Consider the following 62,408-nt stretch of genomic DNA (forward strand, 5'->3'; position numbering starts at 1 on the left):
AAACAGTACATCATATAACGCTGTCACACCACCACATATCCACAACACAAAATGTGTGATGGTATTATAATCCAGACTGGACCAGAGTAATGTTTTAGGTTGCCCTGTGATCAATGCTACCAACAGTGGAGAATGGTTGGATACAAAAATAACGGGATTTACAATACAGTGGAAGGGCCAAGTGCAATGCTAATGCTAATGCTAATGTAACTGTGTCAGCGGCATTTAAATTACAGTACGTAATTCAGTGGGTCACAGGTCAGCAAACACGCAAAGTCGGGTTGCTCTCTTTCACCCCCCTGGTCCCTCTCCCTGCCACTAGTCTCTCTCCAACCTCCATCCACTCTCAGCTGCTGGCTGTCACTGTGTTCCAAATGACACCCTATATAGTGCACTACTTTTGACCAGGTCTCATAGGGCTTTGGTCAAAAATAGTGCACTACATAAGGAATAGGGTGCCATTTGGGATGCAGACCAGTGGGGGGCTGGTGGGAGGAGCTATAGGAGGACGTGCTCGTTGTAATGGCTGGAATGTTTGATACCATTCCATTAATTCCGTTCCATCCATTACAATGAGCCCGTCCTCCTATAGCTCCTCCCACCAGCCTCCTCTGACTCTGTCTGCTGTCCATTATGTTAATAACTTCATTATTCTATGTGTTTAAATCATTTTCACTGCATCGGGGAATAGCGTACACAGACGTCACAAATGAGTCACAAAGACATACAGATTTATTTTTTTATTTCACCTTTATTTAACCAGGTAAACCAGTTGAGAACAAGTTCTCATTTACAACTGCGACCTTATAGGGTATGGGAGCGGGCATGAAGGGCAACACATTTCTGATCTCTGTAAATTTTTACGAGGGTCACCTCCACCTGATCTGAGAGATTAGAGTAACATCCAGGGGACTGATACAGAGCCAGTATCAAGTACATTTGCATATAAATACATTGGAAATATTATAGCCTGTGTACCAGGTCAGTTTGTGCCATCGTGGCACCTGGAGTGGAATGATAGCATAAACAGATCTGAGACCAGGCTAGAAAATATTATTCAGTATGGTGACGGGAACATGTGAGACTGAACAACATGCTACTGACTGACGCCCATGTCACTTCCTCGTTGATCATGCATTATGAACTGTCTTTACGATGTCTGAAAGCATGCACAGTAAATGGAGAGATTCTATCTGGGAATATGAAACGAATGGGAAAATATGTTTGTATGAAATATGTTACATGTTACTAACATGGGAATTCAGTAAATAATTGACCAAGTGTGGTGGCACATAGAGCGTTGGGCCCAGAAACCGAAAGGTCGCTGGTACGAAATACCTGAGCTGACAGGCACTTAAGCCTAATGTGCTCCAGGGGCACTGTACTACTATAGTTGACCCTGTAAAACAACACATTTCACTGCACCTATCTGGTGTATATGACAATAAAACATGTACAGTACCAGTCAAAAGTTTGGACACACCTACTCATTCAAGGGTTTTTCTTTATTTTTTAAAACTATTTTCTACATTGTAGAATAATAGTGAAGACATCAAAACAATGAAATAACACATGGAATCATTTAGTAACCAAAAAAGTGTTAAAGAAATCAAAAAATATTTTTTATTTTAGATTCTTCAAAGTAGCCACCCTTTGCCTTGATGACAAAGCTTTGCACACTCTTAGCATTATCTCAACCAGCTTCATGAGGAATGCTTTCCCAACAGTCTTGAAGGAGTTCCCACATACAGTCAGGGAAAAAAGTATTTGATCCCCTGCTGATTTTGTATGTTTGCCCACTGACAAAGACATGATCAGTCTATAATTTTAATGGTAGGTTTATTTGAACAGTGAGAGACAGAATAACAACAAAAAAATCCAGAAAAACACGTCAAAAATGTTATAAATTGATTTGCATTTTAATTAGGCAAATAAGTATTTGACCCCTCTGCAAAACATGACTTAATACTTGGTGGCAAAACCTTTGTTGGCAATCACAGAGGTCAGACGTTTCTTGTAGTTGGCCACCAGGTTTGCACACATCTCAGGAGGGATTTTGCTCCACTCCTCTTTGCAGATCTTCTCTAAGTCATTAAGGTTTCAAGGCTGACGTTTGGCAACTCGAACCTTCAGCTCCCTTCACAGATTTTCTATGGGATTAAGTTCTGGAGACTGGCTAGGCCACTCCAGGACCTTAATGTGCTTCTTCTTGAGCCACTCCTTTGTTGCCTTGGCCGTGTGTTTTGGGTCATTGTCATGCTGGAATACCCATCCACGACCCATTTTCAATGCCCTGGCTGAGGGAAGGAGGTTCTCACCCAAGATTTGACAGTACATGGCCCCGTCCATCGTCCCTTTGATGCGGTGAAGTTGTCCTGTCCCCTTAGCAGAAAAACACCCCCAAAGCATAATGTTTCCACCTCCATGTTTGACGGTGGGGATGGTGTTATTGGGGTCATAGGCAGCATTCGTCCTCCTCCAAACACGGCGAGTTGAGTTGATGCCAAAGAGCTCGATTTTGGTCTCATCTGACCACAACACTTTCACCCAGTTCTCCTCTGAATCATTCAGATGTTCATTGGCAAACTTCAGACGGCCCTGTATATGTGCTTTCTTGAGCAGGGGGACCTTGCGGGCGCTGCAGGATTTCAGTCCTTCACAGCGTAGTGTGTTACCAATTGTTTTCATGGTGACTATGGTCCCAGCTGCCTTAAGATCATTGACAGGATCCTCCCGTGTAGTTCTGGGCTGATTCCTCACCGTTCTCATGATCATTGCAACTCCACGAGGTGAGATCTTGCATGGAGCCCCAGGCCAAGGGAGATTGACAGTTCTTTTGTGTTTCTTCCATTTGCCAGGAGCCAGAAATCTTTCTGATTGAGAGGGGGTCAAATACTTATTTCCTTCATTAAAATGCAAATCAATTTATAACATTTTTTACATGCGTTTTTCTTGATTTTTTTGTTGTTATTCTGTCTCTCACTGTTCAAATAAACCTACCATTAAAATTATATACTGATAATTTCTTTGTCAGTGGGCAAACGTACAAAATCAGCAGGGGATCAAATACTTTTTTCCCTCACTGTATGCTGAGCACTTGTTGGCTGCTTTTCCTTCACTCTGCGGTCCAACTCATCCCAAACCATCTCAATTGGGTTGAGGTCGGGTGATTGTGGAGGCCAGGTCATCTGATGCAGCACTCCATCACTCTCATTCTTGGTCAAATAGCCCTTACACAGCCTGGAGGTGTGTTTTGGGTCATTGTCCTGTTGAAAAATAAATGATAGTCCCACTAAGCGCAAACCAGATGGGATGGCGTATCGCTGCAGAATGCTGTGGTAGCCATGCTGGTTAAGTGTGCCTTGAATTCTAAATAAACCACAGACAGTGTCACCAGCAAAGCACCCCCACACCATCACACCTCCTCCTCCATGCTTCACGGTGGGAACCACACATGTGGAGATCATCCGTTCACCTACTCTGCGTCTCACAAAGACACGGCGGTTGGAACACAAAATCTCAAATTTGGACTCATCAGACCAAAGGACAGATTTCCACCGGTCTAATGTCCATTGCTCGTGTTTCTTGGCCCAAGCAGGTCTCATCTTCTTATTGGTGTCCTTTAGTAGTGGTTTCTTTGCAGCAATTCAACCACAAAGGCCTGATTCACGCAGTCTCCTCTGAACAGTTGATGTTGAGATGTGTCTGTTACTTGAACTCTGTGAAGCATTTATTTGGGCGGCAATCTGAGGTGCAGTTAACTCTAATGAACTTATCCTCTGCAGCAGAGGTAACTCTGGGTCTTCCTTTCCTGTGGCGGTCCTCATGAGAGCCAGTTTCATCATAGCGCTTGATAGTTTTTGTGACTGCACTTGAAGAAACTTTCAAAGTTCTTGACATTTCCATATTGACTGACCTTAATTAAAGTAATGATGGACCGTTGTTTATCTTTGCTTATTTGAGCTGTTCTTGCCATAATATGGACTTGGTCTTTTACCAAATAGGACTATCTTCTGTATATCCCCCCAACCTTGTCACAACACAACTGATTGGCTCAAACGCATTAAGGAAAGAAATTCCACAAATTAATTTTTAACAAGACACACCTGTTAATTGAAATGCATTCCAGGTGACTACCTCATGAAGCTGGTTGAGATAATGCCAAGAGTGTGCAAAGCTGTCATCAAGGCAAAGGGTGGCTACTTTGAATAATATAAAATATATATTTTGATTTGTTTAACACTTTTTTGGTTACTACATGATTCCATATGTGTTATTTCATAGTTTTGTTGTCTTCACTATTATTCTACAATGTAGAAAATAGTTTAAAAAATAAAGACAAAAGACAAACCCTTGAATGAGTAGGTGTGTCCATACTTTTGACTGGTACTGTGTTTATGTTGTTAACTAAATAGTGTTTGATAGGATGTTAATCTCTCTGTCTTCCTTCCCCGAGGTTTACAACTAGACTGATGACCATTAATAACATCTCCAGTCACACAACGGCTATATCATCCAGACTGTTCAAAATGGATGGGTTTCATTTCCTGTTGATGATGGAATGCTTTTTAAAAATACAGCCAGTGAACCACTGCAGTACGTTGGAAAAAAACACACACACACCCCAAAAATCCAAACCGGAAAGAGAGAGAGAGAGAAAACATCGTTTTGGTGAGATGAGTTTAGGATTTATGTAAAATGGTGGTGATAATATCTGGGTGATTATTGCACACAGTGTACTCTCAGGCTTGCTGCGATTGGCCGAATCATAAAAACTAAAGCATAGCCCGGAGGGGTTGATGACAATAGCCCATTAAACACTATTGGACTCTCACAATGTCTGGGTTGCTCAGCAACAAGAGTTCATGACAGGACCGAAAATGTACTCGATCTAAACTGATACATTGAAAAAGACATGATGCTCGACTGACATAATAATAAAAAGACATAATAATAAAAAGACATGATGCTCGACTGACACAATAATGCCATTCTAAATATCTCAAATGCAAGAATGAACTGAGTATCATATCGATTAAAGTCACTGACAGACTCCATAAATACGTATTTATTAAATCACATTCCCTTAAAATAAAAATGTTACAGTTCAACACATGCACAGAAAGTGGTAGCTTCAAGCATCGCAATACACATATACTACGTCAATACATGTACACCACGATTAATGAAATAGTTGATGAAAGATCAAATATTTGGTGCAGATTGGGACAATTTCTGACCACAACGTAAGCCTATAGGCTAGCGAGCCAAAACAGTGAAAGCATACATACTGTTTGTGGCGTCGAGGACAGAAGTCCACTGACTCCCTGATACATACCTGGGGCGGCAGGTAGCTTAGTGGTTAAGAGCGTTGTACCAGTAACCGAAAGGTCGCTGGTTCTAATCCCCGAGCCGACTAGGTGAAAAACCTGTCGATGTGCCCTTGAGCAAGGCACTTAACCCTAATTGCTCCTGTAAGTCGCTCTGGATAAGAGCGTCTGCTAAATGACCAATTTATTTATTATTTATACATTAGTTATGTTGTCAGTGGTAAGCCGAAACAGCAGTAGCCCCCCCCCCCCTCAGTCAGTAGACTAGCACAGTGCGTCGGTGGCTGACGACTTGGTGCACGCATGCATGGTGTTGCTTTTGTGTTTTGAGATGACTAGAGCATTGGTCACCAAGGTTGTGGGTTCAATTCCCATAAAAAGGACCACATAAGACTGAATATACTGAAAAGACAAAAAGAGCATCAGTTAGTTAGCGTGGCAACACCAACCCAAGGTTGTGGGTTCAACTCCCTCGTGGTCCCTCCTACAGCTAGTAGATGAGACTGAATATGAGTAGCTTTGGATATAGATGCCCTGTCACCATCTCTGCATCCCAAATGGCACCCTATTCCCCATCTATTTCACTTATTTTGACCAGGGTCCATATCCCTATATGGCTCACTACTTTTGACAAAGATCCTATGGGGGCCCTGGTCAAAAGTAGTGTGCTATGAAGGGGACTAGGGTGCCATCTGGGATGCTACCCGCGAGTCCTCCTCCATGGCAGAGCGGACCCCGTCTTCCAGCTGGGCGGCGGTGGGCCGGGCGTCAGGGTCGGAGGCCAGCATGTCCAGTAGCAGGGTGCAGACAGCCTGGCCAGGAGGGGGCGGTAGAGGTGGGGCGCGGCGGGACTTCATGGGGATACACACCTGGAGGTCCGGGTTCTCACACAACGCCTCGCCCAGGGGCATCAGCCAGCGGGCCTTACACACGTACGCACCTGTAGGCAGACACAGGTACAGGACAGATATCAGTATTACTGTCTGTGAGACTACAATCTTTGTATTTTGGACCAACAACCATCAACAAATCAAAATCACATTTTATTTGTCACATACACGTGTTTAGCAGATGTTTTTGCGGGTGTAGCGAAATGCTTGTGCTTCCAGCTTCGAGAGTGCAGTAATATCTAACAAGTAATATCTAACAATTTCACAACATATACCCAATACACACAAAACTAGTAAGGAATGGAATTTAAGAAAATATATATATATGGACAAGCAATGACAGAGCGGCATGGACTAAGATACAGTAGAATATTATAGAATAGAATGCAGTATATACATATGAGATGAGTAGTGCAAGATATGGAAACATTATTAAAGTGACTAGTGTTCCATTTCTTAAAGTGGCCAGTGATTTCAATAGGCAGCAGCAGCCTCTAGTGTGCTAGTGATGGCTATTTAACAGTCTGATGGCCTTGAGATAGAAGCTGTTTTTCATTCTCTCGGTCCCAGCTTTGATGCACCTGTACTGACCTCGCCTTCTGGATGATAACGGGGTGAACAGGCAGTGGCTCGGGTGGTTGATGTCCTTGATCTTTTTGGCTTTCCTGTGACATCGGGTGCTGTATGCGTCTTGGAGGGTGGGTAGTTTGCCCCCTGATAATGCGTTGGGCAGACCGTACCACCCTCTGGAGAGCCCTGCGGTTGCGGGCGGTGCAGTTGCCGTACCAGGCGGTGATACAGCCCGACAGGATGCTCTCAATTGTGCATCTGTAAAAGTTTGTGAGGGTTGTAGGTGCCAAGCCAAATGTCTTCAGCCTCCTGAGGTTAAAGAGGCTCTGTTGCACCTTCTTCACCACACCGTCTGCGTGGGTGGACCATTTCAGTCTGTCAGTGATGTGTACGCCAAGGAACTTGAAGCTTTCCACCTTCTCCACTGCGGTCCCGTCGATGTGGATACGGGGGGTGCACCCTCTGCTGTTTCCTGAAGGTGGACAAGCCATCAACTTGATCCTTCAACCAGGAGAACATGACCAACTGTAATAATTACTGTAGCAGAACTATCATCCATCCATGGGCTCTGGGAAGACTAAACTAAAGGAGGCAGGGGAGTAATGTGCCACTACTTTACCAGCCTGGGAAGTCTCCCTCCCTCCCTAACTTACCCACCAGACCACGGGGCAACATAATGGAGCCCTGGTTTCCCGTTTTATATTCAAATCCAGTATTCCCTCCGGTAACAGGGCCGTTTCCATTCAGGTTTTAAATAACACACTTCAAAACGAGGTGGGGAAGGAAGGTATTTTCTGTAGCAGTGTTTCCGTCCAACAGAGCTACTCTGAATTAAATCAGTCGGATTTATACGACGTCATCATCCTCAGAAGAGCCAAAATAACAGCAGAGCGTTCATATTCAGGGCTTTGCATAACTAACCCCTCTGGATCTAGGAAATAACCAACCTCCCTGAATCTAGGAAACAACCAGCCTCCCTAGCCATCGTTTTCTTACAGATATTCAACATAGATGAGTTTAGCATAGGGCACCACGGGTCGAGACGACACACACACAAATACAACACACACACACACACACACACACACACACAAATACAACACACACACACACACACACAAATACAACACAGATAAAATCAATAGTTACATATCCGGATATTACTATCATTTTGACAATATCCCAGTGCTAGTCGGCTGCACCAAAACTCCAGTATTTTTCTTTCATAGTTTGTTCTCCATCTTCTTTTTTTGTTTTTCATTTCCATAACTGATCAAAACCTGTTAAATCATGGCTCTCCTGTCCCTCTGCAGCAGACATATATACTGAGAGGACAAAACATTAAGAATGCTCTTTCCATGACATAGACCAGGGGTGTCAAACGTACGGCCCGCGGGCCGGATCAGGCCCGCAAACGGGTTTAATCCGGCCCGCGAGATGATTTTGAAAAAAAAAAATAATAATTTAAGTATAAAAATGTGCTGCAATTTTTCAATCAAATAAACTGCTGTTCCAATTGCGTCCACTGGATGGCGCAATAGCAATTGTGTTAAGCAAGCAAACTGTTTATACCGGGGCAGAGCAAGTAGGTCAAGCACGTGCAGCCAATGAGCTACTTTGTTTTGCCCGCGATATTTATTACAGCTTCTACTTTTAACATTATGTGCTTTGGCACCCTCATTGCCCCAATATGTCTCTGTCAAAAAAGAGAAAAGTGGACGCAGAGTGCAGAGTGTTCCAAGAAAAATGGTCATCCTATTTAATCACGGAATTGAATGGGAAAGCTGTATGTTTGGTGTGTTCAGAGCATGTTGCAGTGCTGAAAGAATATAACCTTCGTCGCCACTATGTGAGTCTTCATGCCGACAAATATGACAACTTTCAAGGACAGCGGAGATGAGAGAAGGTGAATGAACTGTTGGCGGGTCTGAAGAAACAGCAGTCTGTGTTTACTCACAGCCAAGACATCAGTGACGCTGCAGTGAAAGCTAGCTACCTCATTGCTAATGAAATCGCAGTGGCTTCAAAACCATTTAGTGAGGGTGAATTTGTAAAAACATGCATGATGAAGGCAGCGGAGATTGTATGCCCTGAAAAGCGGCAGGCTTTTGCAAATATCAGCCTGACAAGAAACACAGTTGCAGACAGGATTTCCGATCTTTCAGTGGATTTGGACAGCCAGTTGAAGCAAAAAGTAAAGTCATTTATTGCGTTTTCGGTTGCAATTGATGAAAGCACGGACATTACAGATGTTGCACAACTGGCCATTTTTTCATCCGCGGAGTTGATGACACATTGACCGTCACCGAGGAGTTCGTGGAGTTGGTGCCGATGACAGATACAACGACAGCAGCTGATATTTTTACCGCACTCGTCGGCGCGCTGGACAGGGTCGGAGTGGACTGGTCCCGCGCTGTCAGCCTGGCTACAGATGGTGCGCCCTCAATGATCGGGAAAAAAAGCAGGCGTTGTGACAAAGTTCAGAGAGAAAGTGCAATCTCCAAATGGAGGACGTGATTTTTTGACTTTTCACTGTATTTTGCACCAGGAGGCTTTGTGTTGCAAGTCATTAAAGATGGATAACGTCATGAAGGTGGTCATCCAAACTGTTAATTTCATCCGATCCAGAAGCCTGAATCACCGTCAGTTTGACAGCCTTCTCAGAGAGAAAGACCACATCTATGGCCTGCCATACCACACTGAGGTAAGATGGTTAAGCCGAGGTGCTGTGCTGATGCGTTTCTTTGATTTACGAGAAGAAATTGAACAGTTCATGGAAGAAAAGGGCAAACCAGTGTTAGAATTTCATTCCGCAGAATGGATGCAGGACCTTGCATTTATGGTGGATGTTACAGAGCACCTGAATAACTTGAACAAACAGCTGCAAGGGCGCAACAAAGTTGTCACGCAGTATTATGACAGCATACGTTCTTTCAAGTTGAAGCTGTCATTGTGGGAGACGCAACTTGCCGGTGGTGATGCAGCTCACTTCCCCTGTCTGAAAAATGTGTGCGCGACCCAACATGTGGCAGACATGAAGCGGTTCAAAGATAAAATAACTGGACTGTTACGGGAGTTTGAGCAACGCTTTCAGATTTATGTTTATATGTTTTTATGTTGATGTGCTATTGTTTTTAATTGATTTTATTGTATTTGTATATTTAACCTATTCTTGACTCTGTGGTTCTTGCACTTGTTTGGGGAACAGGATTTCATTATTTTTATCTACATTTCTGCCTGAGAAATGACACCCTGATATAGTTCTGTGATCTGTGAAACAGTTCTGTTAATCACTGAGGCATTGTGTGTTTGTGTGTTCTTTTTCTTTAGAATGTGCTTTTGGACACACTGTCCTCAGGCTCCAGCTTTATGTTGTATGTTGATCGTATTAAAACAAAGAAAACAATCCGAAGTTGTTGTTTTTAAGTTATATATACACACCATGATTTTTCCGGTCCGGCCCACTTGGGAATAGATTTTCCTCCATGTGGCCCCTGAGCTAAAATGAGTTTGACATCCATGACATAGACTGACCAGGTGAATCCAGGTGAAAGCTATGATCCCTTATTGATCATAGTCACTTGTTAAATCCACTTCGATCAGTGTAGATGAAGGGGAGGAGACCGGTTAAAGAAGGATTTTTAAGCCTTGGGACAATTGAGATGTAAGTGCCTTTGAACAGGGTATGGTAGTAGGTGCCAGGCGCACCGTTTTGAGTGTCAAGAACTGCAACTCAATATTAGAAAGGTGTTCTTAATGTTTTCTATACTCAATGTGCAGAGCAATAGGTTTGGAACATCGAATCGCAATAAATCACAGCATTGAATCGCAATAAATCACAGCATTGAATCGCAATAACTCACAGTATTGAATCGCAATAAATCACAGTATTGAATCGCAATAAATCACAGCATTGAATCGCAATAAATCACAGTATTGAATCGCAATAAATCACAGTATTGAATCGCAATAAATCACAGCATTGAATCGCAATAAATCACAGTATTGAATCGCAATAAATCACAGCATTGAATCGCAATAAAACACAGTTGTTCAAGTGTGGAGCCCTCCCCCCCTCCCCAACTCACCCAGTTGTTCCTGTGTGGAGCCCTCCCTCCCCCCAACTCACCCAGTTGTTCCTGTGTGGATCCCTCCCTCCCTCTCCCCAACTCACCCAGTTGTTCCTGTGTGGAGCCCTCCCTCCCCCCAACTCACCCAGTTGTTCCTGTGTGGATCCCTCCCATCCTCCCCAACTCACCCAGTTGTTCCTGTGTGGATCCCTCCCACCCTCCCCAACTCACCCAGTTGTTCCTGTGTGGAGCCCTCCCACCCTCCCCAACTCACCCAGTTGTTCCTGTGTGGAGCCCTCCCCCCTCCCCAACTCACCCAGTTGTTCCTGTGTGGAGCCCTCCCTCCCCCCAACTCACCCAGTTGTTCCTGTGTGGATCCCTCCCTCCCTCTCCCCAACTCACCCAGTTGTTCCTGTGTGGAGCCCTCCCTCCCCCAACTCACCCAGTTGTTCCTGTGTGGATCCCTCCCACCCTCCCCAACTCACCCAGTTGTTCCTGTGTGGATCCCTCCCACCCTCCCCAACTCACCCAGTTGTTCCTGTGTGGAGCCCTCCCACCCTCCCCAACTCACCCAGTTGTTCCTGTGTGGAGCCCTCCTCCAGGAAGGTGAGTCTCTCCAGGATGGCCCAGAACATCACCCCTAGGGAGAAGATGTCTGCCTGGGCCGTGTAGCTGAGGCCGCCCCACACCTCTGGAGCCATGTAGAAGTCAGAGCCACACGTAGAGGAGAAGTGCTGTCTGGTCAGACTAGTGTCTCCTTCCATCCCCAGGTCCCCATCAACACTCATCTTGCTCAGGCCAAAGTCAGCCACCTAGAAGGAGGTAGCGTGGAATGGAAAAACAAAGTGAAAGATTGAATATTATTACAGTATCAAGATCTAAATTAACCCATCCATGTCTTCGGCTGTTAAAAACATACACTAATATATATATATATATATATATACATATATATATACATACACAAAAGTATGTGGACACCCCTTCAAATTAGTGGATTCGGCTATTTCAGCCACACCCGTTGCTGACTGATGTATAAAGTCGAGCACACAGCCATGCAATCTCCATAGACAAACATTGGCAGTAGAATGGCCTTACTGAAAAGCTCAGTGACTTTCAACGTGGCACCGTCATAGGATGCCACCTTTTCAACAAGTCAGTTCATAAAATTTCTGCCCTGCTAGAGCTGCCCCGGTCAACTGTAAGTTCTGTTATTGTGAAGTGGAAACATCTAGGAGCAACAACGGCTCAGACGTGAAGTGGTAGGCCACACAATCTCACAGAACGGGACCGCTGAGTGCTGAAGCACTAAGCGCGTAAAAATCATCTGTCCTCGGTTGCAAAACTCACCACCGAGTTCCAAACTGCCTCTGGAAGTAATGTCAGCACAATAACTTTGTCGGGAGCTTCATGAAATGGGTTTCCATGGCCGAGCAGCCGCACACAAGCCTAAGATCACCATGTGCAATGCCAAGCGTCGGCTGGAGAGGTGTAAAGCTCGCCGCCATTGGACTCTGGAGCAGTGGAAACACGTTCTCTGGAGTGATGAATCACGCTTCACCATCTGACAGTCCGACAGACTAATCTGGGTTTGGCGGATGCCAGGAGAACGCTACCTGCCCCAATGCATAGTGCCAACTGTAAAGTTTGGTAGAGGAGGAATAATGGTCTGGGGCTGTTTTTCATGGTTCGGGCTAGGTCCATTATTTCCAGTGAAGGGAAATCTTAATGCTACAGCATACAACAACATTTTAGACTATTCTGTGCTTCCAACATGGTGGTAACAGTTTGGGGAAGGCCCTTTCCTGTTTCAGCATGACAATGCCCCTGTGCACAAAGCGAGGTCCATACAGAAATGGTTTGTCGAGATCGGTGTGGAAGAACATGACTGGCCTGCACAGAGCCCTGACCTCAACCACATCGAACACCTTTGGGATGAATTGGAACGCCGACTGCGAGCCAGGCCTAATCGCCCAACATCAGTGCCCGACCTCACTAATGCTCTTGCGGCTGAATGGAAGCAAGTCCCTGCAGCAATGTTCCCACATCTAGTGGAAAGCCTTCCCAGAAGAGTGGAGGCTGTTATAGCAGCCAAAGGGGGGAACAACGCCATATTAATGGCCATGATTTTGGAATGAGATGTTTGTCGAGCAGGTCTCCACATACTTTGGTTCATGTAGTGTACTAGCCAAGGAACCTTTCACCCTTTTAGTATTACTTTTCTTACAGTCTGTCATCATACTTTTCAGTAAGGACCGTAGTAACACTGAAGTGTTCAGTCGGTGCACCTACCTTGACGAGAGGCCCGTCAGGGGTGAGAGAGACCAACACGTTGTCTGGCTTCAGGTCTCTGTGTACGATGCGGAGGCGGTGGAGGAAGGCCATGGCTGAGCTGAGCTGTTGGACCACGCTGTGGTTCCGCTGGCTGTCTGGAGGTCTGGACAGCAGGTAGTGGTTCAGGTCTCCCCCATCACAGTACTCCATCACCAGCCACAGGGCCAAGCAGCGCCTGGGACCACGGTTCTCCTTCTCTCTTCTGGGGACTGGTCTCTTTCTGGGCTTGGAGAGGCCAGAATTTGTCCTCACAGGCGTTTTGGACACGGACAAGTCAGAGTTAGTTCTTTTCTTGCTTTTAGACCTGGACAAGTCTGAGTTAGTGCTCTCCTGGGATTTGGACCTGAAGATGTCGGACTCTGAGTTAGTCCTCAATCTGTCCTTGGTTCTGTACCTGAAGAGACCACCTGAGTTAGTTCTGTTCTTAGTTTTAGACTGAGATGAGTGTGAATTTGTCCTTTTCTCCTCCTGGTTGTGCTCTACCCCCACCACGCTCCCCTTCAGGGCGCTCTCCACCAGGTCCAGAGGCAGCCTGCCTGGCCTGAGGGGCTGCAGGGTCTTGGGTCCGGTCTGCAGCAGGCAGCCATGGAGGGCGATGACGTTGGGGTGGTTCTTGGCCGTAGCTCTCATGGCCCACAGCTCCTGGAGGTAAAGCTCGATGCACTCTGGGCTACTGCAGGGCAGGTGTTTTATGGCAACCCGCTGGCCTGTTCTGGCCATGTGGCCCTGGAAAACCACCCCGTAGCTGCCTCGTCCCACTTCCCTCTCAAGGGTGTACAACTCCTCCATCTTCTGACTCACTATATCAACAGGAACTTGGATTCGTCTTAGATTCTTGGTTTGAAGCCAGTGTTTGAGTTTACCCTGTTGTCTGCAAAAGGAAAACATTGTTGGCTAGCTGTAGCTATCATTTGTATTTATTACAGAACCCCTATTAACTGCTGCCAAGGCAGAAGCTACTCTTCCTGGGGTCCAAACAAAATGAAGGCAATTACATGTCTCGTCATGAAATTGATGAGACTCGTTATGATCTCAGTCTGTCCTGTTTGAGCAAATAAACGGATTAGACGTGTTATGATCTCAGTCTGGCCTGTTTGAGCAAATAAACGTAGCTAGTAGCTCTCCAGAACTCAATGGGGGCTTACAGATTTCCCCGTTTAGGTTCTCAGCTGATTGTATGAAGGACTGCTGGCTCCATGGGAACTTCAATTCAGATGCTCAGTTTTAAAATTTAGAAACGTTAATAATCCTCATTGCAATACGGTTTTGTAAACATTTGGAACTTAACTTTCATAACAGCGAAAAAATAATATTTCAAATATAAAAGATTTTCCAGAGCTATGGATGCAAGGATTGACCATCCATGATATCAAATGTATAGTTGAGCATGTTTTGAGGCTATAGCTATATCATTAGTGTGTTTACTTTGTCTTCGCTTACAAACATTGGAGCAAAACAAGCCTACACTATATTTTGGGTTCTGATGTCGTACGATAGTTGAACTAAGCTCATGAAGCATTTATAAAAGTTATATTCTTCAAGAATCAAAGAGCACATATAATTAATGTATAAGTCCCAAAATGGATGTAGTAACCGCTGATTACTAAGGAGTAACGGTAGGCATCTTCTTGGGCTACTAGTGAAATGTGGGAAGCTACTGTAGCTATCAGTTTCTAGTTGAAAAGACCCTAAGGTTTTTCTTTCAACCGACTTCCACTTTTCAAAAATAATTTCGCAGTAACGTTATGATCGAATTTAGCACCAGAACTGCACATTTTTAAATGGCTTGCCTAGGCAAACATTGAGCGTGTTTCTATGCTTGGAGTTACAGCTGGCTGGTTAGCTTGCTACACTTATCGTAACTTTAAATACTTAGCTACATTACGTAAATGACACTTACCCATGGAATTGATAGCTACATTTTTCACTAACAGTGTGTGTATCTGTTTACTTGGCTAAAGGATTCATCTGTATGAAAAATGTATGCACTCACTAACTGTAAGTCGCTCTGGATAAGAGCGTCTGCTAAATGACTAAAATGTAAAATGTAAATCTGAAACGGAATAAACGCCATCGTCGAGTCAAATGAAAACAACAAAGTTGGATTTGCAGAATTTCCGTTTCCCCTTTGAACTTCCCGCTTAGAAAGATCTGCGCTGTGATTGGCTACAGAACCGTACGTAAAAACATTTACTTGCATCATTGGCCAATCAACGAAGACGCATTTTTTATATAATTCGAAATTACCAAAATCAGAACAGTCCGTGCTATCCGGAATACTTGGGATGTCCCTACCCCATTGAAGTTACAATTTGAAATGGGTTAGGGATGTCCCAAGGATTCCGGATAGCACTGACCATGTCAGAACGTTTTATATAATTTAATCAAAGATGGTGGATAAATGAAGATACTGTAGTTCCCACACCACTCATAATATGCTGCCAGAGAGCTCATACAATCCCACTGCACTCACAGTACCCCAGTTTGAGTCACAATACCCATAAAACCTAGCGGTCAAACAGGGAAATGGTTCCAATCGTTTGTCCACCATTCATTTTTCCCATAGGGGATTGTTGAAACACTTCAAGTAAGGACTGTAGGCTTACCCTGGTGTGACGTTTTGATAACATTGTAAAATCTCTCTAAGACAAGGTGATTTATCAATATGTACGCCCCCTCAATAACCCCCCGCTAATTAGCTGCTAATGTGGCTATCATAAAGAACTACAAATGCCATGATGATCTGGACTAGACTGCCGCATCGAGGCAAAGGTAAAAATATCTGGATTAACTATCTGTTAGCGAAATTTAAATCAAATCAAATGTTATTGGTCACATACACCTATTTAGCAGATGTTATTGCGGGTGTAGCGAAATGCTTGTGTTCCTAGCTCCAACAATGCAGTAGTATCTAACAATTCACAACTATAAACAAATCGAAAAGTAAAATAATGGAATAAATAAATAAATATTAGGATGAGCAATGTCGGAGTCGCATTGAATAAAATACAGTAGAATAGAATACAGTATGAGAGGAGTAAAGCAGTATGTAAACATTATTAAAGTGACTAGTGTTCCATTATTTTTTATTTTACCTTTATTTAACTAGGCAAGTCAGTTAAGAACACATTTTTATCTACAATGATGGCCTGCCCCAGCCAAAGCCGGACGACGCTGGGCCAATTGTGCGCTGCCCTATGGGAATCGAACCAGGGGGTCTGTAGTGACGTTTCTAGCGCTGAGATGCAGTGCCTTAGACCGCTGCGCCACTCGGGAGCCCAGTGATTCCATGTCTATGTATATAGGGCAGTAGCCTACATACATAGTGCCGGGTTGAGTAACCGGGTGGTAGCCGGCTAGTGATGGCTATTTAACAGTCTGATGGCCTTGAGATAGAAGCTGTTTTTCAGTCTCTTGAGGTTGAAGAGGTGCTGTTCCGCCTTCTTCACCACACTGTCTGTGTGGGTGGACCATTTCAGATTGTCAGTGATATGTACGCCGAGAAACTTGAAGCTTTCCACCTTCTCTACTACGGTCCCGTCGATGTGGATAGGGGGGTGCTCCCTCTGCTGTTTCCTGACGTCCACAATCAGCTCCTTCGTTTTGTTGACGTTGAGGGAGAGGTTCACATCAACACCATTATCCCAGAAACCCTAGACCCACTCCAATTTGCATACCCCCCAACAGATCCACAGATGATGCAATCTCTATTGCACTCCACACTGCCCTTTCCCACCTGGACAAGAGGAACACCTACAGTTGAAGTCGGAAGATTACATACACCTTAGCCAAATACATTTAAACTCAGTTTTTCACAATTCCTTACATTTAATCCTAGTAAAAATTCCCTGTCTTCTTTTAATTTGTAATTTTTTGCGGAGGGCAATGAGCTTAATTTTTTTGCGGGGGCAATGAGCTTAATATTGCAGATGGATTGTAACTTCCATCAATGTAATTGTCTGCATCACTTCCAATCCCCCATGTTATATATATATATATATATATATATATATATATATATATATATATATATATATATACACATACATACATATATACATATACATACATACATACATGCATACAGTGGGGGAAAAAAGTATTTAGTCAGCCACCAATTGTGCAAGTTCTCCCACTTAAAAAAATGAGAGAGGGTTGGTGGAGCTGAGGAGGACAGATGGAGAGTTGGTGGAGCTGAGGAGGACAGATGGAGAGTTGGTGGAGCTGAGGGGGGAAGATGGAGAGTTGGTGGTGCTGAGGGGGACAGATGGAGAGTTGGTGGAGCTGAGGAGGACAGATGGAGAATTGGTGGAGCTGAGAAGGACAGATGGAGAGTATTCACGTCTTATAACATGAAAACACTGTTGGGGAGAACGTTAGCAGTTAGGGATTCTGAGGGGAAAGTATTTTTAGATTTCACAGCTGATAGCAGACAGAAGCCCCGTTTCCATTGGCACTATAAATCAGGGCCAAATTCAAGCTGGGTCGGGGGAAACCCAAACCCGGGTTGACTTCAAAGTGACAATGGCCTAGAGAGAGAGAGAGAGCGAGAGAGAGGGAGCATAAGGTGTCTGACAACTTGGATGGAAAATTACTGAGGATAATAGCGGACGATATTGCCACTCCTATTTGCCATATCTTCAATCTAAGCCTACTAGAAAGTGTGTGCCCTCAGGCCTGGAGGGAAGCAAAAGTAATTCTGCTACCTAAGAATAGTAAAGCCCCTTTACTGGCTCAAATAGCCGACCAATCAGCCTGTTACCAACCCTTAATAAACTTTTGGAAAAAATGGTGTTTGACCAGATACAATGCTATTTTACTGTAAACAAATTGACAACAGACTTTCAGCACACTTATAGGGAAGGACATTCAACAAGCACAGCACTTATACAAATGACAGATGATTGGCTGAGAGAAATTGATGATAAAAAGATTGTGGGTGCTGTTTTGTTAGACTTCAGTGCGGCTTTTGACATTATCGATCATAGTCTGCTGATGGAAAAATGTATGTGTTGTGGCTTTACTCCACCTGCTATATCGTGGATAAAGAGTTACTTGTCTAACAGAACACAGAGGGTGTTCTTTAATGGAAGCCTTTTGTGTCTATGTATGCGGATGACTCAACACTATACACGTCAGCTACTACAGCAAGTGACATTTTCACATTTACATTTACATCATTTTGCAGACACTCTTATCCAGAGCGACTTACAAATTGTTGCAAAATGACTGCAACACTTAACAAAGAGCTGCAGTTAGTTTCAGAATGGGTGGCAAGGAATAAGTTAGTCCTAAATATTTCAAAAACTAAAAGCATTGTATTTGGGACAAATCATTCACTAAACACTAAACCTCAACTAAATATTGTAATAAATAATGTGGAAATTGAGCAAGTTGAGGTGACTAAACTGCTTGGAGTAACCCTGGAAAGTAAACTGTCATGGTCAAAACATATTGATACAACAGTAGCTAAGATGGGGAGAAGTCTGTCCATAATAAAGCGCTGCTCTGCCTTCTTAACAGCACTGTCAACAAGGCAGGTCCTACAGGCCCTAGTTTTGTCGCACCTGGACTACTGTTCAGTCATGTGGTCAGGTGCCACAAATAGGGACCTCGGAAAATTACAATTGGCTCAGAACAGGACAGCACGGCCGGCCCTTAAAAGTACACGGAGAGCTAATATTAATAATATGCATGTCAATCTCATGGCTCAAAGTGGAGGAGAGATTGACTTCATCACATACTTGTATTTGTGAGCGGTATTGACATGTTGAATGTACCGAGCTGTCTGTTTAAACTACGAGCACACAGCTCGGACACCCATGCATACCCCACAAAACATGCCACCAGAGGTCTCTTCACAGTCCCCAAGTCCAGAACAGACTATGGGAGGCGCACAGTACTACACAGAGCCATGACTACATGGAACTCTATTCCACATCAAGTAACTGATGCAAGCAGTAGAATCAGATTTTTTTTTAAACTGGTAAAAATACACCTTATGGAACAGTGGGGACAGTGAAGAGACACAAACATAGGCACAGACACACATACACATAGACACTCACTCTACACACACGTACACATGGATGTTGTATGGTAGATATGTGATAGTGGAGTAGTGGCCTGAGGGAACACACTAAATGTATTGGGTAAAGTGTTCTGAAATATAATGTCATGTAATATTTTAAATTGTATATAACTGCCTTAATGTTGCTGGACCCCAGGAAGAGTAGCTGCTGCCTTGGCAGGAACTAAATGGGGATCCATAATAAACCCCAGGAAGAGTAGCTGCTGCCTTGGCAGGAACTAATGGGGATCCATAATAAACCCCAGGAAGAGTAGCTGCTGCCTTGGCAGGAACTAATGGGGATCCATAATAAACCCCAGGAAGAGTAGCTGCTGCCTTGGCAGGAACTAATGGGGATCCATAATAAACCCCAGGAAGAGTAGCTGCTGGCTTGGCAGGAACTAATGGGGATCCATAATAAACCCCAGGAAGAGTAGCTGCTGCCTTGGCAGGAACTAATGGGGATCCATGAGAAATACAAATAAGAAGAGACGCCACACCACTTTCTGGGAATATGAGACATTGGGGGAATATCTAATTTGCATACGCCTCATGTCCTCTCACCTCAACTCCTTCTCAAAACCCATTGGAGGAGAAGGTAATAGGGGCGGGACCTCTGGCTTTCTCATCCAATGGGTTTTGAGGAGGCGAGGAGAGAGGAAAGGACTCAAGGAGTATGCAAATGAGATCCTCCCATGGTCCCCTTGTATGAAGGTTTCCCATTTTATTGCCGGCCTTTAGGGAGACTGTGGGGTCGTCCCAAATGGCACCCTGCTCCCTTATATACAGTAGTGCACTATATAGGGCCCTCAAACTCAACTCGAAGCCACTTCCACTGCATTTTTTCATTGTTCCCCTCTAATCAGGGTCTGATTTAGACCTGGGACACCAGGTGGGTGTAATTAATTATCAGGTAGATCAGAGAACCAGCAGGCTCCGGATCTCGTAGGGTAAGAGTTACCCCTGATATAGGGCGCCATTTGGGATGCAATCAGTGGGACTGATCAGGCCACTCAGTGACAGTGCAGTGGATGGGGAACTGATAGAGATGTAATTGGACTGGCTCTGTGTCAAATGAGTAAAAGCCATCAGAGTACTCATCATCTGGGGTCTCCTGACCTGCACCGAGCACAACCTCTGATAGGCTACTCTAGATTCTAGAACACATCATCATCGGAAGTGCTGCCATGGTGATGAAGCCAGGTACTTTACCTCAATGGAGTTTCAGAGTCCAAGACAAAAGCTGATTTTATTTATTTATTATTTAAATGTTCTATTCTTTTCGGACAGCTGAAAAACGTTCGTTTTTTTTTTTTTTTTACAGGAAACTCATGGGGGATAGTTTGAAAATGTATCTTAACAAAGGCATTCTGACAGTCAAGTAGGCCTACATTTGTAAATGTTTTGTCATTTAGCAGAAACTCTAATCAAGAGTAAACACATTTAATAACAAAGGAAGGGCAAAAAGGGCCGACAGTTGAAATTGAACTTAGACTCAGCGATATGATGTAAATGCAGGAAGTAAAACAGCATAGTGGGTCAATATCAGCAACAACTAAGAGTGTTGAAGGGCAAGGCTCAACTTCTCTGCTGTTTTGGTCAGGTACCTACCACGCTCTAAGGGCCTGATTCCAAGCAGAGTTAAGTGCGCGTAAATGGAACGTAAATCCCCTTTTTTTTGCCATTTTCTTTCTGTATATTTTGACCCTGAACTTAAGCATGAGAACAGCATGCTATTCACCTTTTCGTTTTTGGTGGAGATCGAATAAATGAAGGTGTGGTGTGTCTACGGATTTGCTGTATTCTGACCTTGACTTAATTCCCTAAAAATTTCATCACCTTTACTAGCAAGGAAACCATGAATAAGGTCTAGCAAACCTACCGGTTCCAAGTGGAAAAAGCATCAACTAAATTTTTCCCGATAGAAATAACACCATTCTCCATGCGCTGTAATGTACAATTTGATAAGAGCTAGGTAAATGAGCAATCCGTTTGGTTAAGGCAATTGTAAATATAAATGGCACTTGTTTTATATATATTGGACCTTAAAATTGCTGGAGACAAATGTGAAACCAGTCATATGTCAGCAAACTGAAGCATATCAACATATACACTTTCTCACTGTAAAGTTTATGAAATGCTGTGCCTTTATGAATAATTTAAATTGTAAGGCCTTTTAACTTGCAGGGATGGGCACTCTCGAATGTCTTAATTATAGGCTACCCCGACTTTGTTTGCTATTTCTATCATGTTAAATATTATCCACTATCAGTATCGACTGTCAGTAGGCCTAATAACAACACATCTTCAATTGCCAATGTACTGTTAGTTCCCTTCAGTTGGTATAGCCTCCATTATCATTCCATTTAATTACGTTGTTTCATTTACTTCCCGTGTAAACGCCGTCATGGCCGCGTGGTTATTTTAGTAACAGTTGTATTTATGTATATAAAAAAATACATTTAGGCTAATTAAACCGTTATGGACCAGAGCGCAGACCAAGCAGTATCAGTTTGAACCCGACACATGGTGCAATACTTGGCGGTGTCATCACACTGTTCCATGGTTAGTGCAGACACTAGATGAGGGTATAGTTTACTATTGTACACTATGCTCCCTATTATAATTATATGTACACTAATCTTCCAACATTACCATGGGGTTGAAGAACTGAATGTGGCACTTTTCAGAATGAATCAAACCAGTTGTTTTTTTATTTCGTGCATTAAGGCTCGCCAAAACCCATGTTTTAGGATTCATACTTTCATAACCCTAAATAATCTACAAGATGAGTATTTTTTTTATTTTTTATTTTATCTACCAATTGGTGCTGAAACGGAGATGAATATGCATGTATTTAGATGGCTTTCTTTCATCGATCCCTATATTCTGAACCCTTTCTCTCAATTCATTCTATTAAATCTGTCGCCAAAATCGTAATTAAAAAAGGTACACAGTATTTAAAGGGGTGGCTTAAGATAAATGTACTGAAAACCCCCTATTGAATGAAAACTCCACGAGAAAATCTGTTGGCCAGCAAGTGGGAAGGTGTTCAGCGGTTGAATTACATTTACGCAGCACGAGCAAAGGAACCATGCCAGCAAAACCCTCTTACTACCTTTATAAAAGGTACGTCTGAATACCAACTGAGAAGTGCATAAGAAAGGTGTAATTTCCTAAATCTGAATCGGGACCCAAACCGCGAAGCAATCCGTGCACATGCTCAGATAAAATATAAAGTTGAGTGACTGAGAGCGAAGTCTTGCATCTCGCTCATCTCTATATCTGCGGTGCTGCTCGTGGTAATGTCATTTCGCTGAGTCTACCTTTAAATAAACTGTTAAATATACTTTATTCCATGAAACATGAGCAGATGAAAGGGATTTCAAATGAAATATGTCCAACACCAAAACAAAAGTAACATTTATGTTTGAAATAAAACCAAAACAGGAAATCACGGATTAACAGAGAGGGTTTAAAAAGAAACATGTATATAACACTATTCAATTTCCTGCCCTATAAAACCATGTGATTATAAAACATGTTCAGAGAGAGAGAGGACTTCCCCACCCACTGTCCATTTAGATGCTGCCAGGTCTGTTAATGAAGGGTGATTCATACTGCTCTTCATCACCACCTTTCTGGTAACATGATGAATTAAAACCCGGAAGATAACTAGGAGGCTGTTTATCTCATAAAGCTGGAGGAGACTCTCACAAAGTACTCCCGAACTACGGCTGAATGACTGAGGAACCATAGACCACCGGTTTCTCAAAGTAAGCTTAAAGGGACACTTCGGGATTTTGGCAATGAGGCCCCTTTTTCTACTTCCCCAGAGTCAGATGAACTCGTGGGGAAGTAGATATAAAGGGCTCGTTGCCTAAATCTCCAAGTATCCCTTTAAAGACTCGTACTCTGTACTCTGGGTAGAAGTGATATAGGATCAGCTTACCCCAAACAGACCTATTCACTCCGCCCTCTGATACCACAAGCATATTGTCGTTCATGTACTCTGCAGCATCTCCAAAGTAACAATCATGTACTAGTAATAATAAATAAAAAGATGTCTTGTGCGTGTATTGGTAAAACAATGACACTAAAACAGGTTTTCATTCCCCAGTCTGCCTACAGACACCTCCAGGTGTTTCACCATATATGGTCCCTCCAGCTCATAACCCATCTTCCTGTAGTAGTTCCTAGTTCCCACACCTGAAACACAGAGACATTTCATATATTACAGAATATTCAAAACGTTGTGTAGCATGACAATGTCCAACAGGGAGGGATTAGAATACCAGACAGCCTGGACCATCCCGTCTACCAGACAGCCTGGACCATCCCGTCTACCAGACATCCTGGACCATCCCGTCTACCAGACAGCCTGGACCATCCCGTCTACCAGACAGCCTGGACCATCCCGTCTACCAGACAGCCTGGACCATCCCGTCTACCAGACAGCCTGGACCATCCCGTCTACCAGACAGCCTGGACAATCCCGTCTACCAGACAGCCTGGACCATCCCGTTTACGGCTTCCTCTGCATGGAGGAGACGGAGGCAGAGAGAGGAGACCCACCTGAGATGACGGCTAGTTTCCCGGAGCCGTGTTCCTCTGTGGCGATCCGCTCTGCTTCCTCCATCAGCATCATCCCGAAGCCCTGCAAACAGGAAGAACAACATAAAAAGATAAAAATCAACCACTGAGCTTAACAAAAACTCATCAGAGAGACTTTACACGGGCACAAGAGACAGTGATTCAGTTCATTTTAAAAACATCCGATTCAACAACAAACAAAAAAAAAGAAAGGTATTGATGATTAGTTTAGTAGCTAGTAAATAGTGCTGGGTTGGAACAAGAACTTGATCTGTAGTTCTACACTTGTCCAGGATCAGGGTCAGAGTGTGTGTGTGTACCTGGTTACCTGGTGCTGGAACTTGCTGGGGTCTCGGCTGCTGACCGGAACCACGCTGCCGTAGACGTGCAGCTCACGCACAATAGACACGCCCCCTTTCAGCTCGGGGCGAAACGATTGGGCGGAACAGCGCCGCAGACGCAGCAGACCAATCAGAATGTCCTGTTCTGGGTCCTCGTACGACAGGAAGGTCTCCCAGCCACCGTTGGCTACGTAGTCTCTACGGATCAGCTCCACCTGGTAGGGACGCACTTTGTGATGGATCTCCTGGATACCCACTTCTCTTGTTCTCACATCTCGACACTAAGGGATGACAGAAATGAAATGTGATCATGTATTCTAACTAGCTAACTACCGGTATGTATGACCAACCATAGTATGACCTAACATTTTATTGCAAATATACATTATTATAAAGCGGGTAGTTTAGATCGTGGATGCCGATTGGCTGAAACAGCATTCCAGCAGTGTGTATACCAGACAGTATACCACAGGTATGACACAAAACTACTTGTTTACTGCTCTAATTACATTGGTAACCAGTTTATAAACAGCAATAAGGTACGTCGGGGGCTTGTGGTTTATGGACAATATACCATTTCTAATGGCTGTATACTCTGCTTCGCATCGTGGCTAAGAACAGCCCTTAGCCACGGTATATTTAAGCAATAAGGCCCGAGGTGGTGTGGTATATGGCCAATATACCACAGCAAATGGCTGTTCTTAAGCACGACGCAACGCAGAGTGCCTGGATACAGCCCTTAGCCATGGTATATTGGCCATATACCACAAACCCCCGAGGTGCCTTATTGCTATTATAAATCTGGTTACCAACGTAACTAGAGAGGTACAAATAAATGGTTTTGTCATACGGTCTGATATACCCGATTTATAATGGCTGTCAGCCAATCAGCATTCAGGGCTCGAACGACTCCGTTTATAATGGCGATTATAAATCGTGTAGTTTGGGTCCTGGATGCTGATTGGCTGAAAAATGTGTAAATGTACGAGTATGATGTAAAAATACTTGTTTACTGTTCTATTTGAAGCATCATTACGAGCGTAAACGCAGTATTATTGGCCATATACCACACGACCTCTGGCTTTATTGCTTAATAATACATGGTGTAAAAACATTGTATTTCCATGTGGTTTAAGTCTCACCTCGGTCCCCATGTCTTTCATCCTGGCCAGAGCCAGCTCTCTGAGGTTACCATGCTCTACTCCAGAGCTCACCAGAGGCATGGGGATGTCCCTGAGACAGAGAGAGACACATAGCGACAGAGAGAGACAGGAGTGTATTTACAGTGTGTTCCAATATCCAAAATAGCATACTACTTATCATACAACATGCATTGGTGGTATGGCATGGTAGCGATGTTTCAACGTCCAACATACCACTTAGAATGCATGTCTAATGCAGTACATTACTTTATACTAAGTGTTATGATAGTGTGGATTTTGGAACCGAGCCGTACTGGGGAAGGGTACCCAAACATTTCTGCAGCATTGAAGGTCCCCAAGAACACAGTGGCCTCCATCATTCTTAAATGTAAAAGGTTTGGAACAACCAGGACTCTTCCTAGAACTGTCCGCCCGGCCAAACTGAGCAATCGGGGGAGAAGGGCCTTGGTCAGGGAGGTGACCAAGAACCCGAGGGTCAGTCTGACAGAGCTCTAGAGTTCCTCTGTGGAGATGGGAGAACCTTCCAGAAGGACAACCATCTCTGCAGCACTCCACCAATCAGGCCTTTATGGTAAAGTGGCCAGACGGAAGCCAATCCTCAGTAAAAGGCACATGACAGCCCGCTTGGAGTTTCCCAAAAGGCACCTAGAGAACTCAGACCATGAGAAACAAGATTCTCTGGTCTGATGAAACCAAGATTGAACTCTTTGGCCTGAATGCCAAGCGTCACTTCTAGAGGAAACCTGGCACCATCCATACGGTGAAGCATGGTGGTGGCAGCATCATGCTGTGGGGATCCTGAGCGCTCTGGATCAGGTTCTCAGACTGGGGCGAAGGTTCACCTTCCAACAGGACAACGACCCTAAGCACACAGCCAAGACAACACAGGAGTGGCTTCGGGACAAGTCTCTGAAAGTCCTTGAGTGGCCCAGCCAGAGCCCAGACTTGAACCCGATCGAACATCTCTGGAGAGACCTGAAAATAGCTGTGCAGCGATGCTCCCCATCCAACCTGACAGAGCTTGAGAGCATCTGCAGAGAAGAATGGGAGAAACTCCCCAAATACAGCTGTGCCAAGCTTGTACCGTCATACCCAAGAGGACTCGAGGCTGTAATCGCTGCCAAAAAGGTGCTTCAACAAAGTACTGAGTAAAGGGTCTGAATACTTATGTAAATGTGATATTTGTTTTTTTATTTTTAATAAATTAGCATTATGGGGTATTGTGTGTAGATTGATGAGATATTCTAAAATTGATTTAAAAAAATAATAATTAAGGCAGTAATGTAACAAAATGTGGAAAAAGTCAAGGGGTCTGAATACTTTCCAAAGGCATTGTACTTAATTTAGGGGGTATAAAGCTGTTCTCTGTCTTGGCACCTCAAATGGTGGAACCAGCTTCCCCCTGAAGCTAGGACAGCAGTCTCTGCCCAAATTCCAAAAGACGTGGTTGTCCCAACCTTGCGATCTTAAGATGAATGCACTAACTAGGTGGCTCTGGATAAGAGCGTCTGCTAAAACGACTACAATGTACTATACTGTACATACTTTACATAGTGATTCAGGACTTACAGATCCTCGACCTCTCATGCACACACACACACACACCTCTGGACGCGGTAGACTCTGGTCCAGGGTGGCACCAGTGCCAGGATGCGAGCCACCAGGTCCACCAGGGCAGACGGGGAGTAACTCTTATAGCGGCCGGTCTTCCACAGCTCGTACAGACCCGTACCCCTGATCACCAGGGTTGGGTACAGCTTCAACCCATCCGGCCTGAACGCTGGGTTCTCAAAGAACTCCTGGAGGGCAGAGGGGTTACAGACATACAAGTGTTAGAGATAAAGGGTTAAAAAGAGCCTCTCTGGCAGAATAGGACAACTCTTAGTTGAAATAGGATTTTGTGAGTTTGTCCTTGATTAAACTAGATGTGGTGGGGAGAAAAAAAAAACCCAGAAGAACCAGGCCTGCAGCACACAAAACAACTTGTTAACCATGGTACCAACAAGTTGATCAAAGGACGTGCGCTGCAGCTTAAACAAACAAGTAATGAGGGACTATTTGGGTCAGTCTGAACCAACCGGCCAGTCATCTTAGGACTTGAGCCTCATATTTCCCCTGAGAGGTAGATATGGTTTGTGGGCAGCACACAAAACAACTTTAACTAAGTGGACTGAGTGACGACAGATTATTTGGTCAGTCTGCGACAGACCGGTTCATATTTCTTATCCCCTTCCCCAGATGACACGTCCTGTCTGGCTGAGGAGACTGGAGGAGCCTGCCTAGTGGTAGATACACGTCCTGTCTGGCTAAGGGGACTAGAGGAGCCTGCCTAGTGGTAGATACACGTCCTGTCTGGCTAAGGGGACTAGAGGAGCCTGCCTAGTGGTAGATACACGTCCTGTCTGGCTGAGGAGACTGGAGGAGCCTGCCTAGTGGTAGATCCATCTAGGGTTGCAAAATTCTCTGGTTTTCTGGAAATCCTGCTTATTCCAGGAATCTTTCTGGAAAACCGGGGAATTTTGGGAAAGTTACCGGAATTTTACAATCCTGTCCTGTTTGGGGCTTGGAAGAGCCAGGTGCACAGTGGTAGATAACAGAGAGCGAGAGAGAGCTTGGGAACTGAGACGTCTGCAGACATACTGTAATGAGATTCCATTATCACCCCTAGCTCCAAGCTACAGCCTCCCAGCTGGGTCCTGTGATAGCAGCACAGCAAAACACAGCAGAGGGATCTGTCTACAGTCCAGGGGAGGGGAGAGCTGATAAAGAACAGGAGCTCCCAGTGACGCAGGTGTGTGTCAGTACGATAGGAGAGCAGGACAGTGACTCGAAGGAGACGTTTGGCCAAATACACCATTAATATCCTGCGCTCACACACCGACACACTCCGATTACTATCATACCCACACGCACGCAAACAGTGTGAGCACAATTCTTAAGGCCTCTTTACTGGGATACAGAGTATCTGATGCCTGATAGGTCTGGTAATGCCTGATAGAAGGTCTGGTAATGCCCGATAGAAGGTCTGGTAATGCCTGATAGAAGGTCTGGTAATGCCTGATAGAAGGTCTGGTAATGCCCGATAGAAGGCCCGATAGAAGGTCTGGTAATGCCCGATAGAAGGTCTGGTAATGCCCGATAGAAGGTCTGGTAATGCCCGATAGAAGGTCTGGTAATGCCCGATAGAAGGTCTGGTAATGCCCGATAGAAGGTCTGGTAATGCCCGATAGAAGGTCTGGTAATGCCCGATAGAAGGTCTGGTAATGCCTGATAGAAGGTCTGGTAATGCCCGATAGAAGGACTGGTAATGCCCGATAGAAGGTCTGGTAATGCCCGATAGAAGGTCTGGTAATGCCCGATAGAAGGACTGGTAATGCCCGATAGAAGGTCTGGTAATGTTAAATGTGCAACCACCTTTACTCCACACACAGAGACGCATACAAAGCTCTCCCTCGCCCTCCATTTGGCAAATCTGACCATAACTCTATCCTCCTGATTCCGGCTTATAAGCAAAAACTAAAGCAGGAAGCACCAGTGACTCGGTTAATAAAAAAAGTGGTCAGATGACGCAGATGCTAAGCTACAGGACTGTTTTGCTAGCACAGACTGGAACATGTTCCGGGATTCTTCAGACAGCATTGAGGAGTACACCACATCAGTCACTGGCTTCATCAATAAGTGCATCGATGATGTCGTCCCCACAGTGACCGTACGTACATACCCCAACCAGAAGCCATGGATTACAGGAAACATCCGCACTGAGCTAAAGGGTAGAGCTTCCGCTTTCAAGGAGCGGGCCTCTAACCCGGACGCTTATAAGAAATCCCGCTATGCCCTCCGACGAACCATCAAACAGGCAAAGAGTCAATACAGGACTAAGATTAAATCGTACTACACTGGCTCTGACGCTCGTCAGATGTGGCAGGGCTTGAAAACTATTGCAGACTACAAAGGGAAGCACAGCCGCGATCTGCCCAGGTGACACAAGCCTACCAGACGAGCTAAACCACTTCTATGCTCGCTTCGAGGCAAGCAACACTGAAGCATGCATGAGAGCACCAGCTGTTCCGGATGACTATGTGATCACGCTCTCCGTAGCCGATGTGAGTAAGACTTTTAAGCAGGTCAACATTCACAAGGCCGCAGGGCCAGACGGATTACCAGGACGTGTACTCCGAGCATGTGCTGACCAACTGGCAAGTGTCTTCACTGACATTTTCAACATGTCCCTGACTGAGTCTGTAATACCAACATGTTTCAAGCAGACCACCATAGTCCCCGTGCCCAAGGACTCTAAGATAACCTGCCTAAATGACTACCGACCCGTAGCACTGACGTCTGTAGCCATGAAGTGCTTTGAAAGGCTGGTCATGGCTCACATCAACAGCATTATCCCAGAAACCCTAGACCCACTCCAATTTGCATACCGCCCCAACAGATCCACAGATGATGCAATCTCTATTGCACTCCACACTGCCCTTTCCCACCTGGACAAGAGAAACACCTACGTGAGAATGCTATTCATTGACTACAGCTCAGCATTCAACACCATAGTGCCCTCTAAGCTCATCACTAAGCTAAGGATCCTGGGACTAAACACCTCCCTCTGCAACTGGATCCTGGACTTCCTGACGGGCCGCCCCCAGGTGGTAAGGGTAGGTAACAACACATCTGCCACACTGATCCTCAACACGGGGGCCCCTCAGGGGTGCGTGCTCAGTCCCCTCCTGTACTCCCTGTTCACCCATGACTGCATGGCCAGGCACGACTCCAACACCATCATTAAGTTTGCCGACGACAACAGTGGTAGGCCTGATCACCGACAACGATGAGAGAGCCTATAGGGAGGAGGTCAGAGACCTGGCCGTGTGGTGCCAGGACAACAACCTCTCCCTCAACGTGACCAAGACAAAGGAGATGATTGTGGACTACAGGAAAAAAAAGAGGACTGAGCACACCCCCATTCTCATCGACGGGGCTGTAGTGGAACAGGTTGAGAGCTTCAAGTTCCTTGGTGTCCACATCACCAACGAACTATCATGGTCCAAACACACCAAGACAGTTGTGAAGAGAGCACGACAAAGCCTATTCCCCCTCAGGAGACTGAAAAGATTTGGCATGGGTCCTCAGATCCTCAAAAAATTCTCACCATCGAGAGCATCCTGACTGGTTGCATCACCGCCTGGTATGGCAACTGCTTGGCCTCCGACCGCAAGGCACTACAGAGGGTAGTGCGTACGGCCCAGTACATCACTGGGGCCAAGCTTCCTGCCATCCAGGACCTCTATACCAGGCGGTGTCAGAGGAAGGCCCTCAAAATTGTCAAAGACTCCAGCCACCCCTAGTCATAGACTGTTCTCTCTGCTACCGCACGGCAAGCGGTACCAGAGTGCCAAGTCTAGGTCCAAAAGACTTCTCAACAGCTTCTACCCCCAAGCCATAAGACTCCTGAACAGCTAATCATGGCTACCCAGACTATTTGCACTGCCCCCCCACCCCATCCTTTTACGCTGCTGCTACTCTGTTAATTATTTATGCATAGTCACTTTAACTCTACCCACATGTACATATTACTTCAACTACCTCAACTAGCCAGTGCCCCCGCACATTGACTCTGCACCGGTACCCCCCTGTATATATAGCCTCCCTACTGTTATTTTATTTTACTTTGCTCTTTTTTTCTCAACACTTTTTTTGTTGTTGTTTATTTTAAAAAAAAGAAGAAAAAAAAGAAATGCACTGTTGGTTAAGGGCTGTAAGTAAGCATTTCACTGTAATGTCTGCACCTGTTGTATTCGGCGCATGTGGCCAATAAAATTTGATTTGATAGAAGGACTGGTAATGCCTGATAGAAGGTCTGGTAATGCCTGATAGAAGGTCTGGTAATGCCCGATAGAAAGACTGGTAATGCCCGATAGAAGGTCTGGTAATGCCCGATAGAAGGTCTGGTAATGCCCGATAGAAGGTCTGGTAATGCCTGATAGAAGGACTGGTAATGCCCGATAGAAGGTCTGGTAATGCCTGATAGAAGGTCTGGTAATGCCCGATAGAAGGTCTGGTAATGCCCGATAGAAGGTCTGGTAAATATTGATAGAAGACCAGTTAGAGTGATGTACCTTCCATCTGGGCCCGTGTTTGGCTCCCGAGTGGCGCAGCGGTCTAAGGCACTGCATCTCAGTGCTTGAAGCGTCACTACAGACCCCCCTGGTTCGGTTCCAGGCTGTATCACAACCGGCCGTGATTGGGAGTCCCATAGGGCGATGCACAATTGGCCCAGCGTTGTCCGGGTTTGGCCGGTGTAGGCCGTCATTGTAAATAAGAATTTGTTCTTAACTGACTTGCCTAGTTAAATAAAGTTTTTTTATTTATCACAAAGTGTCTTAGTATAGGAGTGCTGATCTAGGATGAGCTCCTCCCCTGTTCATGGAATCGTATTTATGATATTAAAGTAACTTTAAATATAACCTATAAATATAATGACAATATTAGTGAAATACTTTTCCTTCCAAATGTTTTTAATTAACCCTGTTAAAAAGCAGCTTTTCTTTGTTGGAATGGTGTGGGCGTACCCAACAAAAGAATGGTGTGGGTGTTTTTCAGGCATTAAAATACATGATTTAACATACATTTCTATTGGGCACAAAATAAATCTGAAACAACCAAAACGAACTGCAAATGCATCCAACATATTTGTAGAGTCACAAGCTTGATGTAGTCAATGCGTGCTAGGAATATGGGACCAAATATTAAAAACTTTTGACTACTTTATGGGTGTCAATAATTTTGACCTCTACCTTTGAGAAAAAAAAAGTACTTGTTAAACACAATCTTTCGCTGAGGAATTGTGTCTAAAATAATATAAATTTCCCAAATTTCTTGAGCATACACAATTTAGCTCAGTATTTCAATTATTTATTTTATACAGTCATTATTGCTAATCTTTTTCAAATTTTCAATTTCAGACCGCACTGTATTAATATAAAATCCAATGATTGATTTTGATTGGATCCTTCACATTGTAAAAGGTTAGACTGAGTGAGTCATTGTCTAGTATAGGTGGACTTGATCAACCTCAGCTGTAACCTGTTATCCCTTTACAGCGTGACTCTTACATCTGTAACAGGCAGCAACACTGATCAATGTCTTGGCAGCTCTTTGTAAATGAACAAAAGGAGGCAGACGTATCCAGAGGCCGTAGAAGAGAGATCATTTTACGCTAGCTGGCTCTGAATGGACTCCTATCCTAAACAATTCACACAAACCATACTGTTCTGGCTAGCTCAGATTCATGTTTTGTACTTTCCTATACACATGGTTCATTACTATAGCAACTATACACATGGTTCATTACTATAGCAACTATACACATGGTTCATTACTATAGCAACTATACACATGGTTCATTACTATAGCAACTATACACATGGTTCATTACTATAGCAACTATACACATGGTTCATTACTATAGCAACTATACACATGGTTCATTACTATAGCAACTATACACATGGTTCATTACTATAGCAACTATAGTGGACGTGTAACCAGGCTAGTGCAATGCAGCTCAGCAGTGTGAAAACGCTGTTCACACTCGCCCTTTTTCAATGAGTCTCTGACGCATGCATGCGTACAACCACACACGTACTGAACAGAGCCGAGCACGGGCATAGCAGTGAAGCCTCAGCACATTGTCTGACCTGCCACGGGATCATCCCAACCCGTAATGATCTACCCATTAAAAATCACTGTAATAGACTCTTCTCTGTAATGGGAAGCTATGAGCCACCACAGGCTGACTGGCTGGCTGGCAGGGCGCCATTTGGGACACAGATGGAGATGGAGAACCACGGCAGTGGGTTGGGTCCAGTCAGCATGCTGTGGAACAATTAGCTACCACACATTTAAAAAAATGGAGCTCTTTCAAAATCAGGGCCAGACCAATGTAGGAGAGGTTAGTTGGACTTGGCAACATTCTGCTCAAATATAAAAGTACAGTATATTTGTGCAAAATAGGTTTAGATCTTAACAAATCCTGACAAACTACAAACACATTTCATAGAATTTATCCTCTCCTGTAAAACGCTTGGCACTGAGTATTCTAAAACATTAGGAACACCTTCGTAATATTGAGTCGCACTTCCCCCTTTATGCCCTAAGAACAGCCTCAATTCGTCGGGGCGTGGACTCTACAAGGTGTCGAAAGCGTTCCACAGGGATGCTGGCTCATGTTGACTCCAATGCTTCCCACAGTTGTGTCGAGTTGGCTGGATGTCCTTTGGGTGGTGGGGACCATTCTTGATACAGACAGGAAACTGTGGAGCGTGAAAAACCCAGCAGCGTTGCAGTTCTTGACACAAACCGGTGCGCCTGGCAACTACTACCATACCCCGTTCAAAAGGCACTTCAATATTTTGTCTTGCCCGTTCACCCTCTGAATGACACACATACACAATCCATGTCTCAATTGTCCCAAGGCTTAAAAATCCTTCTTTAACCTGTCTCCTCCCCTTCATCTACACTGGTCGAAGTGGATTTAACAAGTGACTATGATCAATAAGGGATCATAGCTTTCACCTGGTCAGTCTATGTCATGGAAAGAGCAGGTGTTCCTAATGTTTTATACACTCAGTGTAGATACTGCTCCACGTCCCACTGTGTGTGTGTGTGACTCACTCTGAACTGCTCCACGTCCCGCTGTGTGTGTGTGTGTGTGTGTGTGTGTGTGTTACTCACTATGAACTGCTCCACGTCCCACTGTGTGTGTGTGTGTGTGTGTGTGTGTGTGTGTGTGTGTGTGAGTGAGTTACTCCCTATGAACTGCTCCACGTCCCGCTGTGTTTGTGTGTGTGTGTGTGAGTGTGTTACTCACTATGAACTGCTCCACGTCCCTCTCCATACCAACGTTAGGGAGGTCAGGCATCATGTGGGAGACCACCTTGAAACCTGCGTCTTTAGAGAAGTGGAACGACTCACACACCGCCCTCACCGTGTGACCTCTGGAAACACACACACAAATATTACACAGTGAGCTTGTAAAAGACACACACAACAATGTACTGAGTAAAGGGTCTGAATACTTATGTAAAATGTGATATCAGTTTTACATTTTTTGTAAATTTGCAAACATTTCTAAAAACCTATTTTTGCTTTTATGATTATGGGGTATTGTGTGTAGCTTGATGAAGGGGGAAAAAACTATTGAATCCATTTTAGAAAAGGCTGTAACGTAACAAAATGTGGAAAAAGTAAAGGGTCTGAATACTTTCCGAATACACAGTATAACCAGTGGCTATGACTAACATTTACATGACCCATTTTAGTCATTTAGCAGACGCTCTTATTCAGTGCGAGTTAGTCGTGAGTGCAAACATTTTCATACTTCCCCCCCCCCCTGTACTGGTCCCCCGTGGGAATCGAACCCACAACCCCTGGCGTTGAAAGCACCATGCACTACCAACTGAGCTACACGGGACCAGTGGCTATGACTAAGACTACAGACATACAGTGGGGAAAAAAAGTATTTAGTCAGCCACCAATTGTGCAAGTTCTCCTACTTAAAAATATGAGAGAGGCCTGTAATTTTCATCATAGGTACACATCAACTATGACAGACAAATTGAGAAAAAAAAATCCAGAAAATCACATTGTAGGATTTTTTATGAATTTATTTGCAAATTATGGTGGAAAATAAGTATTTGGTCACCTACAAACAAGCACGATTTCTGGCTCTCACAGACCTGTAACTTCTTCTTTAAAAGGCTCCTCTGTCCTCCACTCGTTACCTGTATTAATGGCACCTGTTAGAACTTGTTATCAGTATAAAAGACACCTGTCCACAACCTCAAACAGTCACACTCCAAACTCCACTATGGCCAAGACCAAAGAGCTGTCAAAGGACACCAGAAACAAAATTGTAGACCTGCACCAGGCTGGGAAGACTGAATCTGCAATAGGTAAGCAGCTTGGTTTGAAGAAATCAACTGTGGGAGCAATTATTAGGAAATGGAAGACATACAAGACCACTGATAATCTCCCTCAATCTGGGGCTCCACGCAAGATCTCAACCCGTGGGGTCAAAATGATCACAAGAACGGTGAGCAAAAATCCCAGAACCACACGGGGGGACCTAGTGAATGACCTGCAGAGAGCTGGGACCAAAGTAACAAAGCCTACCATCAGTAACACACTACGCCGCCAGGGACTCAAATCCTGCAGTGCAGACGTGTCCCCCTGCTTAAGCCAGTACATGTCCAGGCCCGTCTGAAGTTTGCTAGAGTGCATTTGGATGATCCAGAAGAGGATTGGGAGAATGTCATATGGTCAGATGAAACCAAAATATAACTTTTTGGTAAAAACTCAACTCGTCGTTTTGGAGGACAAAGAATGCTGAGTTGCATCCAAAGAACACCATACCTACTGTGAAGCATGGGGGTGGAAACATCATGCTTTGGAGCTGTTTTTCTGCAAAGGGACCAGGACGACTGATCTGTGTAAAGGAAAGAATGAATGGGGCCATGTATCGTGAGATTTTGAGTGAAAACCTCCTTCCATCAGCAAGGGCATTGAAGATGAAACGTGGCTGGGTCTTTCAGCATGACAATGATCCCAAACACACCGCCCGGCAACGAAGAAGTGGCTTCGTAAGAAGCATTTCAAGGTCCTGGAGTGGCCTAGCCAGTCTCCAGATCTCAACCCCATAGAAAATCTTTGGAGGGAGTTGAAAGTCTGTGTTGCCCAGCGACAGCCCCAAAACAATCACTGCTCTAGAGGAGATCTGCATGGAGGAATGGGCCAAAATACCAGCAACAGTGTGTGAACACCTTGTGAAGACTTACAGAAAACGTTTGACCTGTGTCATTGCCAACAAAGGGTATATAACAAAGTATTGAGAAACTTTTGTTATTGACCAAATACTTATTTTCCACCATCATTTGCAAATAAATTCATTAAAAATCCTACAATGTGATTTTCTGGATTTTTTTTTCTCATTTTGTCTGTCATAGTTGACGTGTACCTATGATGAAAATTACAGGCCTCTCTCATCTTTTTAAGTGGGAGAACTTGCACAATTGGTGGCTGACTAAAGACTTTTTTTCCCCACTGTATGAGTCATGACTAACATTAACATATGATTAGTAGCTACGACTCCATTCAAACCCCGGGTCTCTGCCCTTTAGATCAAATACAATTTTATTCGTGACCTGTTTGGCTAACAACAGGTGTAGACTAACAGTGAAATGCTTACTGACGGGTCCTTCCCCCCAACAATACAGAGAGAAAATAAAAATAGAAATAACACATACACAATGAGTAACGATAACTTGGCTACACACGCGGGTCGATGTGCAGGGGTACGAGGTAATGGAGGTAGATATGTACTACATATAGGGAGGGGTAAAGTGATATATAATCGATAGTAGCAGAGACAGTAACTAGGCAACAGGATAGATAATAAACCGTAACAGCAGTGTATGTGACGAGTCAAAATGAGTTGGTGCAAAAAAGAGTCAATGCAGATAGTTAAATAGCTAACCAAAAGCTACCCGGACTAACTATTTAGCAGTCCTATGGCCTGGGGGTAGAAGCCGTTCAGGGTCCTGTTGGTTCCAGACTTGGTGCATCGGTACCGCTTGCCGTGCGGTAGCAGAGAGGACAGTCCATGACTTGGGTGGCTGGAGTCTTTGACAATTTATAGGGTCTTACTCTGACACCGCCTGGTATAGAGGTCCTGGATGGCAGGGAGCTCGGCACAGAGGAACTTGAAGCTCTCGACCCGCTCCACTACAGCCCTGTCGATGTGGATAGGGGCGTGTTGTTGCCTGCCCTCACCACCTGGGGGAGGCAGGAAGTCCAGGATCCAGTTGAAGAGGGAGGTGTTCAGTCCCAGGGTCCTTAGCTTAGTGATGAGCTTGGAGGGGACTATGGTGTTGACCGCTGAGCTGTAGTCAATGATCAGCATTCTTACATAGGTGTTCCTCTTGTCCAGGTGGGAAAGGGCAGTGTGGAGTGCAATAGAGATTGCATCATCTGTGGATTTGTTGGGGCAGTATGCGAATTGGAGTGGGTCTAGAGTTTCTGGTGACATATGACTAGCGGCTATGAGTTTTACTAATGACATATGACAAGTGACATATCACTAGCAGTCGCTATGACTCCATTTAAAACCCCTTGACCCTTAACCCCTGCCCTCTGACCTGTTGGTGTCTCGTGCTACGTCCTCGTAGACGCTCTGAACCCCTATCACTCACACACACACACTCTCCAGTTACCTTGGACACTCACCTGTTGGTGTCTCGTGCTACGTCCTCGTAGACGCTCTGGACCCCTATCTCCAGCCGGGTACAGCCGTACCCCAGCATGTCACTGAGGTGTCTCTTCAGACAGTAGTCAGGACGCGTCTCAATGGTGATGCCAACACACTTGGTGTTACTGCGTTCTGAGTACCTAGACAGGAAAGGGAGGAGTGAGTTAGTTGTCAGTAACAGGCCTCTGATACCAAAGAACTAGAATGAGATTCTATTTCTATGGCTGATAGGGTCAGATTGAGGGTATGGGTCATCTATCCAGCCCCCTGGGTCAGATTGAGGGTATAGGTCATCTATCCAGCCCCCTGGGTCAGATTGAGGGTATAGGTCATCTATCCAGCCTTCTGCTCCAACCTCTGTATGCCTGTCTGTCTTTCAGAGGGGTTGTGATAAAGCGGAACACAAATTCCTGTTGGACCTTGTTTACAATTGGACAATAAAGGAATCGTAATCTGATTATAGATCTGTGATCAGTGGCGGCTCCTGAAAAAATTCTCAGGGGGGGCAATTTTTCTGATGATTTAGGTGACCTATACACATTTTAAAAAAGATATGTCCAGCAACAACATGAAGACAGGGGCAGCATATAAGTCAATACCAGAAGCATTTATTGACTGATCTCAAAAGTGTTGGCTTACCAGGGTTGGTGGAGCCCTCAGTTTCATCTTTGCCTCGCAAAGCTAACTCAAACACTCCGCAAAACTTCACACACTGGATTAGCCGGCTGAGGATGTGGCGGTTCTTGCTAATGTCGTAGTAAATATATTTGTTATAGTGAATATGGAATATGATATGTTGAGTAAAATGTTGTGCTAAGATCTATTTAGGTCAGGAGCTGGTTATAAGTTCTGTTCCTATCCAATAACAATGGACAAAAGGGTCCTATCTTGTCAGCCTTGTCAGTTTCAGTTCTCCAGTAAACTTGTGATTATCAACACTAACCTCATCGTTGTGGCGGCGGACAGCTAGCCTGTATCCCTCATCCAGTTGAGTGGGAATGTTCACTCTCCCCAAAGCAGACAATCTCAAACAGCTATCCATGTGGGTCTTTGACAGCTCATGTTTCTTAATCTTTCCTGAAAGATGGTGCATGTCCGTTACACACCAGTCGCTGTCCAAGCGGTGCTGTCTGCCGTGCCGCCTTCAGGGTGAAAGAGTAAGCAGGGGGTAGCAGCAGACTGCATTAGCTACATCGCAGCCTGCTAGCCAGGTTTTTCGTTCGTACCAATTTTTGGAAAATCCTCGGGTGTAGGACTTCCCCCTTTTAGTAGAAACCTGTTGAATTATTAAATTTGGTCTGGGAGGTCCTAATTGTTTCGTTGCCAATTTATCTTCATTTGTTCGCCGACAAAAAGGAACTTCTTTCAAAGACACAATCGAGTTGCACTGAACCCTAGCCATTTTGATAGTAGTAGTGAATTGATTGACGAGGCTACCCGCTCTTTTCTTAGTTACGTTCATGGTTATGTTACGTATGACGAAAGCGCGTAAGTGCAAGCCCTCAGAAACCCATAGAGATTGTATTGAAAGCTCTGATATTTGAAAAAATAGATTTTACATGGGAGTCTATGACAGACTTCTGGGCGATTTTCAACCTGACTGAAATCGCCCCAAAAGGGGGGGCCATTTGAAGCACGACTTTAGCCTGATTGGACATTTAGTGGCACTGTGGCAGATCAGACGTCTAGATTACAACACTGATAACTACTGTTGCCGTGATATAATTGATTAGAAAAAAAATCCCTTCCTTTTCCCGTTTGGCAGTGCGTCGCCCATATCGCCCTAATGAACACACCGCCCCTGTCTGTGATTACATTAGGGGCAACCTCTATCTCAAGCGCAAGTACCTGGACAACCCCACTTCAATTCACTGGCAGGAAAATCACATCATAAAATGGCACAACAAAGTTAGATTTTCTCTGTGTATCTTCTGCCCCCTTGAAACTGTAGGGCCAACGAGAGCAGATTCAGGATGTATTGAGATTAGACATCTACGTCTTCAGTCTGGCTGTCATTTTCTCAATTTGGAAAGGTTTGATAACGATCCTCCTCATAATCTAGACCAGCCATCAGGTTTGATAACGATCATCCTCCTCATAATCTAGACCAGCCATCAGGTTTGATAACGATCATCCTCCTCATAATCTAGACCAGCCATCAGGTTTGATAACGATCATCCTCCTCATAATCTAGACCAGCCATCAGGTTTGATAACGATCATCCTCCTCATAATCTAGACCAGTCATCTCAGCTCATACTCCAACCTATTACTGGGAACATAATGTCCATTCTAACAATCTGATGACTGACTTAAGACAATCATAGGAGTTATTGCTCCGGAGAACACATCAGATTGGCTGATATTAGTCAATAAAAATGCTATTATCTGAATGGTTATTTGCAGGTTACATGCTGAAGCTTTTCTCATTAAGCGAACGGAGGCATAGTGGGACTCGGAGAAACAGGACTGCTTTATCATGCACACAAGCCAGTGAGCACACCTGCTTACACTGGCAGAGAGGCGCTTAGACAGGCAGACAGGGAGACAGGTGCAGACACAGGCAGACACAGCAGAGAAGGGCCTCGAACGTCTCAGCCTGATAAACAGCCACAACAATTAGTGTAATCTGTCTTAACGAACCTGCTGATAACACTGCTGGATGAGCAATACAGGAGCGTGCCTTCTCAGCCACTAGGGACTAAATACCCTGACTAACAAACAAGCCCTCAGGGTCCAGACCTCCATTCCCCTACTCCTCGATCACATCCCTCGATCTTCTATTAATGTCCCTGAAGTCACACGAAACGTCTCCCTCCTACCGTATCGAAGGGCCAAAGAACGAGTCATGTTTTAACTCCCAAAGATCCCCCGCTCAACAAAATACAAAATGAATAAAACCGTTTTTTTTGTTTGTTTTTTTAAGGAACTCAGTCCAGCTTTAAACTTACTCTTGAAAGTTGTAATAGTAGAATGCACAAGGTGACATTTCTAAATTGGGTCGTGCATCATTTTCATTTTAGTCATTTAGCAGACGCTCTTATCCAGAGTGACTTACAGTTAAGTGAGTGCATACATTTTTCTAATTTTTTTTTTTCTTCTTCATACTGGTTCCCCGTGGGAAACGAACCCACAAACCCTGGTGTTGCAAACGCCACGCTCTACCAACTGAGCTACACGGGACAGTTCCTCTTGTCATGTTAGTCATTGCAAACCTTTATAACTTGTCAGAAATGTCCAGATCAACTAGCGTTTTTTTATTTTGTTTTTTAAGCCCATAGATTATTGTAATTGTTTTAGGTCACTCAAATATCACATGAATAGACATTAGACATTGCAAAACTGTATAGAATTGCAAGAAAATAAGCTTTAAACTTGCAAAATTCTCTCCACCAACAGGAGGGGTGTGAACAGTGTGTGTCATGAACAGAGCTGGTGCCCATAGAATGGAAGGTTTGGGAACCCCAGGGTGTAAAGGTTTGGGAACCCCAGGGTGTAAAGGTTTGGGAACCCCAGGGTGTAAAGGTTTGGGAACCCCCCAGGGTGTAAAGGTTTGGGAACCCCAGGGTGTAAAGGTTTGGGAACCCCCCAGGGTGTAAAGGTTTGGGAACCCCAGGGTGTAAAGGTTTGGGAACCCCCAGGGTGTAAAGGTTTGGGAACCCCCCAGGGTGTAAAGGTTTGGGAACCCCAGGGTGTAAGGTTTGGGAACCCCAGGGTGTAAAGGTTTGGGAACCCCAGGGTGTAAAGGTTTGGGAACCCCAGGGTGTAAAGGTTTGGGAACCCCAGGGTGTAAAGGTTTGGGAACCCCAGGGTGTAAAGGTTTGGGAACCCCAGGGTGTAAAGGTTTGGGAACCCCAGGGTGTAAAGGTTTGGGAACCCCCCAGGGTGTAAAGGTTTGGGAACCCCAGGGTGAAAAGGTTTGGGAACCCCAGGGTGTAAAGGTTTGGGAACCCCAGGGTGTAAAGGTTTGGGAACCCCAGGGTGTAAAGGTTTGGGAACCCCAGGGTGTAAAGGTTTGGGAACCCCCAGGGTGTAAGGTTTGGGAACCCCCAGGGTGTAAAGGTTTGGGAACCCCAGGGTGTAAAGGTTTGGGAACCCCAGGGTGTAAAGGTTTGGGAACCCCAGGGTGTAAAGGTTTGGGAACCCCAGGGTGTAAAGGTTTGGGAACCCCAGGGTGAAAAGGTTTGGGAACCCCCCAGGGTGTAAAGGTTTGGGAACCCCCCAGGGTGTAAAGGTTTGGGAACCCCAGGGTATAAAGGTTTGGGAACCCCAGGGTGAGAAGGTTTGGGAACCCCAGGGTGAGAAGGTTTGGGAACCCCAGGGTGAGAAGGTTTGGGAACCCCAGGGTGTAAAGGTTTGGGAACCCCAGGGTGTAAAGGTTTGGGAACCCCAGGGTGTAAAGGTTTGGGAACCCCAGGGTGAAAAGGTTTGGGAACCCCAGGGTGTAAAGGTTTGGGAACCCCAGGGTGTAAAGGTTTGGGAACCCCAGGGTGAGAAGGTTTGGGAACCCCAGGGTGTAAAGGTTTGGGAACCCCCCAGGGTGTAAAGGTTTGGGAACCCCCCAGGGTGTAAAGGTTTGGGAACCCCCCAGGGTGTAAAGGTTTGGGAACCCCCCAGGGTGTAAAGGTTTGGGAACCCCCCAGGGTGTAAAGGTTTGGGAACCCCAGGGTGTAAAGGTTTGGGAACCCCCAGGGTGTAAAGGTTTGGGAACCCCAGGGTGTAAAGGTTTGGGAACCCCAGGGTGTAAAGGTTTGGGAACCCCAGGGTGTAAAGGTTTGGGAACCCCAGGGTGTAAAGGTTTGGGAACCCCAGGGTGTAAAGGTTTGGGAACCCCAGGGTGTAAAGGTTTGGGAACCCCAGGGTGTAAAGGTTTGGGAACCCCAGGGTGTAAAGGTTTGGGAACCCCAGGGTGTAAAGGTTTGGGAACCCCAGGGTGTAAAGGTTTGGGAACCCCAGGGTGTAAAGGTTTGGGAACCCCAGGGTGAAAAGGTTTGGGAACCCCAGGGTGTAAAGGTTTGGGAACCCCAGGGTGTAAAGGTTTGGGAACCCCCAGGGTGTAAAGGTTTGGGAACCCCAGGGTGTAAAGGTTTGGGAACCCCAGGGTGTAAAGGTTTGGGAACCCCAGGGTGTAAAGGTTTGGGAACCCCCCAGGGTGTAAAGGTTTGGGAACCCCCCAGGGTGTAAAGGTTTGGGAACCCCCCAGGGTGTAAAGGTTTGGGAACCCCAGGGTGTAAAGGTTTGGGAACCCCAGGGTGTAAAGGTTTGGGAACCCCCCAGGGTGAAAAGGTTTGGGAACCCCTTGTCTACAGCATGTGCTCCATTTCAAGCTAGAGATCAGTGCCATCTGGTGGAACAAACTAACCATTACACTCCATTTTAGTCATTTAGCAGACGCTCTCATCCAGAGCGACCTACAGTTTAGTGAGTGCATACATTTTTCATACTGGCCCCCCCGTGGGAAACGAACCCACAACCCTGGCGTTGCAAGCGCCACGCTCTACCAACTGAGCTACAGGAGGACTACAGAGAGCAACCATTTCACAAAGAGAGACCAGAGGGAGCAAAGAGTCCTCCATATAACATGAGATATATTGTAGGGTCTAGTTAGTACCTGACAGCCTGTTAGCTTGTTAGGGGCGCGTCCTGACCGGGTTATGGGGCGCGTCCTGACCGGGTTATGGGGCGCGTCCTGGCCGGGTTATGGGGCGCGTCCTGGCCGGGTTATGGGGCGCGTCCTGGCCGGGTTATGGGGCGCGTCCTGGCCGGGTTATGGGGCGCGTCCTGGCCGGGTTATGGGGCGCGTCTTGGCCGGGTTATGGGGCGCGTCCTGACCCGGGTTATGGGGCGCGTCCTGACCGGGTTATGGGGCGCGTCCTGACCGGGTTATGGGGCGCGTCCTGGCCGGGTTATGGGGCGCGTCCTGGCCGGGTTATGGGGCGCGTCCTGGCCGGGTTATGGGGCGCGTCTTGGCCGGGTTATGGGGCGCGTCCTGACCCGGGTTATGGGGCGCGTCCTGACCGGGTTATGGGGCGCGTCCTGGCCGGGTTATGGGGCGCGTCCTGACCCGGGTTATGGGGCGCGTCCTGACCGGGTTATGGGGCGCGTCCTGGCCGGGTTATGGGGCGCGTCCTGACCCGGGTTATGGGGCGCGTCCTGACCGGGTTATGGGGCGCGTCCTGGCCGGGTTATGGGGCGCGTCCTGACCCGGTTATGGGGCGCGTCCTGACCGGGTTAGAGTGGGTAGTGGTAAAACCCGATGGCTTCAGCTACGTCGTTAGAGGCATAGAATTAGGAATACTAGAATGGACATGAACCTTCTTACGATGGTCCACAGGTCAGCCATGTTTGTCAGGGAGTTGGTCAACCATGGTTTGCCAGTGCTATGATAAGATTGTTTTACACTATGAATGTGAAGAATTTATTTGCTCTGTATGCATGTTAGCTAGCTAGCCAGTTTTAGAGGAATGATTCCATTAATTAGCCAATATGCTAACAGTCCACTCAAACAATGCAGTCAATCCACAGCCACGCACTGACTCAAATCAGTTGATGATAGGACTTAAGACAAGTTGTAAATGCAACAAGTACTGATGTTGTATCATTTAACAGCAATCACAGATTTTTGTTTACATATATTTTAGACGTTATTTATACAGAAGATTTGTATAAAACCTGTATAAACTGTATTTATAATTATATGACAACATTTTAGGTAATTCTATTACACAATTTGTGATACATCACATGCTGTACTTTTCTTTTCCTTTCCAAGTAAAGCAGGAAATGCATCACGTATGCCTCTCCTGCCATTCATTCCAACTGGACGGTAATTTTCCATGAAGAAAAATAGGTGGGACTTGCTTTAACTCTTTGCTTTAAGTATTTTCGTGGTAGTTTAAAAATGTTTAACTAGAGCCAAGAAGTCAAATATAGTCAGTTAAATTTAGTAAAATAATTGGTCTGATTACTTCGATAGACTACACAATCAATCTTATTACTTTGGATTGTGGGGCAGTTAGATCACATATAACTACACACACACACTAGCCTACTACACTCTTATACACTCTCCTACTAGAGAACCACCGTTTATGTAATACAGTACAGAAGACAAGGAGGCATTGTGGAAGTTTAAAATAAATAAATAAAAACGTAATTTCTTAAATCAAATGATGAAGCTGTTAAAAGAAATTTATGACTGGATGGATAAAGGATACAGAGATGGAGGGATGGATGAGGGGATGGAGGGGATGGGGGATGGAGGGATGAGGGGATGGAGGGATGAGGGGATGGAAGACCTGATGGATGGATGAGGGGATGGAGGGGATGGATGGATGAGGGGATGGAGGGATGAAACGAGGTTCAGTTGGACTGATTGGTATGATAAAAGTATGAATGTATGGTTGAAGGTGTGGGTGGTGTGTGGGGGGGATTGGTAGACCAAGGTGCCATACCCTTTAAGTTGTCTACGACGCTTTGCAAGTCCCACCTAATTAGACTGGTTTTGGATTTCTCCCTGACCAAGATAGCTGCCATTTTCACCCCCTTTATGGAACTTTGAGGGATTATGACATCACAGATCCCCCCCTCTTGTAAGTCATTTAATAGGATCTCTATGATTGGAGGTGTGTCCTGACAGGGTTAGGGGTGTGTCCTGACAGGGTTAGGGGTGTGTCCTGACAGGGTTAGGGGTGTGTCCTGACAGGGTTAGGGGTGTGTCCTGACAGGGTTAGGGGTGTGTCCTGACAGGGTTAGGGGTGTGTCCTGACAGGGTTAGGGGGAGGGGTTAGTAGCATTACCTGACGGCCTCAGCTACGTTGTTAGAGGTGTGTCCTGACAGGGCGTCGTGGAGGTTCCTGATGAAGTGGTCTCTGTACTCCTCAGCCAGGGCCATGAAAGTCCCTCCCATCACTATGAACTCCACCTTGTCCACGCTGTGGCCCAGCTGCTTCAACTGGACAGGACAGACGGGAGAGACTTTGGAAAAAGCACTACGTAAAACGCAAGTCATTATTACTCTATGACAGCGGCAAGCACTTCTGTAGCGCGGGCCGTGACGGGAGACGGTACTGCTGGCTATCTAGAGCTGTGTGCGGGAACGTGTCACTGACCTGTTCCACTCGGTGTCTGGTCTGCAGGTAGGGATCATAACGTGCTCTGATGGCTCTCATAGATGTCGGCTGACAGGGGGGAAGAATTATAGAAGACACCCTTTAGACTCAACACAATGCCTGAACGGCGTACAGGGAGTTGGTACTGAGCTTGTAGGCTTTAGGGAGAACCGTTTTTATTTTAATGGTTTACCTCATAGCCAGTGTAAGACTGTGTGGAGTATTCAAAGTCTGAGTCCGGCCCACCTGGACAGTAGCTGTTGAAGTAGACACAGAGTCACAATTAAATAGCTGGTTGTTTTTTCTGATCAATAAATACATAGCTGTTTAGTTTTATAATCAATTATTTTTTTTATTTTTTTATAATCAATAGGACACTGTGGCCAGAGTTCTTCTGGTCTCACTGAAGCTACATCATTTATGTACTCACACACAGATGTTTCCTGTGAAGTTGATGTGAGGGCAGCGATGGGGTTTACACATCACTGCCACTACTGCGATCTGGACAAAGAGACAAGCAACAACATCACATTCCTTGTGATCTCTACAACTTCATTTCAAATTGTAAATGCTTGTGCACTGTAAGTAGCAGGACCCTGAAAACAGACAGATAGACAGGTACGTACCCCGCTGGCAGTGCGGATAGGTTTAGCCTTGAGTTTAGGCACCAGGGCACGTCGGTAGTGGGGTGGAACAGCAGCTATGATGTCTACCAGCCTAGGCTGGGCTGACAGACCATATTTAGCGGAGCACTTGGTCTTCACCCTGATAATGAAGTGTAAAGAAGAGTTTTAAAAGGGAGGTTAGTGGAAGTCCATTCAGGGTTGTATTCATTAGTGCAAACCGTAGCAAAACATTTTTTTTTTTCATCTGATATGAAAATTAAGAGTTTCTATTGGACAAATTTGAGCTTAAGACAGGTTTCTGGCATGACATAATGCTTTGTTTACTTGGTGGGTCACAAGACACCTCTCCCCCAGGGCTTTAGCAAGGTGGTGGACTGGGAGCTTTTAGATACACTACCTGACCAAAAGTATGTGGCCACCTGCTCGTCCAATATCTCCTTCCAGAATCATGGGCATTAATATGGAGTTGGTCCCCCCTTTGCTGCTATAACAGCCTCCACTCTTCTGGGAAGGCTTTCCACTAAATGCTGTAACATGTGGTCCTCTGTAGCTCAGCTGGTAGAGCACGGCGCTTGTAACGCCAAGGTAGTGGGTTCGATCCCAGGGACCACCCATACACACACAAAAAAAAATGTATGCAGGCATGACTGTAAGTCAATTTGGATAAAAGCATCTGCTAAATGGCATATTATATTATTATTATAATATTGCTGCGGGGACTTGGTTCCAGTCAGCCACAGGCGCATTAGTGAGGTCGGGCACTGATGTTGGGTGATTAGGCCTGGCTCGCAGTCGGCGTTCCAATTCATTCCAAAGGTGTTCGATGGGGTTGAGGTCAGGGCTCTATGCAGGCTAGTCAAGTTCTTCCACACCGATTTTGACTAACCATTTCTGTATGGACCTCGCTTTGTGCACGGGGGCATTGTCATGTTGAAACAGGAAAGGGTCTTCCCAAACTGTTGCCACAAAGTTGGAAGCACAGAATTGTCTAGAATGTCATTGTATGCTGTAGCGTTAAGATTTCCCTTCACTGGAACTAATGGACCTAGCCCGAACCATGAAAAACAGCCCAGACCATTATTCCTCCTCCACCAATCTTTACAGTTGGTACTATGAATTGGGACAGGTAGCGTTCTCCTGGCATTCACCAAAACAAGATTTGTCCATCGGACTGCCAGATGGTGAAGCGTGATTCATCACTCCAGAGAACATGTTTCCACTGCTCCAGAGTCCAATGGAGGCGAGCTTTACACCACTCCAGCCGACATTTGGCATTGCACATGGTGATCTTAGGCTTGTGTGCAGCTGCTCGGCCATGGAAACCCATTTCATGAAGCTCCCGACGAACAGTTATTGTGCTGACGTTGCTTCTAGAGGCAGTTTGGAACTCGGTAGTGAGTGTTGCAACCGAGGACAGACGATTTTTACGCGCTACGCACTTCAGCACTCGGCGGTCCCGTTCTGTGAGCTTGTGTGGCCTACCACTTCGCGGCTGAGCAGTTGTTGCTCCTAGACGTTTACACTTCACAGTAACAGCACTTACAGTTGACTGGGGCAGCTCTACCAGGGCAGAAATCTGACAAACTAACTTATTGGAAAGGTGGCATCCTATGAAGGTGACATGTTGAAAGTCACTGAGCTCTTCAGTAAGGCCATTCAACTGCCAATGTTTGTCTATGGAGATTTCATGGCTGTGTGCTCGATTTTATACACCTGTCAGCAACGGGTGTGGCTGGAATAGCCGAATCCACAATTTTGAAGGTGTGTCCACATACTTTTGCTTAGTGGTTAAGAGCATTGTGCCAGTAACCAAAAGGTCGCTGGTTCTAATCCCCCAGCCGACTAGGTGAAAAATCTGCCGATGTGCCCTTGAGCAAGGCACTTAACCCTAAATGCTCCTGTAAGTCGCTCATCTGCTAAATGACAAAAATATAATATATATATATATATATATATATATATATATAGTGTAGATGCGAATCGTAACCAATTACCAAATGCAGTCCTTGGAGAGCTGTTGATTAGGGTTAGGTAGCTAACGTTTGGTTAGGTTGAGGTTAGGGAGCTAACATTTGGTTAGGTTGAGGTTAGGGTTAGGTAGCTAACATTAGGTTGAGGTTCTTACTTGTTGAGGTTGATGTCTTTTCCTTCTTCATGCGCCTCGACCAGCTGATTGATGACATCAGCAATGGTCATCATCATCAACTCTGCTCGGCTCAGATCAGCTGGCAAAGTAGTTCGGTAACATTAGCTAGCTAACGTTACACAGTAACAACATAGATACATAGCAAGCTTTTTAGATACTCAACCCATACCTAGCGTTCTCATTTTTTTTATGAGTCTACAAAAATGGAGATCGGGTTGGTTGTTTATATAGAAATGCAGCTTTGCCTAGCTAGTTAGCTGAATGGTAAGTTAGCAGCAAGGCTAATTTAGCAAACCAAGCAGAGAGAACCATTTCTGAAATGTAGAAGGTAGTTCCACAAGCTTACTCTTTTTTTTGGCTTCCCCATATCTTCGGTTACGTCGACACTCTCAATTCACAATATGAAACGCGTTATAAAGCCTACAATAACTTAGAGAAGGGAGAGAATTGTCAACAACACCACCACGCAATCATGCTTGCACGAGTCATGCCGTCCGCTGCTGGAAACTGTCGTAAAATAACATCAACGCACAGCGCTTCTTTTTTTATTCCCAAAGATTCCCTGTCAATAAGAAAATAATGTCAAATGTTGGACGCTGTCTCAATTGAAAGGAGCTTTTGAAAAATGCATCCGACATCAATAATTATAATATTTTCCACGAACTTTTACTATAAACAGACAGTATGTTTTCTGATACAAATGTAAGAAAAAAAAAAGATCTTCAATAAATCAGGATATTCTCGAACAGTTATTCCTGAGGATCAGGCCTTTGCACAAATCTACAAGTGTGGCGTAATTTGGATCCCAACTAAATCGGGTTAAGGTTTCAGGACAGTTTAGGATGACTTCAGTGATCTCTACGGGCGCTTTCAGGAAATGCAACAGGTGGAACCCTTGAATCATCAGCTATTCCTGGACCCATCATAGCCAGGCACAGAAATTAGACGTGTCTCAACCATCACAACTGTTCTTGTTTACTGTTGTTGTATACTGCATGTCTTGTGTGTTCCCCACCAGAAAAGGATCTGAAGACTAAATGTGTGGTGGAGATGGAGGGGAACCAGACCGTGTTGACTCCAGCTAGTCAGAACCTGAGCAAGGGAGATCCCAGGTAGGACCAAACCCACACATACATTTACATAATCATTTAGCAGACGCTCTTATCCAGAGCGACTTACAAATTGGCGCATTGAACTTATGATAGCCAGTGGGACAACCACTTTTCTTTTCTTTTTATGGGGGCGGGGGGGGTAGAAGGATTACTTTATACTATTCCAGGTATTCCTTAAAGAGGTAGGGTTTCAAGTGTCTCCGAAACACACACGTACCTTTCAGCGGGAGCTCCTGGAATGCTGCTATCAGCTCAAGGTACGAGGACAGCGACAAGCAATGGCTCATCGTCTTCCAGCTATTATATATCACTAGGGCTACATTCCAATATTTAGCCTACGACTTAGAATACATGCCAGATAGAGGCGTGGAAAAGTATTTGCCCCCTTTTCTCTATTTTTCCATATTTCTGATACTGAATGTTATCAGATCTTCAACCAAAACCTAATATTAGATAAAGGGAACCTGAGTGAATAAATAACACAACAATTACATAGTTTTTCTCACATTTATGAAATAAATGAAGTATTTGCCCCCTTACACTCAATAACTAGTTGTGCCACCTTTAGCTGCAATGACTCCAACCTATACGCTTCATGTAGTTGTTGACCAGTCTCTCATGTCGCTGTGGATGAATTTTGGCCCACTCTTCCATGCAGAACTGCTGTAACTCAGCGACATTTGTGAGTTTTCAACCATGAACTGCTCGTTTCAAGTCCTGCCACAACATCTCAATTAGCATTAGGTCTGGACTTTGTTGCTTTTTAGCCATTTTTATGTAGACTTGATTGTGTGTTTTCAATCATTGTCTTGCTGCATGACCCAGCTGCGCTTCAGCTTCAGCTCACAGACTGATGGCCTGACATTCTCCTGTAGAATTCTCTGATACAGAGCAGAATTCATGGTTCCTTCTATTAAGGCAAGTCGTCCAGGTCCTGAGGCAGCAAAGCATCCCCAAACCATCACACTACCACCACCATGCTTGACCGTTGGTATGAGGTTCTTACTGTGGAATGCAGTGTTTTGGTTTTCGCCAGGCATAGTGGGACCCATGTCATCCAAAAAGGTATACTTTTGACTCATCTGTCCATAGAACATCCTTCCAAGAGTCTTGATGATGTCCAGGTGCTTTTTGGTAAACTTGAGTCAACCTTTTCGACGACATGGACCCATTATGCCTGGCGAAAACCAAACACTGCATTCCACAGTAAGAACCTCTCTCTTTCCTTCTGCCACACTCTTTGCCTCTCTCTGCCTCCCTCCCTCCCTCTGTCTTTCTCTCTCTCTCTCTCTTTCTTTCTCTTCTCTCTCTTCTCTCTTCTCTCTCTCTCTCTAGCGTGATGCTGTGCTGAGTGAGCCCGCAGTGAGGCGTAAGGGGAAAGGGAAACAGATCTGGGATCTGGAGAAGATGAAGAACAGACTGGTGGACATGAGAGAACTCTACCAGGAGTGGAAGAACTACGACGAAGACAACCCTGTGAGTTTACAACCCTGTGAGTTTACAACCCTGTGAGTTTACAACCCTGTGAGTTTACAACCCTGTGAGTTTACAACCCTGTGAGTTTACAACCCTGTGAGTTTACAACCCTGTGTGAGAGATGTGGTTAACTACTTCTATCTAAGGCTCTAGACTCTTTCTGAATCTTTCCCTGCTCTCCTTCATTGTTCTGATCTAAAAGAACTGACCAGGTGTAACGTAATGACCAACTTCCACCATATTGTTTTCACTGGTCAAGTCTTTTCAGATGAAGGTGAGAAGGAGGAGAGCATTTAAAAAAAAAAGTGGATCGAGCCCTAGTCTACCGTCTCACGCTTTCTCCCCTCTTCCCTCTACTCTCTCCCCATCTCCCCTGTCTCCCTCTCTCCCCCTGTCTCCCTCTCCCCCCGTCTCTCCCCCTGTCTCCCTCTCTCCCCGTCTCCCTCTCCCCCCTGTCTCCCTCTCCCCCGTCTCCCTCTCCCCCCGTCTCCCTCCTGTCTCCCTCTCTCCCCTGTCTCCCTCTCTCCCCGTCTCCCCCTTCCCCTCTCGCTCTCCCCCTCTCGCCTCGCTACCTCCCTCCTCTCTCCCCCTCCCCCTGTCTAGGTGATGCCGACCTGTTCTTTGACGAGCAGGATAACCACAGTCTGATAGGAGTGGCCAACGTGTTTCTGGCCTGTCTCTTCTACGACGTCAAGCTGCAATACGCTGTACCTATCATCAACCAGAAGGGAGAGGTACGGGTGTGTGTGTGTGTGTGTGTGTGTTCTATGACATTAAGCTGCAGTACCCGTCATTAATCAGATTACATGGGTGACATGTCTGAAAAACACACTAAATGTTCAGCCATTAGTTAACCCTATACACTCGTACCCGTATACAGGTTGAAAATGGCAGATTTGGGCAACTGACAAATGCTTAAATTGGAGCTCAGTGGCTGTACAGTAACATGCTAAACGTTTCAATTTAGCCCTATCCATAGAGGGCAATTCCCACGAGTGTAAAGGGCTAATGAGATTGTGTGTATTTCTCTCTGTTAGGAGGCAGGGGCGTCTCCGTGTAGAGGTGTGGCGGGGGAGCGAGGGGCTGGAGGAGACCTCTCAGAGCACTGTGGATGGAGAGACTCCCACAGAGACACTGAAACCTTCAGTTTCCTGAAGCGCATACTGTGGAAGGTGCGTCTAGTGTGTTTGACTTAATTTAGCCATTGCTACTGTGTCCTCTGCAAACATTCCGAAATCAGTTCCCACCACATTTTTACACCCCAAAAACAGAAAATGTTGTTCTTATTGGACAAGTTCAGATAGTACCAGGGCTGAGGGGTGTGTCTGTGTCTGTATAGGAGAAGACTGTCTAACTATATAGGAGGGATAGAGCCTGAGCTGAGCTGTGTGTGTGTGTGTGTGTGTGTGTAGGAAGGTGACCTGGAGAGGTTGAGGGAACAGTGGCTGACCACCCTCACTAAGAGACAGGAGTACCTGGACCAGCACCTGCAGAAGATGGTCCAAAAGCCAGGTCAGCCTGACTAACACTCACACCATGACCTCCTCCCGACACACATTACATTACACACAGAGCATATTCATGACCTCCTCCACGACACACATTACATTACACACAGAGCATATTCATGACCTCCTCCACGACACACATTACATTACACACAGAGCATATTCATGACCTCCTCCACGACACACATTACATTACACACAGAGCATATTCATGACCTCCTCCACGACACACATTACATTACACACAGAGCATATTCATGACCTCCTCCACGACACACATTACATTAAACACAGAGCATATTCATGACCTCCTCCCGACACACATTACATTACATTTCAGACAGAGCATATTCATGACCTCCTCCACGACACACATTACATTACACACAGAGCATATTCATGACCTCCTCCACGACACACATTACATTACACACAGAGCATATTCATGACCTCCTCCACGACACACATTACATTACACACAGAGCATATTCATGACCTCACGACACACATTACATTACATTACACACAGAGCATATTCATGACCTCCTCCACGACACACATTACATTACATTTCAGACAGAGCATATTCATGACCTCCTCCACGACACACATTACATTACATTTCAGACAGAGCATATTCATGACCTCCTCCACGACACACATTACATTACATTTCAGACAGAGCATATTCATGACCTGTACTCTGACTGCTGTCTCAAGTCCAGTCAGATTCAAATCCTCTGTCTGATTGCTCTCTTTGGAGCTTTCTGTTGAGCAGTTTGACAAAAGACTATAATCAGTGATATAGTAAAGTGTGTGTGTGTGTGTGTGTGTGTGTGTGTGTGTGTGTCTGTGTGTGTGTGTGTGTGTGTGTGTGTGTGTGTGTGTGTGTAGATAAGTCAGAGGATGACGTGGAGAGGGAGGCCCAGCTGTTGAAGTGTCGTCTGACCCTGACAGAGGAACGTAACGCCGTCCTGGTACCTTCAGCTGGTAGCGGCATCCCTGGAGCCCCTGCAGAGAGGTAGTGGTGTGGTGTGAGTGTGTGTGTGAGTGTTTGTGTGTGTGTGTGAGTGTGTGTGTGTGTGTGTGTGTGTTGGAGCTGTGAGCTCCCAGTGTTCTGATTGGTTAATTTCCCCTGTTCCAGAGTTCCTGTTCCTGGGATGGAGACTCACATTCCTGTCCTCTTCTTGGACCTTAGTGGTACGTTCTGCTATTTCTCTTCTCCTCTCCTCTCCTCTCCTCTCCTCTTTCATTTTACATTTACATTTTAGTCATTTAGCAGACGCTCTTATCCAGAGCGACTTACATGAGCAATTAGGGTTAAGTGCCTTGCTCAAGGGCACATCGACAGATTCTTCACCTAGTCGGCTCTGGGGATTAGAACCAGCAACCTTTCGGTTACTGGCACAACGCTCTTAACCCTTCCCTTCTCCTCTCTCTTCTCCTCTCTCTTCTCCTCTCCTCCTCTCTCCCTTTTCCTTCCCTTCTCCTCCTCCCTTCTTCATGTTATAAAAACTGATTGGCAGCATTTCAGGCAATTTGAGAAATAGATGTACATCCTCAATTAAGAAAGCTAAATCAAGCTACTTTCTAAGTTCTGTCTCAGACTGCTGGTGATTCATCTACATTTTCTAAACAGTTAATGCACTGAAGCATGGAAATGATTCTCCTGCCCTGCCTAAGAAAGTTGTCAGACTCTAGCATCATTACTTGAAAAAATGAGATAAGTGATGCTTTTAATCAGTATTTTATTTTTCGTCAGGCTTTTTATTTGAAATAAATGATGGTTTAATTGACCCTGGTCAGCCAGTCAGTTGACTGCCTGCCCCTCTCCCAGCCTCTAGTTGGCTCATTGGAAGGTCAGTCAACTTCTAGTGAACCTTTGTTTTCATTTCAACAACTTTCTACTTGATGTGCTAGATGCCTTGCGCAAGATGTATGTAAAAAAAATATCCACTGTGGCTGATTTCCTTGATCTTTTCTCGCTGCAGCTTTCAGCTCCCCTGATTGCGGAGTCATTGACACATATTTCTTTAACTGACGATTACTTCAAGAGTTTTTCTGACGAGTATTCCCAGAGTTTGGAAGGCGGCCCATGTGCTCCCTCTCTGCAAAGGTGGTGACCCCTCATGCCGATTTTAATTATTTAGGTCGACCTCGAAATTGTCTTGCCTAGCAAAAATGTTAGAATCATTAATCAACTGTCAGTTTAGATCCTTCGTAGATATGAGATGTTGTCACGCCCTGACATAGAGATCTCTTGTTGGTTTGGTGAGGGTGTGAATATCTATGTGTAGAGCTATGTTATCTATTTCTATGTTGGCCGGGTGTGGTTCCCAATCAGAGGCAGCTGTCGATCGTTGTCTCTGATTGGGGATCATACTTAGGCAGCCATTTTGCCTACCTTTAGTTGTGGGATCTTGTTTCAGTTGGGCTTGTTGGAGGTTTAGCCGTTTGAACGTCACGTTCTGTTGGATTTTGTTATTTTGTCTGTGTTTTTAATATAATAAACGACTACGTACGCATACCACGCTGCACCTTGGTCCGATCCTTTTACTCAACGAACGTGACAGAAGATCCCACCACCAACGGACCAAGCAGCGTGAACAGGAAGAGCGGACAACATGGACGTGGGAGGATATTTTGGACGGTAAGGGATCCTGGACTTGGGAAGAGATCCAGGCAGGTATGGATCGCCTTCCTTGGGAGCAGACGGAGGTGAAGGGTAGGATAGGAGGAAGCTGCCCTGTTGGACTTATCGAAGGCTTTTGATACAGTTGACTGCTCTTGATTTCGAAGATTGTCTGCAATCGGTATGGATCAGGCGTCATGTAAATGGTTGGAAAATTACTTGATAGACAGGACAGTGTTTTTTTTTCTGATGGTGTTAAGACAGGTTTCCTTGATATTACTAAAGGTGTCCCACAGGGAAAGATTTTAGATCCTGTACTTTTACTGTCTGTGTAAACTGTTGGTCTATCTGCAAAAACATGTTTTTACATACCCCTGTATGCAGAGGATACTGCTGTGTGCTATTGTCCCCATGGTTGACCAGGCTCTGGCAGAGCTTCAGTCTTCCTTTATTGCCCTGCAGAAAGCCTTTGTTGAACTGAAATTGGGACTTAATGCAGGTAAAACCAAGTATGTTAGTCTCCGAATCACGTAAAAATCTGTACATTGGATGGTGACCTCATTGGTTATTGACTATGGGGATATTGTCTATATGAATGCAGCTGCAACTAATGGTTTATCATAGCTCACACTATGCTTTATCATGTCACTTTATCACTATGCGTTAGTTAGCCTAGCGGTTAGAGAGGACCGCCAGTAACCAGAGGGTTGCCAGTTCGAATCCTTTGTCCGACAGGAAAAATCTGTCGGGAAGTGAGCTGGCAACCGGAGGGTTGCTGGTATCAAATCCTAGATTCCATTGCCTGCCGTTTGTGCCATTGAGCAAGGCACTTAACTCTCCACAACAACAGCTCCCCCGGGCACCCAGTGTGGCAGCGCCCTGCACCTTCCCCCCCAAAAAAAAACAACCTGTATGGGTATGCATGTGTGCCTTTCGGAGGGGTTGGGTTAAAAGCGGAAAGTAAAATTTAGGTTGGACCTTGTGTGCAAATGACCAATAAAGGGATCTTAATTACGGGCGATGGGTTCCGTACACATCACTGCATTCTGTATCATAAAGTAGGCTGGCCCTCTTTTGAAGTCTTGTAGATGGAAACATTGCACTCGTTTTGTTTATAAAGCGCCTCCTGCATAAACTTCCGCCATACCTTAACTCGTTGTTAACCTATAGATGTACGGGGTACCAGACCGGGGCTCAGGGACGGCTAACTCTGGAGGTCCCTTCCATCCCCACTGAGTTGGGTAGATCTGCTTTTAGGTTTTTTTTGCACCTTATGTGTGGAATGATCTACAATGCACTTTAACATCGGAGGAATTGGTGCCTCTTGGGCATTTCAGATGGTTGTTATGGGACCTTTTTTAATGAAGAATGTCGTGTTTTTTTCTTTTCGTGTATTGTTGTGTATAATAACGTGTAGTTTATTGTATTGTGGGGCTGTACAGGGCTCATCTGGAAAAGAGACCTTGGTCTCAGCATTGACAAAATAAAGGTTAAATCAAAAGTATTTTGGCTGTGTGACTCAGAACCCTCTCGCTCTCTCTATAGCTGATGATTTTTCCAGGATAACCCGGCTGGTTGGGGGTCCAGATGCCATGCTGAACCAGGAGGATGAGGAGTTCTTCGACCTGCACATCGTCAAACATTACGACGGAGAGGTGAGCTAACGGTCTTAAAGACAACAAACTGGGGCTGAAACAGACTGAGGCTCCACAACACTAGTAGTGATCTCTTGGTCCAAAGCAACACCTAGTCTTTTTTTCTTTAGAAACTTCTCATAGATCTAAAAGGATCTACCGGCCCACTGGAATATATGCCAAGCTGCTTACTCACTTTAGACCCCTTTTTTAAGGTCTACCAGAAGTAACTAGGGGACTAGATGTTGAACCAGGCATATCATCCCCCCTCCCCAGGTTTGCGCGGAGGCGTCGTGGGACTCTACAGTGCATGACTGTCCCCAGTTGAGTCGGCTGACCTCAGGGTGTACCTGACAGTCGGGGTCGAAGTTCAGCTCTCACCCCCTGCAGCTGGTCCTCAGAAAACGCATCTGTGTCAACCTAGCCGGACAACGGGTAGGAGACACACACACACCGGACGACATGTCAGACATGCACACACCAAACGTCAGAACACACACACACACACACACCAAACGTCAGAACACACACATACACACACACACACACACACTGGACAACAGGTCAAATTTGCTCAGTAACTTGCTCTCCTGTATAATACAGTTGTACATGTTTTTTAAGCATGTACAACTAAAATATTCATTCATTTCTGGGCATAATAATTAATTATTAGTATCCAGTCTATACCAATGATGATTTTGTATGATGTAACTTAATTGGGTATAGTTGGATGTTTATATCATGGTTATGTATCAGGGTTGGGGTCAGAGTCTGTTGAAGAGGATGTCTCATCGCATATATATCTCATATATGTTTCAAACGTTTTACACATGTGAATTCAATCTGATCTGACTATGAATGTTTTATGACAGACATAAAAAATAAAATAAAATATGGAGGAAGAGACAAATCTACATGATTTGTTTATATCAATATGGTGTTACAATAAACTTTGACCTGTAGATACATCTTTACCAAGTTGTCGGCAAAAAATTGTTTGACTTTTTGTAGACAACTGGATTTTGTATTGTGGAACTTTACACTTCTATATGGCTAGGAACCAATGCTCAGAACTCTTCGCAGGCTCCATTTGTCGGTGGGACTTGTGGTTCCTATCGCTCAAAACTTCTGTCCCTTGTGACAAAAACTAAACTACATCTCCCATTTAACTATCATTCATCTTCCAAGGTTTTTCAATCAATATTGCTGTTGTCCGGTAGTCATGGGGAACTGCACAACTCCAATTATAAAGTGTTTTTTCTCAAAATTGCCTGGATATCACATTACCTACTTGTATCAGTAATTTCATAATTTAAGCATTACGAAACTTCTATTCGATCAAATAAACCTCACATAGCAAATAAGCCATAAAAAAATACAATGTTTTTTACACTCTCATTGACCTCATACAAAAACTCCTTGCTCGGTGGCCAAACAACGAAAAAACGCCACCTGCTGGAAGGAGTTGTGCCTCACTTCCTCTTCCTCTCTGCTAAGTGCATACGTGGAGTGTGTCTGGAAGAGGGCGTGTCAACAGAATTATGTGTCTGGAAGAGGGCGTGTCAACAGGATCAACAGAATTATGTGTCTGGAAGAGGGCGTGACAACAGGATCAACAGAATTATGTGTCTGGAAGAGGGCGTGACAACAGGATCAACAGAATTATGTGTCTGGAAGAGGGCGTGACAACAGGATCAACAGAATTATGTGTCTGGAAAGCGAATCAGCTAATTGGGCAGATTTGTTGGCAACTCAAGACCGTTTTGCGTGGCTGCTGAGCTTTCAAATTTACGGTGTGTGGCATTGGTCGGCAGAGATGACGGTAAGGAGTTTGAAGTTAGGCTAACATTTTTGCCGTTCACGTTGAGCTGTGTCTTTTGGTGTAGCTACCTAAGTTCTTAGTAACTGTACACGACTTGCTGTCTAACATTTTAACGTAGCTATCATCACCGTAGCTATCATCACCGTAGCTATCATCACCGAGAGTCCTGTTTGCTGTGGGCGAACACAGGAGGCTGGTGTCACCTTAATTGGGGAGGACAGGCTTGTGGTAATGGCTGGAGTGGAATGGTATCAGACACATGGTTTCCATGCGTTTGATGCCATTTCAATTTCTCAGTTCAGGCCATTATTATGAGCCAACCTCCCCTCAGCAGCCACCACTGGCGCTAACGTTATCAACTTATCTAACTAGCTAGCTAACTAGCTTACTAAGCTATTTGTCATTGTTTGTGTTTGACAGCATATCACACCTTTTAAAGCTGCCGATGTCCGCACGGTTTTATCCCATCATTGCCCCTTCTGCCAGCCGTCCAGACCTATGCCAGTTTGTGCCCCTTCTGCCAGCCGTCCAGACCTATGCCAGTTTGTGCCCCTTCTGCCAGCCGTCCAGACCTATGCCAGTTTGTGCCCCTTCTGCCAGCCGTCCAGACCTATGCCAGTTTGTGCCCCTTCTGCCAGCCGTCCAGACCTATGCCAGTTTGTGCCCCTTCTGCCAGCCGTCCAGACCTATGCCAGTTTGTGCCCCTTCTGCCAGCCGTCCAGACCTATGCCAGTTTGTGCCCCTTCTGCCAGCCGTCCAGACCTATGCCAGTTTGTGCCCCTTCTGCCAGCCGTCCAGACCTATGCCAGTTTGTGCCCCTTCTGCCAGCCGTCCAGACCTATGCCCGTTTGTGCCCCTTCTGCCAGCCGTCCAGACCTATGCCCGTTTGTGCCCCTTCTGCCAGCCGTCCAGACCTATGCCCGTTTGTGCCCCTTCTGCCAGCCGTCCAGACCTATGCCCGTTTGTGCCCCTTCTGCCAGCCGTCCAGACCTATGCCCGTTTGTGCCCCTTCCGCCAGCCGTCCAGACCTATGCCCGTTTGTGCCCCTTCCGCCAGCCGTCCAGACCTATGCCAGTTTGTGCCCCTTCTGCCAGCCGTCCAGACCTGTGCCCCTTCTGCCAGCCGTCCAGACCTATGCCAGTTTGTGCCCCTTCTGCCAGCCGTCCAGACCTATGCCAGTTTGTGCCCCTTCTGCCAGCCGTCCAGACCTATGCCAGTTTGTGGGCACACATTGCGTCTCACATACCAAAGGCTGTGTCACATAGAGGTAAGAATATGTAGCCAAAGTAATTGTGCCAACATATCAAAAAAATCTAATATGAAAATTATGATTTCCCAGTAGGGGGGGGAATGAATAATGTTACAGCTAGTCCTACTAGCCACATAAAGCCTGCCATTAAGTAGACTAGGTCAGCACCTGTCACCACATGATGCCATGATTAATACGGGCTAGCCAGGCTATTTGCATCCCCTTCCCTGAACACTGACTTAGTGTTCCGTTTTTTTCCATTTGAGGGATCTGTGGACGCTGGTGGCGTCTCTGGGTCTGAAGCCATTCGACGTGAGAGAGTGGTGGAACAGAGTCCTGCAGACACCGGTCAGACAGGGAGGGGAAGAATCGGCCTTCAGAACCTGCAGGCCTCGGTGAAGTGTGTCACGCTGCGTCGTGGACGGCCTCCGCCGGAGAGGAGCGTCAGAAGAGGTGGCGCTGACAGAAAGCGAGGGAGTAATACGAGCTGCGGCACGCACAGTGACACTAGCATCAGCAGGTGTATCGCAGAGGGGACCGTCCTCAGGAACTATGCAGGTGTCAGGCTGAGACGGTTCTGCTGCCACCTACTGGTCAAGACCACTACACACAGGTGGGGTAGCTGTTACTACTCCTGCAGAGTTGAGAGCATCTGATGGAGAGGCTGGTGTTGGGCAGTGGCTCTGATGGAGAGGCTGGTGTTGGGCAGTGGCTCTGATGGAGAGGCTGGTGTTGGGCAGTGGCTCTGATGGAGAGGCTGGTGTTGGGCAGTGGCTCTGATGGAGAGGCTGGTGTTGGGCAGTGGCTCTGATGGAGAGGCTGGTGTTGGGCAGTGGCTCTGATAGAGAGGCTGGTGTTGGGCAGTGGCTCTGATAGAGAGGCTGGTGTTGGGCAGTGGCTCTGATAGAGAGGCTGGTGTTGGGCAGTGGCTCTGATGGAGAGGCTGGTGTTGGGCAGTGGCTCTGATGGAGAGGCTGGTGTTGGGCAGTGGCTCTGATAGAGAAGCTGGTGTTGGGCAGTGGCTCTGATAGAGAAGCTGGTGTTGGGCAGTGGCTCTGATAGAGAGGCTCTGATAAGTGTTCTGTGTGTCTGGACTGTCGGCGTCTGCCCGTCATCACACACTGCACACATCTACTGCAGACACTGCGTCGTAGAGGTCATGTGTACCGAGCAGGCGCAGTGCCCTCTGCGCAGAGGCTGGATCAAGGCCAGTGAGCTGGTGGAGCTTCCTCAGGAAGAGGAGGAGAGGAACCTCTCAGAACTGGAGGAGCAGCTCCAAGATGGAGGCTCAGACTGCACAGTGAGGACAACGGCATCAAGAGGCAGGATCTATTGGAGAAGGCTTTTGGCCTCCCCAGTGAGAGGAAGACGTCGTGGACCTCTAGACATCTTGCTGTTTTTTAAAGACTGTTGGAAGAAGACTGTCCAACTGGTTTAGTCTAGTCATGATAACACTGATAAAACATAATGCCAGCCCTCCGAATCAACACCTACAGTACCTCATGGAGCGGGAGGTAGCTTAGTGGTTAAGAGCGTTGTGCCAGTAACCGAAAGGTCACTGGTTCTAATCCCCGAGCCGACTAGGTGAAAAATCTGTCGGTGCCCTTGAGCAAGGCACTTAACCCTAATTGCTCATGTAAGTCGCTCTGGATAAGAGCGTCTGCTAAATGACAAATGTAAATGTATACTCCACATGCCATTCTGTTTGGGCTGTAGTTTGGTAGATGAATATCTCTCACTAAAAATGCCCTCTTTCATAATTTAATGATGTCTTTCATTATTCTCCTACATGATAAGTTTGGATGCTGTTCCCATGGGAAACCATCAGACCAGGCTGAACATTTTGTGATTTTGAGAGTCCATCTATCATTACTGTGGTTTAGGATTGTTTATCTTGGCAATATGTATTATTTATAAAGTGTATTTGGCAGGGACAATGTACAACAAAACATACAGTACCAGTCAAAAGTTTGGACACCTACTCATTCAAGGGTTTTTCTTTATTTTTTACAAGTTTCTACATTGTAGAATAATAGTGAAGACATCAAAACTATGAAACAACACATGGAATCATGCAGTTACCAAAAAAGTGTTAAACAAATCAAAATATATTTTAGGTTCTTCAAAGTAGCCACCCTTTGCCTTGATGACAGCTTTGCACACTCTTGGCATTCTCTCAACCAGCTTCATAAGGAATGATTTTCCAACAGTCTTGAAGGAGTTCCCACATATTCTGAGCACTTGTTGGCTGCTTTTCCTTCACGCTACGGTCCAACTCATCCCAAACCATCTCAATGTGGCTGAGGTCGGGGGATTGTGGAGGCCAGGTCATCTGATGCAGCACTCCATCACTCTCCTTCTTGATCAAATAGCCCTTACACAGCCTGGAGGTGCGTTTTTGGGTCATTGTCCTGTTGAAAAACCAATG

General features: G+C 45.5%; 3 protein-coding genes across 3 annotated transcripts; 1 reads left to right on the plus strand and 2 right to left on the minus strand.

Moving 5' to 3' along the window:
• Positions 1-5,454: 5,454 nt before the first annotated feature.
• Positions 5,455-15,308, minus strand: LOC121552342 (serine/threonine-protein kinase PDIK1L-like). The gene is made up of 4 exons (XM_041865190.2): positions 15,095-15,308; positions 13,153-14,065; positions 11,432-11,672; positions 5,455-6,270 (listed from the first exon to the last, which is right to left on the minus strand). Exons 2-4 carry the CDS (start codon positions 13,981-13,983, stop codon positions 6,011-6,013), a joined length of 1,332 nt encoding a protein of 443 aa, XP_041721124.2. The 5' UTR covers positions 13,984-14,065; positions 15,095-15,308; the 3' UTR covers positions 5,455-6,010.
• A 7,289-nt stretch (positions 15,309-22,597) lies between these two features.
• On the minus strand, positions 22,598-49,062 carry LOC121552269 (elongator complex protein 3). The gene is made up of 14 exons (XM_041865045.2): positions 48,894-49,062; positions 48,527-48,626; positions 46,402-46,540; positions 46,206-46,276; positions 45,969-46,032; positions 45,776-45,844; positions 45,464-45,618; positions 37,644-37,805; positions 34,231-34,357; positions 26,967-27,160; positions 25,341-25,431; positions 24,186-24,479; positions 23,840-23,921; positions 22,598-23,473 (listed from the first exon to the last, which is right to left on the minus strand). The coding sequence occupies exons 2-14, from the start codon at positions 48,601-48,603 to the stop codon at positions 23,361-23,363; spliced, it is 1,638 nt and encodes a 545-aa protein (XP_041720979.2). The 5' UTR covers positions 48,604-48,626; positions 48,894-49,062; the 3' UTR covers positions 22,598-23,360.
• A 1,713-nt stretch (positions 49,063-50,775) lies between these two features.
• Positions 50,776-57,336, plus strand: LOC121552549 (kinesin-like protein KIF13B). The gene is made up of 9 exons (XM_045211213.1): positions 50,776-50,793; positions 50,995-51,151; positions 51,739-51,869; positions 52,173-52,307; positions 52,548-52,647; positions 53,538-53,664; positions 53,788-53,843; positions 56,821-56,930; positions 57,186-57,336. The coding sequence occupies exons 1-9, from the start codon at positions 50,776-50,778 to the stop codon at positions 57,261-57,263; spliced, it is 912 nt and encodes a 303-aa protein (XP_045067148.1). The 3' UTR covers positions 57,264-57,336.
• The last annotated feature ends 5,072 nt before the right edge of the window (positions 57,337-62,408 follow it).

Source organism: Coregonus clupeaformis, chromosome 36 (assembly GCF_020615455.1).
Source record: "Coregonus clupeaformis isolate EN_2021a chromosome 36, ASM2061545v1, whole genome shotgun sequence".
NCBI classification, from domain to species: Eukaryota; Metazoa; Chordata; class Actinopteri; order Salmoniformes; family Salmonidae; genus Coregonus; species Coregonus clupeaformis.

Coding starts and splice junctions, on each gene's coding strand:
- LOC121552342 (XM_041865190.2), bottom strand. CDS start 13,983: ATGGAGGAGTTGTACACCCTTGAGAGGGAAGTGGGACGAGGCAGCTAC. Junction 11,673..13,152: donor CTGACGGGCCTCTCGTCAAG/GTAGGTGCACCG, acceptor ACCTCCTTCTAG/GTGGCTGACTTTGGCCTGAG. Junction 6,271..11,431: donor CTCCACACAGGAACAACTGG/GTGAGTTGGGGA, acceptor GTCTGCCTACAG/GTGCGTACGTGTGTAAGGCC.
- LOC121552269 (XM_041865045.2), bottom strand. CDS start 48,603: ATGATGATGACCATTGCTGATGTCATCAATCAGCTGGTCGAGGCGCAT. Junction 25,432..26,966: donor AGAGTCTACCGCGTCCAGAG/GTGTGTGTGTGT, acceptor TCTCTGTCTCAG/GGACATCCCCATGCCTCTGG. Junction 23,474..23,839: donor GAAACTAGCCGTCATCTCAG/GTGGGTCTCCTC, acceptor TCTGTGTTTCAG/GTGTGGGAACTAGGAACTAC.
- LOC121552549 (XM_045211213.1), top strand. Junction 51,152..51,738: donor CCCTGTGAGTTTACAACCCT/GTGAGTTTACAA, acceptor CCCCCTGTCTAG/GTGATGCCGACCTGTTCTTT. Junction 52,648..53,537: donor GAAGATGGTCCAAAAGCCAG/GTCAGCCTGACT, acceptor GTGTGTGTGTAG/ATAAGTCAGAGGATGACGTG.